Source organism: Oncorhynchus gorbuscha, linkage group LG08, assembly GCF_021184085.1.
Source record: "Oncorhynchus gorbuscha isolate QuinsamMale2020 ecotype Even-year linkage group LG08, OgorEven_v1.0, whole genome shotgun sequence".
In the NCBI taxonomy this organism is placed as follows: Eukaryota; Metazoa; Chordata; class Actinopteri; order Salmoniformes; family Salmonidae; genus Oncorhynchus; species Oncorhynchus gorbuscha.
Window position 1 is genome coordinate 34,393,301 of NC_060180.1, and position 68,464 is coordinate 34,461,764.

General features: G+C 42.5%; 1 protein-coding gene across 6 annotated transcripts; it reads left to right on the forward strand.

Moving 5' to 3' along the window:
• Positions 1 to 5,659: 5,659 nt before the first annotated feature.
• LOC124041523 (transcription factor E2-alpha-like) lies at positions 5,660 to 54,299 on the forward strand. 6 transcript variants are annotated; one of them, XM_046359211.1, is made up of 21 exons: positions 5,660 to 6,203; positions 10,047 to 10,139; positions 11,253 to 11,325; positions 18,841 to 18,914; positions 31,214 to 31,289; positions 31,867 to 31,907; positions 32,177 to 32,306; positions 34,295 to 34,344; positions 38,266 to 38,368; positions 38,829 to 38,968; positions 39,106 to 39,244; positions 39,432 to 39,484; positions 43,124 to 43,202; positions 43,757 to 43,833; positions 44,014 to 44,193; positions 44,369 to 44,453; positions 44,578 to 44,710; positions 45,039 to 45,092; positions 48,342 to 48,592; positions 49,382 to 49,528; positions 49,632 to 54,299. In XM_046359211.1, the coding sequence occupies exons 2-20, from the start codon at positions 10,086 to 10,088 to the stop codon at positions 49,519 to 49,521; spliced, it is 1,932 nt and encodes a 643-aa protein (XP_046215167.1). In that variant the 5' UTR covers positions 5,660 to 6,203; positions 10,047 to 10,085; the 3' UTR covers positions 49,522 to 49,528; positions 49,632 to 54,299. The 6 variants fall into 6 exon arrangements, with proteins under 6 accessions (XP_046215167.1, XP_046215168.1, XP_046215170.1 ...); XM_046359212.1 differs by having other exon boundaries at positions 48,348 to 48,592; XM_046359213.1 differs by lacking the exon at positions 48,342 to 48,592 and adding an exon at positions 45,777 to 46,018 and having other exon boundaries at positions 5,664 to 6,203.
• Positions 54,300 to 68,464: the final 14,165 nt, after the last annotated feature.

Here is a 68,464-nt window from a genome sequence, read left to right on the forward strand (position 1 = left end):
GAGGATTCCATTACACTATTGAGATGCAGCCCTAGTGTCTGTGTCCTGGCCAGGCTCCCTCCATCCCTTTGGCTGTAGGAGAGATGCGTGCCTGACCAGTGTTGGGAGATGAACACACCTTAACCAGAGTAATTTATATCTCCTAATCGTGTTTCCCATGTCCTGTCCTCAAGTACCCCCAACAGTACACATGTTTGTTGTAGCCCCGGACAAACTCACCTGATTCAACTCATTGAGGGTTGTGGGTACTCGATGACTGGAGTTGGGAAACACTGTCGTAATATACACTTGAGTGTACAAAACATTAAGAACACCTTTCTAATATTGAATTGCACCCTCTTTTTATCCTTCAGAACGGCCTCAATTCATTGTGGCATGGTCTCTACAAGGATGCTGGCCCATGTTTGGGTGGTGGACCATTCTTGATAAACAAACTGTTGAGTGTGAAAAACCCAGCAACGTTGCAGTTCTTAACACAAACCGGTGCATCTGGCACTTATTACCATACCCCGTTCAAAGGCTCTCAAACCTTTTGTCATTACCATTCACACTCTGAATGCCACACATACACTATCCATGTCTCAATTGTCTCAAGGTTTAAAAATCTTTCTGTAACCTGTCACCTCCCCTTCAAAACAATCCAATTGTATTTGTCACATGCGCTGAATAAATAAAGTTAATTAAATTTTTTAAATGATACAAAATAACAATAATGAGGCTATGTACAGGGGGTACCGGTACCGAGTCAATGTGTGGGGGTACAGCTTAGTCGAAGTAATTTGTACATGTAGGTAGGGGTAAAGTGACTATGCATAGATAATAAACAGTGAGTGGCAGCAGTTGTAAAAACAAAGGTGGGGGGTGTCAATGCAAATAATCTGGGTAGCCATTTGATTAATTGTTCAGCAGTCTTATGGCTTGGGAGTTGAAGCTGTTAAGGAGACTTTTGGACCTAGACTTGGTGCTCCGGTACCGCTTGCCATGTGGTAGCAGAGAGCACAGTCTATGACTTGGATGACTGGAGTCTTTGACAATTTTTTGGGCCTTCCTCTGACATCGATTAGTATATATAGGTCCTGGAGGCAGGAACCCAGTGATGTACTGGGCTGTATGTACTACCCTCTATAGCGCCTTACAGTCAGTCACTTTTTTAGGATCGCGGGACCTATGCCAAATCTCCTGAGGGGGAAAAGGCGTTGTCGTGCTCTCTTCATTACTTTCTTGGTGAGTTTGGACCATGATAGTTTATTGGTGATGTGAACACCAAGGTACTTGAAACGTCATCTACACGGATTGAAGTGGATTTAACAAGTGACATCAGTAAGGGATCATAGCTTTCACCTGGATTCACCTGGTCAGTCTGTCATGGAAAGAGCATGAGTTCTTCATGTTTTGTACACTTAGTATACAGCAGGGCATGGATCTGCCATAAAATAAGTGCGTTTCTGTGTCCTGGGGTGGTCGAGGGCCTTTCACTGATTTCTTTGCTTCTCTTTGTGTATTTCTTCTCAACAATGGTTTAAAACTATGGATGTTTTGTACCATGTCAAAAACATTAAAAATGTTTTCATGCCATAATTGTCAAAAAATTATATGTATTGTCACAACGGAACACAGTCTCCTTATTTTCTATAAAACTATTGAAAGCAAATTCTAAAGGGATTTTCTTTTATGGCATGACATGAACTACCGGTATCCTGGGGTGTATTCACTAGGAATGAAACGGGGAGGGACCTACCTGAATCTGTAAAATAAACTCTTGTTTCGGTAGCAATATTTTTGCAACTGTTTGCTACATTGTGGTAAAACACTCATGATACCACTAGGGGGAAGTATAGCAATTCAGAGGCGCTCAGGGTAGAAGTTGCCCTCAAGCACAGATCTAGGACCAGCTTACCAAGAGGGGAAACAGCAAACCTGACCTTAGATTAGTGTCTAAAAACAATTGTATCATATCCCTTCAAAGGCCACTTCAGTAGAGTGAACAAATTCCCCACAGCCGATCTTACATATGTGCTAAGGATGTTGACTGTGTAAGTTTTGTGTGTACACTCATGCTTGAGCGTGTGAGTGTATGAGTGTGTTGGGGATAAGTCTAAAGCTTTAAAGAGCTCAGATTCTAGCAGAGTGTGTGCAGGTTTTTGTATATAAGTCTGTGTGTGTGTGCACACGTTTGTGTGGTGGGGGTAATTCTAGAACTTAGAGAGGAGGGGGGGCTATGGGGGGGGTGGGTTGCTCTAAGCCACTGCGGCAGTAAAACAGCAAAGTCTGCAGTCATTAATATGCAAATATGCAAATTAGAGGGTAATTAAGATCCTGCGTTCGTCAGTAGCTCTTTGATTGCTAATGAATTCCAATCTGCAAGAAAGGGGGGAGGGGAAGATGAGGAAAAAGCAAGTGGAAAAGAGAGACAGAGAAGAGTAGAGAGAGGTATATTGCACCTCTAATCACGTTCTGTGAAAACAGGAAAGGGTAATGGGGGTCCACCATTAGAGGGTGAATAGGCCTATGCATGAATGCTTAGATGGATAAATGAAAAATAGATGAATGCTTTTGTCTATTGTCATGACAGAATGTTGTCTCTGTCAGAGAGTGAAGGGTGTGGTTGTTGTTAAACAGTGATTAACGTACATCATCACCAAACACACAGCATGGTACAAGCCAGACCCGCTACGGGGAGCAAGAGAGATGCATGCTGGTTAACGGTGATTCTTATGACCCCCGTTGAGCTTGAGAGGGAGAGAAAAAGAGAGCAGTATGGAGAGAAAAAGAGCAAGAGGTAGCCTGGCGGGGGGGATGCAATGGCAGCATATGTGTCATTGAGCACGAAGGATGTTATTTTATATTTTTGGCAAGCAGTAACTTCACCCACGGGCAGACACACTGCTGTTATTGTTGCTTCAGTGCTCCCTTGGCACCCCTAATCCCCCCCCTCACTCTCTCTCCTTACATAGCCTTCAACCCCCACCCATCTTCATCTCTTTCTATCTCTCTATCGTTCGCTTGCATATTATGGCAACAACACCTCTTTCCAAACATCGCCACAGAAGTAATTTTGTTGCTTTAGAATTAAGTTGCCCGTCTCCACTGATCTAAGATCAGTTTTATGTTTTTTTCTTGTGATAATTTATTTGGGCAGTAATTATGGCAAGCTGGTCCCAGATCTGCACTATTGGGTGTTTGTTGTATTTGTTACAGGAAACAGGAAACCATAGTCATAACAGGAAGCCCCAGGTTTTGCACACTGTACCTGATGCGTGGGTGGCTGCACGGGGCCTACCTGCTAAGAAAGGGGAGCTGTACAACTGTAGAGAGAGGGAGCCCAGGAAAGTGTGGGTGGAAGAGAGGGTGCTTTAGGGTTAGGAGGATGGGGTTCCACGCTTAAAATAGCTTTTCATACTTTGCGTAGGCCTATAGGTAAACCACACCACCGTACAATGCTACAGTGCAAAGATGGCAATACCTATATAAAACAGAATTTCACGCTTTTACAGAAGAAGTGGTAAGACCTTTCCACAGGTGCAAAAAAGCCTAGTAAATCTAGGACATAGTAACCTTTTATCATAAACTGCTCATAGCTGAGAGGGGAGGAAAAAACACAGCGTAGATACAAATGTATGACAGCAATGACATCAACTTCGAATCGACATAAAAAATCATTACAACAGCAGAATAGTAGAAACGAGGTGAGGGAGGAAAGAGCAGGTCAGGAAACGAAGTGAACATCTCACCCTTGTTTTTTGAAGCCACACATGTGGTGCGCTCTGTACACTTGTGAAGGCTGGGGCAGATGTAGCTCAACTCAATACCACTGAATTTTATTTTCTTTCTTTTGAAACACATAAACACACACACAAACACACAAAAACTAACATGAGCCACAGACACATGCTGTGCTTGTTTATTTTACCACTGAAAAACCTGTCTCACAAGAACCAGGTCCAGAGTCTGTATTTACTTGCCATTCCCTCAAAACCATAGCGGAAAACCAGGCGCTCTTTTGCCCTTTTCTCACACACACACACACACACACACACACACACACACACACACACACACACACACACACACACACACACACACACACACACACACACACACACACACACACACACACACACACACACACACACACACACACACACACACACACACACACACACACACACTCCTTTATACAATACACACTTCATGTCAGACCCAGCTGTTACTCAGTGCCCGACCCCCCCCTCAACTGATGAAGCCTTGGTGCATTCATACAATTCATAACAGACTACTTGCCCCTGTGGAGGGAACGCTACAATCATCCAAACTTCCATTTCATTATACTACTGATGGACACAAATAATGTTGACAGGGATTTTGGATTTAAGCCAACGGCTAACACCATTAGTGGGTTTACCATAGTGGGCTTACCATAGTGGGCTTATAGTGACACATGTCTCAACCATACAAACGGGGTCCAAAAACCTAAGAAATAGGAAATGAGACGCACTTCAAATAAAATAATCTCAATCTTGTCAGTCAAACAAATGTATCATCCTCCTCCCAAATGGAGAAAAGGTGTCTGTCTATACTAACCAATCACAGTGTAATAGAACAGTAATAACACATGTTCCTGTTATATGCACTCCTTTCCCTTTCTCTATAACACATGGCATATGTTGCTGCCCATACAGTTTCCCTGCCCCCACGCTACACATTCTTGTTGTGGTCTTGTCCACTAATTCCTCACCTCCCAATGTATATTGAGTCATAAGCTAGGGCCACCAGGGATGGTTAGTCCTCTGTTTCAGGTCCAGATCGGTTGCAGAAGAAAACACTGTGCACTATTCTCTCCCGGTGAACCTTATCAGATTTTTTTGTTACATACTTAGATGAACACTTCTTAGCTCACAAGCTGTTCTCACAAAGGATCAATATAAAAGGCAAATGCTGCTGTATCCTGTACTTTTAAACCCCCTCTTTAACCACACTTTCACACCACTGAGGTGGAGCCATTTGTCCAATGCTGCCTTTGGAGTGACACACACACAAACACGTACACACACACACAAACACACACACACATGCAGAAATCCTGACCCCTGATCTGCCCCCTCGAATTATTTTGTGTAAAATAAATGTTAATACTGGTAGGCTAGATTATTATTAACAGATACTATCTATGTGCTTAAATCTGCAATACTCTTTTGTTGGAGGATAGGGTGGGCTGGTAGATCACATTAGGTCTAAATGGATTAGGATACTAGTAACCTTCATGCATTATCTTAGTAGCCTATATTCATGTTTTGTTGTTGCTGTTTTTACAGAATTTGTGACTGAATTGTATAGGCCCTGTGCAAATAGGATATATGTACGGCTTGTTGATGTACCTAATATGAGGATACATATTTTGCAATGGTTTTCAAGTTCAGCCTTTACCAATAACTGCATCATGCATTGTTATTGCAGTTAAACACATTATTAAAATGAAATGCTGTCCATAACACTGACCATAGCGGGTCCATGATGGGGTAACCTTGGAGGCAGGCCCAACGAACAATGTCGATATATATTTGGACTTTCTTACTGTCAATCAGATTCTCGTGGCATACCATTGGTTGTGCGTCTGCTGTATTATCGTTCCATCTCACACTGTTTCTGGTCTGCCACTATTCGGTTTTCCGCAGTCTCCCTCCGCAAATTGACGTAGTTCTCATGGTTTGCGATTTAAAAAAGATTTCATTTTAATGCATCGACAATAACACTGATGCCGTACAGCATTTTAGTTTATCTCCATATCGATGTGTTACTGGATGTTTATTGAAAACGGCAGTTTTTAGTTGTAGGGCGTTTGAAATCGGACACCACTGGTGTTTTTACGATCCTCGTAAGCCGCGGAGGGATACTCTTTTGGAACCGACAATTGTGGAGGCTGTTAACATGTCTACTCGGAGGATAAAATGGTTACAATTGTCGCAACTAAAATAATCGATTGAGATATCACAAGAGTGATGAAGCTATTTGGAAACGTTGTCTCATTTTCCTGACGTGGACTCTATAACGAACCAATAAGGGTTTGGGAGGACACGATATCGTCGTTCGCTCTTCATTTACAGTCCGGAGCACAGAGAGGGAATCTATCCCCAACTTTGTTTTTCTCTCTACAAGCGTTGTCCCCCCCCTGTTGGATGCTACATAATTAAATAGGTTACTGAAAGGTAAATACACCACATCACACACTGTATATTTGTGAACGATATGATATTGACCGGCATATGTTTGGCGGGGGCATTGTGTAACTTTAGCGAATAATAACAATAATACTAATAATAATGAGTTGTGTGAGTAGCACTCCCGGAGAAAACGGGGTCTTGAATTTTTGTCCGGCCTGGGCCATGGGAGCGAGCATGCAGCAGTTGGGCAGTAACGCCAGCTTACTTGCAGGCTTGTCGGAAAATAACGTTACTTCTTTGTTCACTTTGGACAACATTGTCAAGTTTTAAAAGTAAACTAACATGCCAGTTCGAACGGCTAAGTCATTGTAGTGATGCTACTGGCATTTCTGTATCAATATTTTTTTGGAATAACAAACGAAATGTTTTTTTTTTAGACGGTTCGAAATTTGGTTAAATATTTAGTGGAAAACTTTGTGGGGTAGAGGAAAGTTGCGCCCAGAAAGGCACACATGCATGCCTCTATTTTCTGGGTCAAATAGGCTGTTTTTATATTTTACATTTATTTTATAATACACGTACGATCTAATTTATCTCAATTCCAAGTTATGTGCTCCTCAACATTTTCCACTCTGTTTATTTCACATTTGGCAGTAAATTCCTTCCCCCCACCCTCTTCTGTCGCGTTGAACCCCGTGAACATGAACATAAGCAATGTACATTTTTTTACACGGTTCGACACATTTTATTATCGTTTTTCCATCATGCACATTTAATTTAATAGGCAAGGAAATGAATTTTTACCCCATTGTTCTAGCCATTATCACAAACTTTATCAGGGCCTGACTCTCTTTGTGTTCTAGACTAACAGACTACCGGAGAAGTCGTGTGTATTCGACAGCTAATTCACAACCGGTTTCTCACCAATCCCAAACGCACGGACTGAACAATAATTTATGGGCTGACAATGGTAAAACCTGCACTTGGGGGATTCCGTCGAAATCCACAAACAATTTAGATTCGCCGTCCGGGAAGGCCTAAGTATTGGGGAGGGGGGGGGTCGTCGTCAGTGGGGCCTATTATGGAACTTCGATTTTAGGGAGTTGGCAGATTTCCGCAGCAAATGGGACTTGCAGAGGACTGTCAGGCAACTGTTGAACGTCTGCTGCAGCATGATTTTCTGTACCAACAAGGTCATACTACTTTTCAGTAGTAATGCATGTGTTAGTGTACTCCTTATTACTAGTCATGTCCATCAAAAGCATCCTGACTATGTGATTCTAAGTAGGTTATAGTATACTTTTTTTTTACAAGGCTTACATAACTATCATGCAGCCTATTCATGATTACATTCCCCACAGTGACAAGTTTACCAAACTGAGTTTTGCATGAGGCCCCCTCTTATCTTTGCACTTTCTTGTGTGTTGGCTCTTGGCCATGGGGTGCTGCCTGCCTGGTAGTGTTTCAGATGCTACCCTCGAGGGAATACGCACTCACCATCACCAACAAAACTGATGCTCAGCACACAGGCTACTCTTGTTCTTGATGTGTCTGAAATCCTTTCACACAACCAGAACCCAGTGCTTGTCGATGCCCTGAGCTGTTCATTAGCCTACTTAGATGATTGTGTTTGATTTTGTAGCCTAAACTTTACTCTGGCTGAAGTTTGAGGAAAACACTTGAGACCTGAGTTATGTTCATCTGGTACAAAGGGGGAAATGTTGTGAAACAGAACAACTAGGTCCTTTATTTGATAAACTCATGGGGTTGCTGTGCTGGTAAAGTTCAGATATTTCATACCATATGTAATGGCCTTTGATGTCTAAGCTGGTATTGTTGTTGTTGACAACGACTCTTGAAGCAGGTTGGTTTCTTAGGTTGCAGAGGCAGTCAGGGCTGAGGAAGGAGGAGAGAGGCGAGTATTGGCTTAGTGGTAGACCAGAGGCCATACTCCAGATAGCTGACTGATGTGGGCTAGAATGGGGAAAGCCCAGAGTTTGTGACACTAGATCTTTGATAAAGGCACTGAAAACCTCTAATACCCAATGATTAAAGCATCACCAGTAGTTCATCCCAGAGTGTACGTTTGCTAGTAGTTTCCATACCTTAAGGGATTCCACACCACCTGTTTTGTAGATTGAGCTATGTAGCGCAAATCTGCAGGCCACAATTCCAAATGAATGGGAAAGAGTTGCGTCATCTAACTCAATAACAGAGCAGGAAACTTGTAGCAGTGAAATAACTAGAAGGCTATATTTGTGCCATCCCTCTCCCTTATTGGCCTTTTGAAGTGTGTGTAAAGGGTGCTTTGTGTGTTTTGCCAACCCTACTGTTGGTCATTCTGCTGACTCGATGCTCGTGACATTTTCACCATGATGGCCGACCAGGTATCAAACCTGATTTACTTTTACAGTCCCAAGACTGTTAGCCCACTGAACTAAAGCCTATGCGTGGAGAGCCCCATGTTTGCTCTGGGAACAAACTTCAGTCTTCAGGTCTCAGACAAGTTTGCTTATCACGTTGACCACCTACATGCTCTGCCAAATGTGAACTTATGTTCTACAAGGGGAATTGTAATGTGGAGTATCCATTACAAAGAGATGTCGAACCACACAGTAAAAAGTGGTTGCAACCAAGTTAATGTTTTTTTGTAGAGAAATCTTGGTGTCTGAATAAGCAATTTGTTGGTGGATTTGAATCCTGATGCTGAAGATGTACCCTTGACACAGGAATCAATTGATTAAGATTTGACTTCACACTTTTGTCACTCTGATTCTCTTGTCTTCTGTCTTTCAACTATTTGTACCTCTAGACCAGGATTCTCCAACCTTTTCTAGCATGAGAGCTACTTTGAGAGCCCTGGCCCACACACAAATTCAGTTTCACACCCCCCCCCAAAAAAAAATCAATTTATTTTTCTGATATTAGATTTTTTTTTGTTTTCCACTCAAAATGTCTATTGTTCTTAGAGAAACAATGGAAATGGATGTCCTGTGTCCATGCCAGTTCTTAAATTACATCAAAAGACCATTTATCTTTAGTTTGGGAAGATTTGAGTGTACACTAATTACATCTAGTGAGTGAGGAATGTGCCGTTCTAGCAATGGTGCTTTACTGCTGCTACTCATTTCATGGCAAAGTATGCAAATTAACAAATAATATATTCAGATTTATGTACTTACTGATGATATACTTCTGCCAGGTAAGCCTACTTTGCAGTTAACATTTAATTGAGAAGGTTTTGGGGAAGGTATTTCTGTCAACCCACAAGACGGTTATCGCATCAATGGTCTACACGCAGACAAATGCACACCCCACACAGACAGACGGGCAGATATTCTGTTAGGATTGCCTCCCCCCCCGGTGTGGAATAATGACGATGTCGTGCTGATTAGATATTAGCTGGAAGCTAATGGTGTCTGATACTTGCGAGGTTTTGTTTATGACAGTTTTTTTTACCCTGCAACACGTGAAAATTGCATGTACTTTCAGAATTGTTTGGCGAGCTACTCATAGGTGGGCTGCTGGTGGCTGGCGATCGACCTGCTGGAGACCCCTGCTCTAGACCACGTGTCACTCATTCCACTGAGGCGGAGTGTCTGTGGGTTTTCATATCAAATTTTATTTGTCACATACACATGGTTAGCAGATGCTTGGTTTTCACTCCCCCTTGCGTTAGCTTGATGAATTAAGGTCATTGATTAGTTAGGAACTCCCCTCACCCGGTTGTGTAGATCTTAATTGGCTACAAATTGAAAGGGAAAAACCAGCAGACACTTGGCCATACATGGAATGAGTTTGACAACCCAGCTCTAGACCTTGCCAGTTGGTCTGTTATCCCACTAAAGATCACTTCTCTCTCTCTCTCACGCTCTCTCTTCCCCTCAGTTGCTGAGACTACGAGGGCCAAAGGGACAGCAGCAGAGAATGGCTACAGTGGGAACAGACAAGGAGCTCAGCGACCTGCTGGATTTCAGCGCGGTAAGACATCTTTGCTGTCAACAGCCCTGTGATATTTTTGTTCCCAATACTAGAATATATTTGTCCAGAACAGCTCCTTCGGGTATATAATAGGTTGTTTGTAGTCGAATACACATAGTCTCTTATAACATAGTGGTCCTTCTGTAGCTCAGTTGGTAGAGCATGGCGCTTGTAACGCCAGGGTAGTGGGTTCGATCCCCGGGACCACCCATACGTAGAATGTATGCACACATGACTGTAAGTCGCTTTGGATAAAAGCATCTGCTAAATGGCATATATATATATAATGGGATGGGCACGGGGAAAAAACGTAGACTGGTAAAATGTTTTATTTTAGATAATAGTTTATGTACACAGAAACACTTCAACACACCTTTTGTTGTCAAGACAAGAGTGTATAAATCCAAACCCATCAAGATAGACATGCCAAAGACCATTTGCTAAAATGTCTCTTACCTATAATAAAAGTAAGTTGTTTTTGTTGTTGTATTGTTTGGTATAGAAGGTTGGTACATAAAGTGAATAGCACGGTATCAATTAGCCAGTGTTGTTATTGGGCTGTTTTTGTGAGTCACTCGCGTCAATGACTAACTCATTGGCATGTTTTTTTTAGATTGCTTCACACTGTTGACAGCTGCGGGAGTCTGTTGTAACTGAGAACGGCTAAATCCTTCTATCAGATAGATTAAATTAGCGCCTAGCACCAAACCATATAACATCAGAGGAGTAGTGTAACCGTTGTAATTGTACTTTGGTGTCTATTAAGAGCAGCTTTGGTGTCCTGTAGTCTAATGAAGATGACTAGTTTAGTGAAGTGGTTGCCACAGGCTTGCCATTTTTCTCAAGACATAGATGTCAAAAGGAGACTTCTGCTTGTTTTTTAAGTTTTTTTTTTTTTTTTTTTTTTTTTGAACTTTAGGGCCCATATCGACAGTGCTTCTCTAGCATCAGGTTGAACTTTGACATCATAATGAATAAGATTGTATGAACTGATCCGACATTAGCGTTCCAACTCTGAGATGCTTTGTGGACATGGCCCCAGGACTTTAAAAAAAAAATGTACACCCCATTTCTGGTTGAATGTTTTTGACTCAGTGTTTGTCTCTGTTTCAGATGTTTGCACCACCGGTGTCAAATGGGAAGAACAGGCCCACCACTCTCGCCAGCAGCCAGTTCGGAGGCTCCGGTAAGACCCGCCCTCGGTTTTTATACAAAAATAAATGCCCACTGAATGCTTACAGCTCCCAAATAGATTTTTAATAAAGCCTAATTATGGTGCAATCATTTAAGTATTTCAGTTAACATGGTCTTCTTCAGGTCACCTTGGTGGTAGTACAACAACATTTTGACCAACATGGTCTTCATATGTGACCATATGATCTAAAATGGTCAACATCCACCTTTTCCCTACATTTCATCTGAAGCTGTTTCATTAAGGGTGTTATTGCTTTGTAATGGTCCCCTATATATGTCTTTAAGGAACAGCATGACATCGATGGGCTGTTACGGCCCTTTCAACAACACTTTCTTATTTGTCTTCTGAGAACCCTCCCCACTCTCCCACCTCTGACCCCACCCCACTGTCCATCCTCTCACTGCCCCGAAGGGAGTGTTGTCAGTGAGGTCAAATCACAGTAGCTGTATCAATCCAATTAGGCTGAAATGGCATACTGTCCTCCATTACCACAGATGGGTCGAAGGATTGGATATGATTCTACCGGTCTTCTCCTTGCAGATGTTTGTTAATAAGGTTCATAATGAAAAGGAAGCAGCCTCAGCCCCCCCCCCCCCTCCAGGTGTCCCCGCCCTCACCTTCTCAGCTGCTGCCTCTCCATCACACTCTATGGAGGGTGTTAAAACTGGGGGGGGGGACTACTCTCTCACCCTGTGGGGAAGGGGGAACTATTTCTGTTATTCTTCACTCCTCCTCACCCCCAAACAACCAACCAACTACCATCCCTCAATAGATCCCATCTCCTTTTGTTGATAACCATCCAAGATCAACACAAGAACCATGGGGCGGCAGGGTTGGTTAGAGCGTTGGACTAGTAACCCAAAGGTTGCAACATCAAATCCCTGAGCTGACAAGGTACAAATCTGTCATTCTGCCCCTGAACAGGCAGTTAACCCACTGTTCCTAGTCCGTCATTGAAAATAAGAATTAGTTCTTAACTGACTTGCCTAGTTAAATAAAGGTAAAATAAAAAATGCTCCACGTCCAACTTGCATCCTCTCTCTCTCGGCCTCAAGCCACTTTTCTTCAACCCTCTCCTCTCCGCCAATCATTTTCCTTCACCGCCCTTCTCCAATCACCTTCTTTCACCCTCCTCGAATCCCTGAACCGTTGATGTAGGTATTTTCAGGTTGTAACTGAAAAGAAACAGGATATTGAAGTAGCATAAATCAGATGAAAGGGATGGAGTAGGTGAAGCGTGGAAACCGAACTATGATATTTCTCTAAGCTTGAGGGCCACTTACATTTTCTTTTGTAGCCACAAAAGGTGCACACTTACAGAAAAAGGCCGTTACTGTCCTCAATCCAACGGCTGCTCCAGGTATTGTGTGGCAGCCCTCCGCACAGGTCTCCACAATGCTCATCAGAGGCCAAAACAAAGGGCCTAGGCCGCAGAGAGAAGTGGATAGGCAGGCAGCATATGTGGCCTAGTGTATGATTTCACCCAGGAAGCCCCCACCCATCCTCTCACAATGGGGAGGAAGAGGCTCTATAAGGGAAGGCTCCTAGTCTCTCTGCACTACCATCTCCTTGGTAGCATTGGTTAGTATCTGCTCTTGCCTTTTTTTCTAGATTTGATTTAGATGAGCTGTGGTTTATTTGTATTTTTTTGGTGCTCGTCCCTGTAGAGTGGAAAAGGTTTGACGTGTGCTGTCATGGATTAGGATGAGTTTAACCTGGCCCAAGATATTGATTTATGGTCAATTTTTGGGGGAAGGGTAAGCTGATCACAGATCTGCGTCTTTGGGAGATCTTTACCCGTAGGAACAGTCATTGTCATGCGTCCCTAGTTCTCTCTGACTTTGGGTGTCTGTGCAAAACCCTTGAGGTGTAAACTAACTTCCAACCAAGTTTCATTTACTGGCAACCAGAAACTGAGATTCTGAACTGGTATTTTTAAACTCTGGCTTGGGTTGAAATGCAAAAGAGGAACGTATGCATTTTGCATGAACTTTTCGTTCTTTAGGAACTTTCCTTCGTGTGAATGGAAATTTGGATTTGGTAATTCAGTAACTGGATCAGATTTGCTCATGATTTGGATTCCTTATGCAGTATAGAAGCATATTCTGTCAGACTTGATCAAACAGAGCTTTAAACATAAGATACATTGTCCAGAATATGCTTGTAGCGTCGAACTTGAATGATTATAAAATAACTTCAATATGGAAAGTAACATGCCTAATCATGTTCAAAATTGTAATTTCAAGTTGGTTTTGAATATTGTCCTCCCAGCATCATGACACTGGCTCTTATTAACCTCTTAGAGCTAACCCCTACTTTTTTCAATTTCCGCCTGAAGACCAACCCAAATCTAACTGCCTGTAGCCCGGGCACAGAACCAAGGATATGCATATCCTTGGTACCATTTGAAAGGAAACACCCTGAAGTTTGTGTAAATGTGAATTGAATGTAGGAGAATATAACATACTAGATCTGGTTTAGATAATACAATGAAAAAAAAACATACAACAATAAAAAAAAGTATCTTTAAAATGAACAAGATAAAACAAACATTCAGTTAGGATGATGGGGACAATTTAAGTGAAAAACACAAGCGGGCAACAGTACTTGTGCAAAGTTTCAGAATGATTAACTTCCCAAATGAGTGTGCTACATGACATTCATCATTTTACATGTATCAAGTCACCCAGGTGTCCCACACAAGTAGCCTAAATGTACCCAAGTGGCCAAATTGGTGAAGTTATACATTTTGAATGGAATAACTATATACAAAATACCAAAATGGTATTCTAACACACCCCCCCCCCCAAATGGAGGGCAAACACAGGGGGAAATGTATACATTTACAAAATAACACTTTCAATATTTGGAAGACCCTCAGTCCTCTACACAATATTATGCTGCTGATGCCAGGTGCCATAGCACATCCATGCCTGCAGAAATACATTTGGGCAGATGAACACCACTCGTGGCAGGAGCTGGATGAGCCAGCTTCGGTGGGGGATGGACACCTTGGCACTGGGGGCTCCCATTCAGAGTCAGGGTCACTGTGAAAGAAAATGTTCAGTCAGAATAGTTTCACATATGGGCCCTGTATCAACAGGTATAATAAGCAGATATCTATAGAGTACAGGGAACATAAGGTTTATTATTATTATCATATTATCATAGACCCGCTAGATCTACTGCCTCATTTATATTATGACAGACCAGCTAGATCTACTGTCTTTATTATATTACAACAGACCAGCTGTATCTACTGTCTCTGTTTCACTTTGGCCATCGTTGTGACCTGCAGCCTCAACAGCCTCAAATAAGGTTATTTGATTTCACAAACAATATTTTATATTATTCATTTCAAACAACGGCATTAGCATGAGAAGAACTTGCCAGTCCAAAACGATGTCCTCTCCGTTCAAAAATATTCCTCCATTTGGGAATCGCTACATGAATCGTCCCCGATCAATTTCTTCTAAAATTGCGTGTACATCTGTATATCTAGACTTAGATTTAGCTTTTCCTGACTTAGTCGCCATACTGATTGATATATAAATAGCTGAATATGCGCTTTACCAAAACCAATGCTGTGCGCAACATGCGTTGCTCCTTCCGGTATGAATTTTCAATGGCGAATGAACCTCTTTACGCTGGAGTTTACTACATGGGTTGGTCTTCCAACACATAAACATTACCTATTTCTGGTTACCTCAGCTCATTGGCTATCTACCCAGCTAGATTTCAAGACGATCAGTGGTCATTGGGTTAAAATACAGTCAATCAACGAAACAGCGGGCAAATCATTGCACAATGACGTCATTACTTGTCTTCAAATCGGTTTCTTTCAGTCAATACATCCCGCGAAATGATCCATCAGTTGATTGCAATGAAACCAAACATGATTGGAAAAGTCACGTTTTGTGTGTATTTACCTCGAATGTCTTATCAAAAATGGAATGAGACGGAATTCACGACACAAGCGGTTCACAAAATGTTTCGTGTTAGGCTATAAAAATGGATTTTATCAAACAAAAGACCATTCATTGTGTAACAATCAGCATTGGGATTGCAAACAGAGGGAGATCGTCAAAGGTATATTTATTTTTATGGGGCTCTAATCCTCAGATAATCGCATTGTATTCTTTCGCAGTAAATCCTTTTTTAAATCTGACAACGCAGTTGGATTAGCAAGATGCTAGGCTTTCGAAACATGTGAGACACTTTTGTATTTTCATGAATGTTTAATATGACTTTATGTAGCGATCACCGTATGTTGTCGAATTTCATCCCGCTACAGAGGTCTGTGCGCAGAGAGGTTAATAATTTTAGACACATCCTATAACACACAAGATACTGTTGTGTATTCATTGTAGACATTCCCTAAATCATAATCACACTCCTTAATACTTATTAGGCATCATGTATTATGTCTGGTTGACTCACATTTCTGTCATACAGGGCTGGGATGAAAGGAAGGAAGGAAGTGTAGACACCAGACAGTACACCAATCAGTGCCCGGGGCATTATCCTATAAAAGCAAAGTGTTTGTGCCTGCATGTTCCCTGTGTATTGGTCCTGTAGCCTCATAGCTTGTGTGACTCAGGCTGACTGGCCATTTCCAGTATCTCTTCCTGATGTAATTATAGGCCAACCTCGCTTGAAGGGGTGGTGAGACCCGGGTTTAAAGGGGACTCGCTAGTGAATGTGTCTGGCCTGACTCAACCCTCTCGCTCTCTGAGTGAACATGCTGAGACGTTCTCTCACTCGCTCTTAACTCACTCAATCACAGAAGTATCCCGGGGGGGGGGGGTCAAACCCTATAAAAGAGGTTAAGGTGTGGAGTTCCTGCCTCATGTTTTTAGGTTTGTTGTCATCAGCAATGGCTTGGTAACGTAGTAGACCAACTATTTAAGATTCTTGGTTAAATTCATCTGTATAATTAGAATGTGGAGTTTAGTACTGGGTCCTCTCTTCTACCAGGGTTCTGTGGACAAGAGCTCTGTGGTTTTCTCTGATGTTCTATTTGTCATATATCAGGCTGTCATGGTAACGACTTGCAGGAGGAAGCCATTTGAAGTTTTGAGGAAAACAAACGAGTCTACTTAGACGAGTCTCACTTATTCTCTCCTTTATACTAATCAGCAGATCTGTTAATTAGTAGGAAAATGTGGTCCTAATGAATATGCATGAAAGTGAAGTAAAACATCATTAAAATTAGAGTTGCTCACTTGCCCTCTCCCTCACTCAATGCGAGTAATTTGTGTGGTGTGAAACTTCGTCTTTTTCTCTTTTTTTTTCTCCCCGGTTGAAACGCAGCTCCCTGTCCATACATTTCAATGCAGTCCAAATCCCTGGACCTGCCATTTTAAAATACCTTGCAATAAGAGTTGTGATGCTACTTACTACCTACCCCAGAAGGTCTAGGAGAGTGCTTCCTTCCATGCATTCCAGACACACTCTTCTCCATTCACTCCGTACTTCCTGTAGACCCTTCCTCTCCTCAGGAGAACACATGAATAGCCCGAGGTGTGAGGCCCTAGCTACCTGCAGAGCTCCCTATTATCCCCGTGCCTTTGTGGATCTCCATGGGTGTCAGTTCAGGTCTATATCCCCCTGCCTTCCATCTGTCAGTCTTCCTAAAGAGCAGTAAAAAATACCCACCATGTTCATTTCCTACCCCAGCGGCTATGCTAAGTCTTCCACATTCTTCAGATGACCATATTTTAGCCGCCTATTCATGGTGTTGACGTGAGGGGGAGCGAGTGGCTTATAAAGGTCCGGCCTGATTCCGTCGCAGGATGCCAGATTAAGATGTCCTGATAATGTTTGTTGGCAGCCCTCGACAGAGTTATGGAGATATTTAATGGTTCATTGCAGCCGATTTTATCGCTATCAAATCATTTCTGGTTAATAATTAAGTACCTTACTGTAATTGTTACTTTTTGACCATTTTAATTGAAAACAAACTGGGCTTCTTAGAAAGGGGCAATTTCTCAAGAAAGAATTTTGATAGACCACTCTCAGACAGTCCTGAGTGGGGAGGGGAAAACTGAGAATTAGCTGTTAATGGCAGAGAGGTTTGGAAATCTATTTATTTATTTTTTAAAGTTTTTATTGGTCTATTAACCAAGTCACTGCATGGTAAGGCCAAAACTACATCCCACCAAAAGACTGACATTTCAGCCATTCTTTTCAAACATCTCTTAAACTAAAAGGGCATTCTCATTTTCACAGTATCATTCCAACCTCTTATCGGTCCACAATATTCGGCACATTTCATCATTTGTGGGCGCTGTCTCATTAATCGTTGCCTTTGCGATCCACCTAAGAAATGTCTAGGGGAAACACTGGTGTCATTTCAGCAGGGGAAAGGACTGGTCCATATCCCTCTGTGTACATGTCCTCTCTGAGTCTGTTCTACTGCTGGACATGGAGAGTGACAGTCAGGTTGAGGCAACAAACCCCTCGTCTCCTTCATCTGCAATTCTGCTGCCATCTCTCCTATAGATCAGTTGTCACGGTGATATAGCAGCTCTTTCCTCTCTGGACCCATCATTCTCCTTGATGGCTGATCCAGTCGTGCTTCCAGCCTGCTCCCCTCCGCCCCTTTCCATTTTTTCTTTATTAGACAACAAAACAAAAATATGAATATTCATAGAGCGAAGCCTCATTAATATGCACGATTATGCAAATCAGCACACAATTAAGCCTCTGCTTCTCCCCAGAGATGCTGGGTAGCGGTAAGAGAGGAAACAGAGGGGGAGGGGGGCAGGAATTTTTGCTTCGGCAATCTTTAAAATCGCTCTCCCTACTTCCCCTTCAATGCAAATCCTTTGACCAGGGACAACATGCATGATGTGTGTCCCTTCTGTCATTTGTGTACTCCTTAGTCTGCTGTCATGCAAAGGGAGGTGTGAAGGGATGGGGATACGAATTAGTGCGTTGCCATGGACAGAAGTGGGGAGTGTGGGAGAATGACAAATGTTGAGGATGATTGTAGGAGGCTCATACTGGGTGTTAATTATTCAAACTTCCTACAGCTCATAGCTACACTAAGTGACAGTGTGGTGGCAGAGCTGTCACAGGGAGCTGAAGTAGCAGCGCTCAGCCAAAGGTTATTTAGAACACTTCTAGCCAGTGAGGAAGCAGCAGTGCTTCCTAACTGGGTCACCCTCCATTGCATATTGGCTTCTAGCCTATATCCCCTATCTCCCTAGGTACTGGTGTAGATCTTAAAGGACAAGATGGGTATTGGCATTATCTTCATGGATCCCCCTTGCCCTCTGATTGGCTAGGTAGAATTTTTTTTCCCATTTTGGTCACATCTCCAACTTCTCTAACCTACAAATGCTCTGGGAGGGTACTTGGAACTAGGGGTTTATTTGGAGTTGGGTGAAAGACTACCAGTCTACTACTAGTTTTGGTCCCTTTCCCTCTTATCTCCTTTCCCTTTCCAGTCCTACATGGTTCTGAGTGAGCAGGTCTAACCCTGTGCGTTCCATCTTCTAGGTATAGATGAGCGGAGCGGTCCTGGCCCCTGGGTATCAGGAGAACAGAACAGCTCTTCCTTCAACCAGGGACGGGTAAAGGAACACTGCACACTTCATACTGTACACTACAGTGACTACACGCTGATCAGCATGGACATGTTTTTCTTACATGGGGGATATTACTAATAGTATATGACTAGCAGGGCTCTAAATATATAAATCATTATCACTGGCGCTTTTAACAAAGTTAGGAGGAGCACAGAAAATAATGTACATGACAAAAAGTATGTGGACACCAGCTTGTCAAACATCTCATTCCAAAATCATGAACATTAATATGGAGTTTGTCCCCCCTTTGCTGCTATAACAGCCACTCTTCTGGGAAGGTTTTCCACTAGATGTAGGAACATTGCGGTGGGAGCTTTCTTCCATTCAGCCACAGGAGCATTAGTGAGGTCAGGCACTGATGTTGGTCGATCAGTTAGCGTTCCAATTCATCCCAAAGGTGGGGTTGAGGTCTGGGCTCTGTGTGCAGAACAGTCAAGCCCGTCCAAACCAATCTCGACAAACCATTTCTATATGGACCTCGCTTTGTGCACGGGGGTATTGTCATGCTGAAGCAGGAAAGGGCCATCCCAAAACTGTTGCCACAAAGTTGGAAGCACAATTGTCTAGGATATCATTGTATGCTGTAGTGTTAAGATTTCCCTTCACTGGAACTAAGGGACCTAGCCCAAAACATTGGAAAAACAGCCCCAGACCATTGTTCCTCCTCCACCAAACTTTACATTTGGCACTATCATTACTGCAGGTTGCGTTTTTCTGGCATCCTCCAAACCCTGATTTGTTCTTCGGACTGCCAGGTGGTGAACCGTGATATATCACTCCAGGGAACACGTTTCCGCTGCTCCAGAGTCCAATGGCGGCGAGCTTTACACTACTCCAGCCGAGGCTTGTCATTGCGCAGAGTGATCTTGTGTGGCTGCTCTGCCATGAAAATCTATTTCATGAAGCTTCCATCATACACTTCTTGTGCTGATGTTTCTTCCAGAGGCCGTTTGGAACTTCGTAGTGTGTTGCAATCGAGGACAGACAATTTTTATTTATTTTAGCAATCTGCGGTCCTGTTCCATGAGCTTGTGTGGCCTACCCCTTCCCGGCTGAGCCGTTGTTGCTCCTAGATGTTTCAACTTCAGAATAACAGTACTTTAAGTTGATCGGGGCAGCTCTAGCAGGCAAGATATTTAAGCTTAAATAGCCGAATCCACTAATTTGAAGGGGTGTCCAAATCCTTTATCTAGACAAAAGTATAAGTCGGAAGTTTACATGCACCGTTAGCCAAATGCATTTAAGCTCAGTTTTTCACAATTCCTGACATTTTAATCCTAGTAAAAAATCCCCTGTCTCGGGTCAGTTAGGATCACCACTTTATTTTAAGAATGTGAAATGGCAGAATACTAGTAGAGAATTATTTATTTCAGCTTTTATTTCTTTCATCACATTCACGGTTGGTCAGAAATTTACACACACTCTATTAGTATTTGGTAGCATTGCCTTTAAATTGGGTCAAACGTTTCGGGTAGCCTTCAACAAGCTTCCCACAATACATTAGGTGAATTTTGTCCCATTCCTCCTGACAGAGCTGGTGTAAAGAGTCAGGTTTGTAGGCCTCCTTGCTCACACACTATTTTTCAGTTCTGCCTACACATTTTCTATAGGATTGAGGTCAGGGCTTTGTGATGGCCACTCCAATACCTTGACTTTGTTGTCCTTAAGCCATTTTGCCACAATTTTGGAAGTATGCTTGGGGTCATTGTCCATTTGGAAGACCCATTTGCAACCAAGCATTAACTTCCTGACTGATGTCTTGATGTTGCTTCAATATATTCACCAAATATTCCTCCCTCGTGGTGCCATCTACTTTGTATAGTGCACCAGTCCCTCCTGCAGCAAAGCACCCTCATAACTTGATGCTGCCACCCTCGTGCTTCACGGTTGGGATGGTGTTCTTCGGCTTGCAAGCCTTCCCCTTTTTCCTCCAAACATAACGATGGTCATTATGGCCAAACAGTTCTATTTTTTGTTTCATCAGACCAGAGAATGTACGAACTTTGTCCCCATGTGCAGTTGCAAATCGTAGTTTGGCCTTTTTATGGTGGTTTTGGAGCAGTGGCTTCTTCCTTGCTGAGCGGCCTTTCAGGTTGTCAATATATGACTTGTTTTACTGTGGATATAGATACTTTTGTACCTGTTTTCTCCAGCATCTTCACAAGATCCTTTGCTGCTGTTCTGGGATTGATTTGCACTTTTCGCACCAAAGTACGTTCATCTCTAGGAGACTGAACACCTATCCTTCCTGAGCGGTATGATGGCTGCGTGGTACCGTGGTGTTTATACTTGCGTACTATGGTACCTTCAGGCGTTTGGAAATTTCTCCCAAGGATGAACCAGACTTGTGGAGGTCAGATTTTTTTTTCCTGAGGTCTTGGCTGATTTCTTTAGATTTTGCCATGATATCAAGCAAAGGGGCACGGAGTTTGAAGGTAGGTCTTGAAATACATCCACGGGTACACCTCCTATTCACTCTTATGTCAGTTGGCATTATAAGAAGCTTCTAAAGCCGTGACATCATTTTCTGGATTTTTCCAAGCTGTTTAAAGGCCCAGTCAACTTAGTGTATGTAAACTTCTGACCCAGTGGAATTGTGATACAGTGAAATAATTTGTCAACAGTTGTTGGAAAAATGACTTGTGTCCTGCACAAAGTAGATGTCCTAACTGACTTGCCAAAACTTTATTTTGTTAACAAGAAATATGTGGAGTGGTTGAAAAACGAATTTGAATGACCCCAACCTAAGTGTGTGTCAACTTCCGACTTAAACTGTGTATATAGCTTACATTGGGTTTATATGAATCCTACTTACTTTTGAAGAAGCGCTCCTAAGAAGATATCACTGTTCCTTTTTTTTCTGTGGCACCAAATGTTTGCCTATACTGGTAAAGTTACCACGTTGTTAGGAGGACTGCACGATAGGAGCAAAAAGTATTGTGATTTTTCTGCTCTATAGATCAAAACACGGGTGAAACATTGGAATCAAAGAGAGAATGATTATTCAACGGTTGGTGGTGGTTATGAAAACAAGTTAAAAAGACTGGTATGAGTTATGACCGGGTATTAACCAAAGTTTTGGTCAGTGTTTCCCAAGGGACCCATAATCACATTGGAATATGTTTTTTTAATGATATGTTTTAATGCTTGCATACAGTGCCTTGCAAAAGTATTTACCCCCTTGGTGTTTTTCCTATTTTGTTGCATTACAACCTGTAATTTAAATCCATTTTTATTTGGATATTATGTAATGGACATAAACAAAATAGTTGAAATTTGTGAAGTGAAATGAAAAAAATAACTTCTTTAAATAAATTCTTAAATAAAAAACAAAGCGGTGCGTGCATATGAATTCACCCCCTTTGGTATGAAGCCCCTAAATAAGATCAGGTGCAACCAATTACCTTCAGAAGTTACGTAATTAATCAAATAGATTGCACACGGGTGGACTTTAAGTGTCACATGAGCTGTCACATGATCAGTGTGTATGTGTGTATATGTATGTGTGTATGTGTGTACCTGTTCTGAAAGGCCCCAGAGTCTGCAACACCACTAAGAAAGGGGCACCAACAAGCAAGTGACACCATGAAGACCAAGGAACTCTCCAAACAGGCCAGGGACAAGGTTCTGGAGAAGAACACAAACTCATGGACCAGGCAAGGACGGCATTAATCAGAGGCAGCAAAGAGCCAAAAGATAATCCTGAAGGAGCTGCAAAGGTCCACATCGGAGATTGGACAGAGACTCCATAGGACCACATTAAGCCGTACACTCCACAGAGCTGGGCTTAACAGAAGAGTGGCCATAAAAAAGCCATTACTTAAAGATTTTTAAAAAGCCACGTGGTAGACTTCCCAAACATATGGAAGAATGTACTCTGGTCAGATAAGATTAAAATGTTGCCTTTTTGCCATCAAGGAAAACGCTATGTCTGGCGCTAACCCCAACACCTCATCACCCCAAGAATACCATCCCCACAGTGAAGCCTGGTGGTGGCAGCATCATGCTATGGGAATGTTTTTCATCGGACAGGGACTGAGAAACTGGTCAGAATTGAAGGAATGATGGATGACACTAAATACAGGGAAGTTGTTGAGGAAAACCTGTTTGTTTTCCAGAGATTTGATTCTGAGATGAGGTTCACCTTCCAGCAGGACAATGACCATAAGTATACTGCTAAGGCAACACTCGAGTGGTTTAAGGAGAAACATTTAAATGTCTTGGACTGGCCTAGACAAAGCCCAGATCTCAATCCAATTGCGAATCTGTGGTATGACTTAGATTGCTGTACACCAGCAGGAACCTATCCAACTTGAAGGAGCTGGAGCAGTTGTGCCTTGAAGAATGGACAAAAAAATCCCAGTGGCTAGATGTGCCAAGCTTATAGAGACATATCCCAAGATACTTGTAGTTGCAATTTCTGCAAAAGGTGGCTTTACAAAGTATTGCCTTTGGGGGGGGGGGTGAATAGTTATGCACATAAGTTTTCAGTTTTTTTTTTCTTGTTTGTTTCACAAAAATATTTTGCATCTTCAAAGTGGAAGGCATGTTGTGTAAATAAAATGATATTAACCCCCCAAAAATCTAATTTAATTCCAGGTTGTAAGGCAACAAAATAAGAAAAATGCCAATAGGGTGAATACTTTTGTAGGGCACTGTACATACAGTACCAGTCAAACTTTTGGATGCACCTACTTATTCAAGGGTTTTCTTTATTTTTATACTTTTTCCTACATTGTGGAATAATAGTGAAGACATCAAAACTATGAAATAAAACAAGTGCTAAACAAATCAAAATATATTTGAGATTCCTCAAAGTAGCCACCCTTTGCCTTGATGACAGCTTTGAACACTACGATTCTGTAGATTGTTCTAAAACCATTATTTTGTCAACAGTAATAGCCACTGCAGTATGTTGACTCCCGCTATGAAAGTATCTGCCTGTGTCACTGTCGGCTGCTGTGTGGGCGAGCCACTCTCCCTCCCCCCAATGTGTGCATGGACGAGGGAGAGATGCGCTCCGAGAAGCACAAGCATATGACCTTTGCGCAAAATGCAATTGCGGGAAAAATACAGTGTTCAGCGAGACTTAGAGGGGAAAATCGCAACTTTCTGTCATAAGGTGAATGCACCAATTTGTAAGTCGCTCTGGATAAGAGTGTCTGCTAAATGACTTAAATGTAAATGTAAATGTATCTATTTCTATGGTTTTGATGCGCCGCGTAGCCGAGCGCCCTATTTGCCATGAATAGGCCTACATCAAGTAGCCGATGCTAAGAGCTGGACATTTTTGTTTCGCGTACCATCCGGTGTCTTTATAGGCCAATATGCACAAAGATGTCGGCAAATTCTCTGAAGAGCCAAAAATAAATCTGATCATTCTGGATCCTATTTTGACAGGTTGCACATCCAAATATGAATCATGCGTTCTCTGGATATGTAATCTGAAATGGCTTGCTTTTTGAATCATGGGCTACCGTTTCAGTTGTCTTACATGGCCGTGGGTAAAAATTTCCTAGATCACTGCCGCTAATGTAAACAAATAGCATTTTTTTACAATTTGATATATTTCTAATCCAGCAAAATAGACAAGTCATATCGTGATAAATCTGACTATCGCCCAGCTCTACTAAATCAGAGAGCCATATACAAAAACTAATAGTATAATTAGAGCACATGTTTATTCCTATTTAGAAAGAATGTGGAAAGCAGCAATGTTCATGTTTCGGAAAAATCTGTTCGAGCAGTGTTGTGGCAAAATAATGTTACTCGTGTATTTTTTTAAATTATTGGATTTTAGTCACGCAGGTGCTCTAAATAAAACTTGGTCGCACAGCCAAATATTTAGTCGTGTATGGGACCAACTTGGTTGCGCTTTAGAGCTCTGACTTATCTGGACTAGGGTTGGGCGATATTGCGATTCTATCGTCGATGATTGATTAACAGCAATCGTCAATGATGACGACCTCGTGATGTGACAGGCAATGGTTTAGCCTATTTGAACTTGTCTGGCACCGCTCAGGAAAAAAGTCTCACAGCGCAGCACACAAGTGACATTCTGGGTAATTTGTCTATTCCTATTTGTCATAGCCTATTTCAATTAATGTTCTCGCCTACAGAACACGAGAGGAATGTAGGTCAGAGAGTGGAGAATTTCATCAAAGCAGCGCAGTCTCCAATCAGACCATATTGTTTCTGTCGGATGCATTGGCGTTAGGCTATATATAGCCTAAACCATTTTTGTATTTACATTTTTTTATAACCGATACTTAATTTTTTCCCCTCTTCCTTTCGCTCCATTCCATTTCCGTTAGCTGTCTTATCGGCAGCTCTCAGAATAGACAATCGGACAATTTATTTATTTTTATTATTATTATTATGTTTATTCTTGGGCCTCTATAACTATATCTATTGTTTTTATTTTATTTTTGTTGTTGTGTGATTTGGACTAATTCCCTCTACCACACGGAACCCCACTAATCTACTGACGGAACGCAAGAGGTGGCTAACAACAGACCCCCTTCCTATGCTAGCTTGCTACCGATGTCCTGGCTAGCTGTCTAAATCGCCTTGACCCCGAAACCAACCACTCCACTCTCTGGACTCTTTTGATCACTCGACTAAGGATGCCTCTCCTTAATGTCAATATGTCTTGTCCATTGCTGTTCTGGTTAGTGTTTATTGGCTTATTTCACTGTAGAGCCTCTAGTCCTGCTCACTATACATTATCCAATTGATTAGTTCCACCACCCACACATGCAATGACATCTCCTGGTTTCAATGATGTTTCTAGAGACAATATCTCTCTCTTCATCACTCAATACCTAGGTTTACCTCCACTGTATTCACATCCTACCATACCTTTGTCTGTATATTATACCTTGATGCTATTTTATCGCCCCCAGAAACCTCCTTTTACTCTCTGTTCCAGACGTTATAGACGACCAATTCTTATTGCTTTTAGCCGTACCCTTATTCTTCTCCTCCTATGTTCCTCTGGCGATGTAGAGGTGAATCCAGGCCCTGCAATGCCTAGCTCCACTCCTATTCCCCAGGCGCTCTCTTTTGATGACTTCTGTAACCGTAATACCCTTGGTTTCATGCATGTTAACATTAGAAGCCTCCTCCCTAAGTTTGTTCTATTCACTGCTTTAGCACACTCTGCCAACCCGGATGTTCTAGCTGTGTCTGAATCCTGGCTTAGGAAGACCACCAAAAATTCTGAAATTTTAATTCCAAATTACATTTTCAGACAAGATAGAACTGCCAAAGGGGGCGGTGTTGCAATCTACTGCAAAGATAGCCTGCAGAGTTCTGTCCTACTATCCAGGTCTGTACCCAAACAATTTGAACTTCTACTTCTAAAAATCCACCTCTCTAAAAACAAGTCTCTCACCGTTGCCGCCTGCTATAGACCACCCTCTGCCCCCAGCTGTGCTCTGGACACCATATGTGAACTGATTGCCCCCCATCTATCTTCAGAGCTCGTGCTGCTAGGCGACCTAAACTGGAACATGCTTAACACCCCAGCCATCCTACAATCTAAACTTGATGCCCTCAATCTCACTCAAATTATCAATGAACCTACCAGGTACCCCCCCCAAAGCCTTAAACACGGGCACCCTCATAGATATCATCCTAACCAACTTCCCCTCTAAATACACCTCTGCTGTCTTCAACCAAGATCTCAGCGATCACTGCCTCATTGCCTGCATCCGTAATGGGTCAGCGGTCAAACGACCTCCACTCATCACTGTAAAACGCTCCCTGAAACACTTCAGCGAGCAGGCCTTTCAAATCGACCTGTCCGGGGTATCCTGGAAGGATATTGATCTCATCCCGTCAGTAGAGGATGCATGGATATTTTTTTTAAATGCCTTCCTAACCATCTTAAATAAATATGCCCCATTCAAGAAATTTAGAACCAGGAACGGATATAGCCCTTGGTTCTCCCCAGACCTGACTGCCCCTAACCAACACAAAAACATCCTATGGCGTTCTGCATTAGCATCGAACAGCCCCCGTGATATGCAGCTGTTCAGGGAAGCTAGAAACCGTTATACACAGGCAGTTAGAAAAGCCAAGGCTAGCTTTTTCAAGCAGAAACTTGCTTCCTGCAACACTAACTCAAAAAAGTTCTGGGACACTGTAAAGTCCATGGAGAATAAGAACACCTCCTCCCAGCTGCCCACTGCACTGAAGATAGGAAACACTGTTAAATAAATCCACCATAATTGAGAATTTCAATAAGCATTTTTCTACGGCTGGCCATGCTTTCCACCTGGCTACTCCTACCCCGGTCAACAGCACTGCACCCCCAACAGCAACTCGCCCAAACTTTCTCCTTCTCCCAAATCCATTCTGCTGATGTTCTGAAAGAGCTGAAAAATCTGGACCCCTACAAATCAGCCGGGCTAGACAATCTGGACCCTTTCTTTCTAAAATTATCTGCCGAAATTGTTGCCACCCCTATTACTAGCCTGTTCAACCTCTCTTTCGTGTCGTCTGAGATTCCCAAAGATTGGAAAGCAGCTGCGGTCATCCCCCTCTTCAAAGGGGGGGACACTCGACCCAAACTGCTACAGACCTATATCTATCCTACCATGCCTTTCTAAGGTCTTCGAAAGCCAAGTCAACAAACAGATTACCGACCATTTCGAATCTAACCATACCTTCTCTGCTATGCAATCTGGTTTCAGAGCTGGTCATGGGTGCACCTCAGCCATGCTCAAGGTCCTAAACGATATCTTAACCGCCATCGATAAGAAACATTACTGTGCAGCCGTATTCATTGATCTGGCCAAGGCTTTCGATTCTGTCAACCACCACATCCTCATCGGCAGACTCGACAGCCTTTGTTTCTCAAATGATTGCCTCGCCTGGTTCACCAACTACTTCTCTGATAGAGTTCAGTGTGTCAAATCGGAGGGTCTGCTGTCCGGACCTCTGGCAGTCTCTATGGGGGTGCCACAGGGTTCAATTCTTGGACCGACTCTCTTCTCTGTATACATCAATGAGGTCGCTCTTGCTGCTGGTGAGTCCCTGATCCACCTCTACGCAGACGACACCATTCTGTACACTTCCGGCCCTTCTTTAGACACTGTGTTAACAACCCTCCAGGCAAGCTTCAATGCCATACAACTCTCCTTCCGTGGCCTCCAATTGCTCTTACATACAAGTAAAACTAAATCCATGCTCTTCAACCGATCGCTACCTGCACCTACCCGCCTGTCCAACATCACTACTCTGGACGGCTCTGACTTAGAATACGTGGACAACTACAAATACTTAGGTGTCTGGTTAGACTGTAAACTCTCCTTCCAGACCCATATCAAATATCTCCAATCCAAAGTTAAATCTAGAATTGGCTTCCTATTTCGCAACAAAGCATCCTTCACTCATGCTGCCAAACATACCGTCGTAAAACTGACCATCCTACCTGTCCTCGACTTCGGCGATGTCATTTACAAAATAGCCTCCAATACCCTACTCAACAAATTGGATGTAGTCTATCACAGTGCAATACGTTTTGTCACCAAAGCCCCATATACTACCCACCATTGCGACCTGTACGCTCTCGTTGGCTGGCCCTCGCTTCATACTCGTCGCCAAACCCACTGGCTCCATGTCATCTACAAGACCCTGCTAGGTAAAGTCCCCCCTTATCTCAGCTCGCTGGTCACCATAGCATCTCCCACCTGTAGCACACGCTCCAGCAGGTATCTGGTCACCCCCAAAACCAATTCTTTCTTTGGCTGCCTCTCCTTCCAGTTCTCTGCTGCCAGTGACTGGAACGAACTGCAAAAATCTCTGAAACTGGAAACACGTATCCCCCTCACTAGCTTTAAGCACCAACTGTCAGAGCATCTTACAGATTACTGCACCTGTACATAGCCCACCTATAATTTAGCCCAAACAACTACCTCTTTCCCAACTGTATTTAATTTATTTATTTATTTTGCTCCTTTGCACCCCATTATTTTTATGTCTACTTTGCACATTCTTCCATTGCAAAACTACCATTCCAGTGTTTTACTTGCTATATTGTATTTACTTTGCCACCATGGCCTTTTTTGCCTTTACCTCCCTTCTCACCTCATTTGCTCACATTGTATATAGACTTGTTTATACTGTATTATTGACTGTATGTTTGTTTTACTCCATGTGTAACTCTGTCGTTGTATCTGTCGAACTGCTTTGCTTTATCTTGGCCAGGTCGCAATTGTAAATGAGAACTTGTTCTCAACTTGCCTACCTGGTTAAATAAAGGTGAAATAAAATAAATAAATAAAATAGGCTATAAATATGACTGAAGGCGACTTTTTGTTTGTTTTATGCGTGACCTTCTCCCGATCAAACAATGAATGTAACGGAGTTCCATCTTAAAACCTCTTGGAACTACCCATCCCAGATCTGGGAGAATTGTCATCAACTACACTAATTAGCATAGCGCAAGGGGTCAAGAAATATTACTAGAAAATATTCATGAAATCACAAGTGAAATATAGTGAAACACAGTTTAGCCTTTTGTTAATCACCCTGTCATCTCAGATTTTGAAATTATGCTTTACAGCCAAAGCAAGACAAGCGTTTGTAAGTTTATCGATAGCCTAGCATAGCATTATGTTCAGCTAGCAGCAGGAAGCTTGGTCACGAATGTCAGAAAAGCAATCAAATTAACAGTTTACCTTTGATCTTCAGATGTTTTCACTGACGAGACTCCCAGTTAGACAGCAAATGTTCCTTTTGTTCCATAAAGATTATTTTTATACCCAAAATTATTTTGTTTGTTTGTCACGTTATGTTCAGAAATCCACCGGAAATAGCGGTCATGACGGGGGGGGGGGATTCTAATTATATCGACAAACATGGCAAACGTTTTTTTATAATCAATCCTCGTTGTTTTTCAAATATCTATTCGATAATCTATCAACCGGGACAATTGGCTTTTCAGTAGGAGCGAGAGGAAAAATGACTTCCTCTGTCTTTTACGCAAGAATCACTCGGAGCCCTCAGCTTGCCACTTACGCAATGTAGTCGTTTACGCTCATTCTTCAACATAAAGGTGTGAAACTACGTCATAATGCTGTAGACACCTTAGGGAGTATGTAGAAAAATGAATCGGGTTGATATCCCTTTCAATAGCCAATAGGGATGCATAGGAACACAACAGTTTCAAAACATGAGTCACTTCCTGATTGGATTTTTCTTAGGCTTTCGCCTGCAATATCAATTCTGTTATACCCAGACAATATTTTGACAGTTTTGAAAACTTTTTAAAGTGTTTTCTATCCTAAGCTGTCAATTATATGCATATTCTAGCATCTGGTCCTGAGAAATAGGTGGTTTACTTTGGGAATGTTATTTTTCCAGAAATAAAAATAGTGACTCCTAGTTTGAAGAGGTTAAAGTTATTTGAATAGCCTAAAAACACAAGCTTAAACTTGTCATTAAATTTATTCTATAGACTGTTGAGATTTTGTTCTCTCATTATTAGTCCTCTATCTTAAATAACCTAACCATGTGGACCAGGAAAATCCCTTAATGCGCTGTTGAAAAACCAAATAACCTATCTTCCTACTAGGCCTATCCTAAAAACTTTACGACAAGTTAGTTATGAACAGTAGCTTATTTCCCAAATATTCTATCATACGAAGGCGTCGTCCCAAAGTTGTTGTGGCTTTCAAAAATAAAAAAAAATGAAACCTATAGCATAGACTCTTCTCAATCACAGCGGACACCATTATTTATTTTGTGGCAAATAAAGCTATTATCCAGTTATAAGGACGGTAGTGCTTTTTAGCCGTCCCATGATGTAGGCCTATAACCTAGCTCACTACGATAAGACAGCCCGTTCCTCATCAGACACTTCCATCATATGTACGCCAGACAGACGCACACAAACCTGCTCTGCCCCTCCACCAGAAAGGAATATCAGAAAACATTTGCCATTGCCTCCACTTAGCATCTGGCCAGGCTTTCAACAATATTATCTTTCATTATGATTCGTTCAGTTGTATTGTGTTGTATTCTTGTCATTAAGAAAAATATATATGGGGCTGGCCAATAGGGGTGATTAGCATCGTATGTCACAATGTTTTACAGGTACATAATCACGATAGTACAAAGGTTGACATCGCCCAACCCTAAGCATAGATTAGCCCAAAGAGCCCACATGCGCAGTGCGTTTGGTTGAAGATTGGCATACAGAATCGTTTTTTTTTAAGACACAGCTATTGATTTTAAGTCTTGATATTATCTCTCATCTCTCTCCCTCCCTCCAGGGTTATGGCGAAGGAGCTCATTACAACGAGCATGAAGGCCTCGCTTCCACCCCCTTGTTCAGCACGGGGATCCTCGGTAAGGAAATCTGAACATATTTCCTCCAACCTGGTCTGTGGTTTAGACCTGGGAACAGGAGCGGGTTCTCTCCCCAACCCTCAACCCTTTAATTAAGCTCAGCTGATTTGATGGCCCCATCAAGACCAAGTAAACCCACTAACAGGTCCCTGTGGTCTTGTGTGGCTTTCAGAGCTGCAGTAAGCCACCCTGTATTTACAATAAATGACCAGGAAAAGTGACTGCATAATGATGCGTCTTTAGGGGAGCAAATTGAAATGCACAAGAGTGAATGGAGATGCAGTTGTATGTGTGTCTCAAAGGATATAGAGACTGTGTGCGAGAGAACCTCACTGTATATGAGAGACCTCCTTCAGGGGCATTCCATGTGTGTGTGGGGGTGACTAGGCGCATACACGGGGACAGGGTGTTTAGGCTGTGTGCTGGAAGAGGGTTAGGGGTTTAGGTGCACCCAAGCACAAACAACTGGAGAAAGGGGAACACCCCGGATTGAGTGTTAATGTGCTGGAGATGGGTAAAAGGTGGCTTTAAAGGTCTTTACAATGGCCTGCCCTGATTGTCCCTCTTGTTTTTATAGGGAAAGCTGAGCGTGGACCCTACTCTTCTTTTGGAGCGCAGGTAAAATCAGACTCCTCTCTCGACCTCGCTTCTCTTCCAACGTGTCAAATGTTTTTTCTGTGTCCCCTCTGAAGCTACCATCTCTTACTCTGACGGATGTTCTTGTGAATCTGCCCACCTTGTCCCATCTTCTCCTTCATCCCTGAGTTGTTTTCTCCCTTCTCCTCCCGTTGACCTTCTCATCCTCTTTCCTCTCTCCACATTGGGATAATATCCCATGCAGTATTTGTGTGTCTGACCTTGTTTTCTCTCATTCCTCTCCTGTGTAGCCGGGCTTTATGCCCAGTGAGATGCCCATGCCCAGTCCTGATGCCCTGTCACCCTCTGGCCTGAAGTCTGGCTCCCAGTTCTACCCCTCCCAATTCAACCCTCGCAGGAGACCCACCCAGGAGAGCATGGGTAAGGACAGAAACCACTGAAAATTACCCCATAATACACTCATGCTATCCCCATTTCCTAGCATGGATACATGCAAGGAAGATGGTGCACAGAATTAGAATGGGTAGAATAGACATACTAATGTAAAGCAGTGCCAATTTTCCTGGTGGCCACATTGGAGGGTCTTTAAAAAATGTTGTTGAATTTAAGCTTACTTCCATGGAATGGCATTTCTATTTAAATGTTTACTGCAATGCATTTGTTGTAAATCTCGGACGTTCTACATAGGGCTGGGCGATATATCAAATTAATTCTAATTTGTTTTTGTGATATTCCAAATGCCAGTATTGCAGAATTTCAAATCTCGTTTTTGTGAGCGTTTGTCTTCTTGTTCTCATGTTGTCTTTTTGGTCTTGTTCGCTCCGCTCCGTCTGTGCTGTGCACCTTCCCATTTACACCAGAGATCTGTATATAATTACGAGATGCTCATGTCTCCGCCTTAACAATGGGAGTCGTTGTCCCAAAGGCAGGGAAGACTGATGACAAGCTTCAGTTCAAAATAAGCGCATAGAAACCCACTAGGCTTATTTTGGACAGATTTTGGCCAGAGTGAAACCTCTTGCTTCATCTCGTTCTCCCAAGCCCTTCACCCTACCACTCACAACAACAAAGATGAGGGATCACTTCTTCCTCTCTGACAAATGGTTTAATTTAAGGTTTGGTCCAACAGAATTGGTCATATGGACACCACAACACATGGAGACAATATTTTACTGTAATAGAGGAGACATTAACCTTTCCAACCATCCAGTTTTGTTTCAACTCCTCAAATTTCGAGCAAAGCAGACACTACTAAAACGGTTGTACCAATGAACACATTCTGGAAAATGAATGCTCAGTTTTTGTACCACGTATCGTTAGCAGCATTTTAGTCAAATAAAGTAAATATATAATATTATAAATGTGTAATAATCATAAGACTATTATATAAGGAATTGGCAACTCATTCTTATTCTGAGAAATAAGGTAGGTCATTTGATTTCAACATCTGAACAAAGTGGAAAGGCTAGAATGCCGTTTTGTAAACAGTTGGGCATAAGGTTGTGTTCATAACAACTGTAGCTGAATTCAGAGCTTGTGAAATTATACCTAGATCCAAGTTGGCTAAACTTTTAAATTATGAATATTAGCTGGCTTATTGCTAGCATGTGGGCTTGGCTTGAGAGATTGAGACTGGTGGTAATTTTCTACATTATTAGTGGGGTTGCATTATGCATGGTTCTGGTTAAATGTGTTATAAAAAGGTAATTTTTTTTATAGACCGACCTGAAAGCCAGATCAGTGAGAATTGCAACAACAAAAAAAGCAGGTAGAACTATTTTGATAAAATAATTAAATTATGTGTTAGTCTTATGGTTGTGGAAGGCATATATTCGGCCTAGGTATAATTGACCAAGTTCTGAATTGATTTTATTTTTGCTGTTTTAAATGCAGTACATTTTACCTTGTACCACAAAGCTTATTTAGAGAGAACATTTTTATAAATCTAGTTGTATATCCGGGAAAAGTTAGAGATGCGTTTTAGGCCAAATCGCCCAGCCCTAGTTCTACATGTATACTGTTGAATAATTGTTACCTCTTTGTACAAAATCACATGGAATTCATGACCGTATCTGCTCCACTTTTAATATGTCAAAGGAGAGGAGTTGCTCTTTATTCTGGTTCATATTTCTGACTGTGATTACCTTCACTTCTCCTACTGAGGTTTAAAATAAGAACCTGAGAAAACGCACTTCTGCTAAACCTGCAGGGGATTCAATAGAAGGAGAGGTGGTGTGAGGCCACTGCATAAACATATTGGTTGTATAAGATTAGATTACATTTCATGAAGTTATGGGCCATAAAGGCAGATATTCCTACCAGCACAGTGCTTACCAAATGGACAATTATTTGGAATGCCCTTAACTGCTTTCATAACTTTGTTTCGTGTGTGTGTGTGCGTGTGTCAGATGCCCAGCCAAAAAAGATCAGGAAAGTTCCCCCTGGCCTGCCCTCTTCGGTAAGTACTGTTACATTCCCCAGCATGAAAACCAAAAGTCGCTCAAACAGAAGGGAGAACTAACAGAGTTACTGACAACGACCATTAAAACAAAACAGGTGGGGTTTTAGGAGGGGCTCTAAATGACAGTCACGGGGGTGTCCACTGAAAGTTGCATAGCAACAACAACTGGGACCTAAAAGACACACACCATGAGCACCCACTAAATTTAACCACTAATAGGCAAACAAAAGAAGGAGGAAAAAACAGAACTTGGGAAGCAAACCAAAAAATAGTGGAGCAAAACTAAATCAGGGAAATCGGACAAAGGAATGTTTTTCTGGAAATCAAATAGAGAGCCAGCTAAAGGTGTTAACCTTTCGCGTCTATCAAGACAACTGGAGCACTGGGCCAGCCGCTCTTAAATATCACCTCTGCCAGCACAGTTGAAACATCTTCTGACTAACAAGATGACAAGCCAGCGCAGGTGTAACATACTGACTAACCAGGTGACACCAATTGGTGCCCCCATTGTGCTAATGTCCAAACTTGAAATATAAATGGAACACCAAAGCTTGTAAAACTGTCCCCCTCTATATCCCCACCGTTACCCCCCTCTTACCAGACTGCCACACCCTAGTCTGCCTATTTGCCCCTTAAGAACACACACCCACACCCGAGAACACTCAGACCTTTTGCCCTCTCCAAACCCAAAATGTGCCCACCTACCCACCCATTATCAGGAATGCTCCCATTTTTTTACGCATCCCCCATACTTAAAATGCCTCCCAGCCCTCATCGTCACTGAGTGTGCACTCCAATAGCCAGACTAACCCCCCCAACACACACACACAGTCCCAGTGGCATGGCAGGCTTCTCCCTGGTGTTTAGAGCAGCAGCCTAACTGGCAGAGAGAGAGCCTCCAGACCCACAGCTGTGTGCCTTTACACTGCCGACGAGGTGAAAAAATAAACAGAGCCCTACTCATTCACCCATTCATTTATTTAGACATGTTTTTAGAGGGTCATATTTATAGACCTTTTTTTATAGATGTGCTTGCATTCCTTCCAGCCCAGCACCCTCATCCACAGATTACTTAAGGGGGAAAATGATGCTTGATGACATACAGACCTGTTACCTGACTGTGAAGTCATATACCGTTTCTGCTCTTCCCCCTGTTCTCCTTCCGATTCTCCCTCTGTCACTCTCCCTTCAACTCCCTATCTTTTTTCTCTCCCTCTCTTGTGCTCTACTTCCTCTCCTAGCCTCCTTTCTGTTTCTCTCTCGCCCCCCCCCCCTCCATCCCCCTTGTTCTCTCCCTCCCCCCATCCCTCTATCCCAGCTGCCCGTAGTGTTGGCTGCAGTCCAGGAATGGGCAGATGGCACAGTAATTAGTAGTGCATCTCTCCATTCCCTTTTGTACCTTTCCTCCTCTCTTCCTCTCCTCTTCTCTTCCTCTCTCTGTTCAATCAAATAACAGAAAAAACTTCACTGTGTAAGATCTGAGTTGTCGGGCGCATAGTTTGATTCTCTAACCCCTGCCAGAGTAGAGCTGATTCTGAGGGCTCTGCTAGTTCACAACCTCAGGACCTTCACCTCTTTAGTGACATGCCAGAGACTACTAGCAATCCTATGGATGATGCTCTGTAAGCCACAGAGGAGACTGGATCATGTGTGTTAACCAGACCTAACTTGATCATGTGTGTAACACACACACCACATATCGCAAACCTAGCCGTAAGGCCCTGCGATCACAGAGAAGAAGCAGTAAGTTGAGGGCAAAATCCCCCCCCTTTTCAACCATTAAAGAAACCATTTGTTGTCTTGGTAACAGAGCATTAAGATCATAAAGAGTTCAGACATTGTGCTGAGTTAATGGAAACCTCCATGTCATTAGTTCAAGGCAGCGCCTTCGGAAAGTATTCAGACCCCTTGACTTTTTCCATATTTTGTTACGTTGTTACGCATCCTGTTTCCATTGCCTTAAACTAAAATGGATTAAATGCATCCTTAACAATCTACACACACTACCCCATAATGACAAAGCGAAACAGGTTTTTAGACGTTTTTGCGCGTTTACTACAAATAAAAACGGATACCTTTATTTAAATAAATATTCAGGCCCTTTTGCTATGAGTCTCTGAATTGGGCTCAACACATCCTGTTTCCATTGATCATCCTTGATGTTTCTACAACTTAATTGGTCGACCTGTGTTAAATTCAATTGATTGGACATGATTTGGAAAGGCTATATAAGGTCCCACAGTGCATGTCAGAGCAAAAACCAAGCCATGAGATCGAAGGAATTGTCCGTAGAACTCCAAGACAGGATTGTGTCATGGCACAGATCTGGGGAAGGGTACCAAAAACTTTTGCAACATTGAAGGTCCCAAAGAACACAGTGGCCTCCATCATTCTTAAATGGAAGAAGTTTGGAACCACCAAGACTCTTCCTAGACCTGGCCGCCCGGCCAAACTGCGCAATCGTGGGAGAAGGGATTTGGTCAGGGAGGTGACCAAGAACCCGATGGTCACTGACAGAGCTCCAGAGTTCCTCTGTGGAGTTGGGAGAACCTTTCAGAAGGAAAACCATCTCTACAGCACTCCACCAATTAGGCCTTTATGGTAGAGTGGCCAGACGGAAGCCACTCCTCAGTAAAAGGTATGTGACGGGGCCACTTGGAGTTGCCAAAAGGCACCTAAAGATTCTCAGACCATGAGAATGTAGATTCAAGATTGAACTCGTTGGCCTGAATGCCAAGCGTCACGTCTGGAGGAAACCTGGCACTATCCCTACTGTGAAACGTGGTGGTGGTGGCAGCATCCCGCTGTGGGGATGTTTTTCAGGGACTGGGAGACTAGTCAGTCAGGATTGAGGGAAAGATGAACGGAGCAAAGTATAGAGAGATCCTTGTTGAAAACCTGCTCCAGAGTGCTCAGGACCTCAGACTGGGGCGAAGGTTCACCTTCCAATAGGACAACGATGCTAGGCACACAGCCAAGACAATGCAGGAGTAGCTTCGGGACACGTCTCAATGTCCTTGAGTGGCCCAGACAGAGCCCGGACTTGAACCCGACCGAACATCTCTGGAGACCTGAAAATAGCTGTGCAGCAATGCTCCCCATCCAACTTGACAGCGCTTGAGAGGATCTGCAGAGAAGAATGGGAGACACACCCCAAATACAGGCGTGCCAAGCTTGTAGCGTCAAACCCAAGAAGACTTGAAGCTGTAATCGCTTCCAAATGTGCTTCAAGAGTAGTGTCTGAATACTTATGTGAATGTGATATGTTAGTGTTTTTTTTTAATGTATTATAAATGTACTAACATTTCTAAACCTGTATTTATTTAATTTTTGTCATTATGGGGTATTGTGTGTGGATTGTGGAGAAATAACAACTTTAACATTTTTGAAAAAGGATGTAACCTAACAAAATGTGGGAAAAGTCGAGGGGTGTGAATACTTTCCAGCAGATTATACAGGTGTACAGAGTTTGGGCTGTACTGTGTATAGGCCAAATAATGACATAAAACAAAAGGAGACAATTTAGTTCAGAGGCAGCCAGAGTTTTCTTGTAGTAGCCTTTTTAATGTGGCCCAAAGGTTGCCGTATTAAGACTGGGAGTGTGTCTGTGGACTTGTTATTGTCCGTCTTAAAAACCTTCCACACTGCTAAGTTCTAGAGATATGACCCAGTGTCCTCAAATGTCAGAGGCTGTTGATTTGAATTAATAAATACAAATACATACTCCTCAATAGAAAACAACAACAATTGATAAACACTATATTGTACAAGGGTATGAAGGGAGGGATGGGTATCCTAATCAAGATATCGATAAATGTTTTTTTGACTACACCTTCTCTACTATCTCCAATCGATTGGGAATTATTATTAGAAAATAGTCCGTTTGACGTACTCATCTCCCTACTGTGTGTTCTCTAGGTGTATGCATCGGCCTCAGGGGAGGAATATAACAGAGACGGTGCAGGGTATCCTGCCTCCAAGCCTGGAAATGTTGGCTATCCTGGCTCCTTCTACATGCAAGGTCATTACTTTATACCAGATCGTGTCTGGGGGCCAAAACTACACAGTGTACTTATCAGAGTGGGTTAGCCCATAGTGATAACTCTGCTATATGGCGAAAGTGGAACAAAACATCATTTTAGGTGAGGTCAATCAATTGAATAATGCATTAGCTGACCAGTGACGTCTATGGCGATGACCCATTCCTGTCTTTTATTTTCTCAATTTCTGCCTGTGGAAACGCCTACTGATAGTGAGTCAAAGCCCCGAGCTAATGTGATACTCCGCCTGCCCTGTGTGTATCTGTACACTAGGATGAAGTCATCAGGCGTATGTGACATTCTTCATATGTTGTGGCCCCTTATTGTCTTATCTCTGGATGCTGCTCGTCCCTCTGGTGCTCACCCTCTCTCTTTTGTCCGCACCCCTACCCTCCACACACAAACACCCATCCCTACCCTCCCCTGGTTTCCCCCTGACAGAAGGCCTGCACCCCTCCCCTGACCCGTGGAGTTCTGGCGGGTCGATGGGGCAGCCGGGTTACTCTACAGCCATGCTGGGTAACTCCCCCCACCTAGGCCAGCCTACACCCTTCACAGCCATCAACCCCCAGGACAGACTGGTGAGACTTCTGTCACAAACGCATACACCAAAAGGTTCTCTGTTTAAATAGAGGTTACATAAGATGGTAGTATACACCACTGTCATCTCGCTCTCTCCCCAAACACAGAGAATGACTTTAAGCCTGTTTTTGTGCAGAAACGCCAGCCGCTGCCTCTCTCGCCCCAAAACTACCCCCTGCACGGCAGCGAGGTGAACGGGAGCTTCCACTCAGGATCCACTGGCTACGGAGTCTCCAACCACACGTCCCCCATCAACGGAACAGACACCATCATGGGTATGACTGTCTACCACTGACACTATGTAGACTGTCTTTTTCTATATAGCTTCCTGTTTCTGTCTATTTTTCTCTTACTTTCTGGCCCTTCCTGTGTTTGTTTGTTTCTCCCTTTACTTCTATATGTTCTTCAAAATGGAAATATCAGTTCTAATAGTTTTCTGTCTACTTTCTTGTTTCATCACAGCCAACCGGGGGACAGGAAGCTCAGGAGATGAGATCGGCAAAGCCCTAGCATCTGTGAGTAGACCAAGAAAAAAAACTAGGGCTGAACTCAATTAGTCGACTGGTCGATTTATTTATTTTGTATTTAATTTTTTTGTTAGGCTGTTGGTCGACCTAAATTTGTTTTAGTCGAGCAGTAACGTGTGTGTGTGTGTGTGTGTGGTGTGTGTGTGTGTGTGTTATATAGATGCGCCCGTCTCCGTGAACTAATCCATTGCTGAGGCCTAGACTAAAAGCCAATTTATGCTTGATACGAAAATGTGGTCGGAGGCTCCATATGGACACAAGTGTGACACAATTGCAGAGGCCAAATCCAGCTCTGTACCGCATCGCCTCCCAAATTTTGTAACAATGCAGAGGGCTCTGTATAGCTCCTCATTGACATGACTGATTGACAGTAGGTGGGGGTGGTACATCCTGTATAAACACAAACTTACTTCCTTGAAATCTGCTCTGCTCCATGAAGCGCTAGAAGTATGAATGCCCTAACTTCTTCTGAGGCCGTATCACCTTAAATGCTGCATGGCCAATGCAGATGTCAGATTGACCATGCGCCCAAATGCACAATGCAGTTCTCTCTCCAGAATATGTCTCTCCCACCAATTTGTGCACATTCATTGTTTCATAACTTCATTGTGTGAATTGTTTGCATTTTGATTGTTAGTGTACATAAATTCCCCATTACATACAGTACCAGTCAAAAGTTTGGATGCACCTACTCATTCTATTGTAGAATAAACGTGAAGACATTAGAACTATGAAATAACACAAATGAAATAATGTAGTAATCAAAGAAGTGTTAAACAAATCAGGACATATTTGAGGTGTCGGGTACTCTGGTACAGTGAGCTCCTTCCCAAGTCGAGCACTGCTTTTTATCCCTTGCGCAAATGGCCTACACCTGTGTCTGTCCGGAGCTCACTGGTGCAGGAAACTCTTGAGGGCCCAGAATATTTTATACAATGTTGCACGTTCCCTAACGCATGCTTCGGGCAGAACCCAAGTTAGTAGTTGATAGAATGTTTCAAGTTTGGCAACACATGGTCTGTCTGCAACAATGTGATTCATCGGATATTTATTTTTACCAGGATATTTATTACCTGCAGGCTGCAATGTTTTTATTTGGCTTTGTGTAGGCTATTTTTACATAGATGGCAATAGAAGTTACTTTTTAGGTTTGTATCCTTTTTATTTAGAGTTGGATAGAATTTTGATTAATCCCATGACAATGATTTTGAGATATGAAGATGTAATTATACATTTTATATTAAACTGTTTCAAGAAAATGTGCTAATGAAAATCGTAATGGGCACGCAGATCAGAAGATATAGTTTGATAAATTAGCAATCCACATGAAAAAGGTTCCCTACTCCTCGTGTAGCCTTTTACTGGCACCTTCAGGAGAGTAATGGAAGAATCTGCGAAAACCAGCCGGAGCGGGAGGAGAATAGTTGGGTCAGATTAAGGTTTTTTTCTTCTGGTTATCTAGATCTCTGGTGCCCTCTTGAGGCACTTGTCTTCATCAAACTGTAAACTTAAAGCATCAGACAAGATCAATGCATATAGTTCATTTTATTAAAACACATTGGGTGTGTCTATATATGGGAAAAATACATTTACATTTACATTTAAGTCATTTAGCAGACGCTCTTATCCAGAGCGATTTACAAATTGGTGCATTCACCTTATGACATCCAGTGGGACAGTCACTTAACAATAGTGCATCTAAAACTTAGGGGGGGTGAGAGGGATTACTTATCCTATCCTAGGTATTCCTTAAAGAGGTGGGGTTTCAGGTGTCTCCGGAAGGTGGTGATTGACTCCGCTGTCCTGGCGTCGTGAGGGAGTTTGTTCCACCATTGGGGGCCAGGGCAGCGAACAGTTTTGACTGGGCTGAGCGGGAGCTGTACTTCCTCAGTGGTAGGGAGGCGAGCAGGCCAGAGGTGGATGAACACAGTGCCCTTGTTTGGGTGTAGGGCCTGATCAGAGCCTGGAGGTACTGAGGTGCCGTTCCCCTCACAGCTCCGTAGGCAAGCACCATGGTCTTGTAGCGGATGCGAGCTTCAACTGGAAGCCAGTGGAGAGAACGGAGGAGCGGGGTGACGTGAGAGAACTTGGGAAGGTTGAACACCAGACGGGCTGCGGCGTTCTGGATGAGTTGAAGGGGTTTAATGGCACAGGCAGGGAGCCCAGCCAACAGCGAGTTGCAGTAATCCAGACGGGAGATGACAAGTGCCTGGATTAGGACCTGCGCCGCTTCCTGTGTGAGGCAGGGTCGTACTCTGCGGATGTTGTAGAGCATGAACCTACAGGAACGGGCCACCGCCTTGATGTTGGTTGAGAACGACAGGGTGTTGTCCAGGATCACGCCAAGGTTCTTGGCGCTCTGGGAGGAGGACACAATGGAGTTGTCAACCGTGATGGCGAGATCATGGAACGGGCAGTCCTTCCCCGGGAGGAAGAGCAGCTCCGTCTTGCCGAGGTTCAGCTTGAGGTGGTGATCCGTCATCCACACTGATATGTCTGCCAGACATGCAGAGATGCGATTCGCCACCTGGTCATCAGAAGGGGGAAAGGAGAAGATTAATTGTGTGTCGTCTGCATAGCAATGATAAGAGAGACCATGTGAGGTTATGACAGAGCCAAGTGACTTGGTGTATAGCGAGAATAGGAGAGGGCCAAGAACAGAGCCCTATACACATTTAAAAATGTCGACCAATCTATTTGGTCAGAAGAACAGCCGACTTTTGGTTGACCATGATTATTTCTTTTCTCGCCCTAGAAAAAAAAACTATCTGCAAATAAGAGAATGCTGAGTCTTATGTAGTTCTCTGTGTCACAGATCTTACTATTGAATAGTGTTTCTCAAATTGCATACTACTGTGCTCTTAGCATGCAAATTGGAGCATGAGTCCAAATCAAAGTATTCGAAACTGAGTACGGAGGGCACTTCTTGAATGCGTACTTTGACGGATTCAATGGTTAGTATGCAAAGAAATATGAATCGACCACGTAAAAAATTACGCACATTTTCTTGAAATCAATTATTTGAGCTGACGTGAGTAAATACACTCCGACTTTATCTTGATACGTTAATAAATACATGCTGTATACATTTTGCCATGGTTACTTGCCTACAATACCCACTGTTGTTTGTAAGCCCATAGTAACTCTGTAGTGCGAACTGGCTAGCTACTACTGTTAGTTGGCCAGATATCCACGAATAATTTACATCTACCTTGGATGACATTGATCTTAGGTCATTTTTGCTTGTAGTGCTAACTGGCAAGCCACAAAGAACTGTTAGGTAACTACCCACAGAGTTAAAATCTACTGTACCTTGCATAATTCATTTTAGGTCATTTTTGCATGTTTACCTAGCTGGCTAGATAACAACAATTTACATATCTAGCTGATAACTATCAAATAAAATGTTTGCTTTGTGTACAGGTTCAGTGATTGGGAGGTGCAGCGTGAGGTAATACAGTAGGGGGAGTGCGAGTGCTTCTCAATGTAATGTTTTTTGCATTCTCCACACTCTCATCCTCACAAGAATGTCCTCTAAGAAGGCACCTGGAACATGAGTGTGGAGCACGGTAGTATGCATATTGAAAAACACCCACCATTTCATGTTGTCTTTTTGTTTCTGTGTAGATTTATCCCTCAGACCACAACAGCAACACCTTCCCATCATCTCCGTCTACTCCAGTGGGCTCTCCCCAAGCCATAGCAGGTGAGTGGGCAGGGAGAATACACCTGTAGCTAGGAGGAACGCACCTGGGTTAGTTAGCCCTTAGTCTAATCTGGCATAGCGTTTCCCAAATGGGGGGTTTGAGCCTACTGCTAGTTCCTAGCCCAGTCTTCATTCACAAATGATTAAGGTGTTATTTCGCTAAGTCTTTGGGTGAGTGAAAGGGCAAAAACATTAGTGAATCACTGACCTATGAGATCACACCTGTTTTAGGCCTTAGGGGGCACTATCCTGGGGTGTAAGGTTACAGCCACATGGAAAATGACAAGAAAATATATTTTGCAGAGGAAACTTAAATGACACAATTACAATGATAATATGGCTCCATCTATTGGTTTAGAGTGGAACTGAGTATTAGGATTAGGTTCTTGCTTGACAACAGTGCTTTGAGTGTGATGTCTGAAATGGGGTTTAGGGTTGACTGCTTTTTTGCCGTCAAGAATGGACCGTTTACCTGGTAGCTGGACAGACTCACTCTTGCCGTTAGCGCAGACTATTTTCACAGACCCAGATGCTCAATGTCTCTACCTCTGTAGGTTCTGCCTCTCAGTGGCCCCGGGGCTCGGGACAGGCCACACCCTCTCCAAACTTTGAGGGTGGACTGCAGGCTCTGGTGAGTAACTTATCATGTTCAACTCCATGTATGTGTGCAGTGGCACTGGTTACAATGATCAAAAACAGCGGATCCAAAATTCCACCTTGATCCTAAGCAAGTTGGATGAATTGAAGTCGATAAATTAAGTGTTTACTCATTGGTTTTACTTAACCCCGCCCTTTCCCCCTCCCCCTAAAGCAAAACAAGATGGAGGACCGTTTGGAGGAGGCCATCCACGTGCTCCAGCGTCACGCCGGGGGACAAGGGGGTCCAGGGGGGCTGGCTGACATGCACAGCCTCCTCAGTGCCGGGATAGGAGGGCTCGCCCAGGCCTTCAACAACGCTGGCCTGGGACTGGCCAACAGACTGCCCAGCCTGGTAAGAACAGGAGGTGTAAATACGTAGTGGCCATATCTAGCCTCATGGGTGGTAATATCCATTGACTAGAGTCACACTATGTACATCCTCCTCCTTCATGTGATACCAATGTAACACCTACTTGTCCGTAGTACTGTCTACTTGCCTAATACAATGTTTCTCATCTGCTCTATAGATGTCGAACCACCACGAGGACTCGACTAGTGGGGGTGTGCATGGTCATCATGGCCCTCCCTCTGCAGCCACCGAAGGCTTCACCAGTGAGTTTTTTTTATCACTCTTTCTTTTCTTCATCATTTCAGAAAAGGACACGCAATGTTTGTCGATCTCTCTTTCTCAAATGATCTGCTGTGCTTTTCATTGACTTATGTCCCCCTCCCTCAGGCCTCTCTCACTCCACACACTCATCCAGTGGCTCTGACATCAAAAGGGAGGACAAGGAGGATGACGAGAATTCCTCTGTGGCTGACAAGTCAGAGGATGAGAAGAAAGACTCGAAGGCCCGCACTCGAACAAGGTGACTAACCCTTCTGATAGATAGCGATAAAACATATCAGAAACACACGCGTCCATTTGAAGTCTGTCTCTCTCGGCCAAATCCTAACTTGAGACGCGCGTATGTGGGGCCTGTGCCATTGTCATAAAGGGGGTGAACTCTCACTCACTGAACATTATCATGATTTATTTAATGATTTAAATTCTGATGCTTGAAAATTATTAAATGTATTCAGGGAGTGCAGGTTTGCCATCATTATTTCAACTTAACACGACCCCAGCACCCAAAAAGAGGTGATTCTCCGTAGCACTGTTGTCATTTTTGCCCTCGTGTCTACCGTTGTTTTCAGAGAGATGTTCTCCTTCCAGACCTTCTCCTCCTCCCTATCAGACACGGGAGCAGAGTAAGTCTGCATCCAATCACGTGAGCCTCACACTTAAGGGGGTGTGGCCATAAATATAGATAGCTATTTAATTATTTTGAGAATACATTTTAAAAAACGGATTATATCAGAACCATTTTAGACTGTGGGCAGAATTTCAGCATAAAAAAAAGCCGTGCTGTTAGTGCCTTGAGAATGGTTCATACAATCTTGAAATTATAACACATTCTTATAGCATACAATCTCTGAAGCAGATAACCTGAGTTAAATAACTGCTGGCGTAAGTATTATGAATGTGAATGTTCAATTTGATGCCTTGCATTTCAGTTAAATAAGATGGTATCATGTCAGAGCTATTTCATGAATATAAACCTGGCTTTAAGAAAATGTTATACATTTATAAAGAAAAGCTGTTTATGTTCTGTCAGTTTGCAGAAATATGTAACTGATTTATATAAAGCCCTGTTTTGTTAATTTCTAGCAACAAGTTTGCCCCAAAGTACTTTTTGTAATCATAGTCCACAAACTAGTACAGCACTCTCCCGAATTATAAAATTGAGTAATTATCTAGCGTGAACAAAATAATACTTGTTTGGACAGTCTTGTCCATGTTAGTAAATATGTCAGTCATACCCATGTAATGTCTTCTATCCCCCCCCTTCCAACCAATCCTTCCCCCCTTGGTCCACATTGACTTTTCATCAGTCGTGATGAGGAGGACGAGGACGAAGAGGATCTGCCGCCGGAGGTGAAGGTGGAGCGGGAGAAAGAGCGGCGGGTGGCGAATAATGCCCGCGAGCGGCTGCGCGTACGGGACATCAACGAGGGCTTTAAGGAGCTGGGCCGCATGTGTCAGCTCCACCTGACTAATGAGAAACCCCAGACCAAACTTCTCATTCTGCACCAGGCCGTTAATGTTATACTCAACCTGGAGCAGCAAGTCCGAGGTCAGTGTGCTGTCACTGGGGGATCCAGGTTTAGACAGGAGAAAAGACCAGGGTAGGGCCGCGTCCCAATTCTGAGTTTCTAGTCTCCTATTCTTCAGGTTGAAGGCCCTGGGATGTTTCTCGATTGTCTTGAATGGTTTGGTCTCTGTGGCTCTCTTCCTGCATTGATGTGATGTAATTGGAAAGGTGTCAGTCCATATTGCTTTCACCTGTTCTGTGTTTTTAGATCATTGCAGATGAAGGAGGTGAGGCCACTTTCAAGTATTGAGATGCTGCCTTTAGGCTAGTTTCCAACCATCAAGTTGTGTGTTTGTTGATCAGTGATGGTGGGAGGAAAGGGGATGAGGAAGCAGGCTATTTAGACTGTTTTGGGACTAGCCCTTCTCCAGTCCTCTAAGGCTTTGCTGCTGTGGACACATACAGGCCAGCACTGGACTCATGTCTGGTGAAGTATGTGTTGCCTGATCTAAATGGCATGGGGCTGTCTGTCTGGGCTGTCTCCACTGTAAAATATGCTTCATGTGACTCTGCCTCACCCTCCACTATATTAACATTACTGATTTCCTTGATTTGCTTCTATTGCTGTCTGTGTCCAATCACTGTGCTTCTTGTCTGAGGCCTTAGCAACACACATTTTTCTTTTTAACAACATTGTTATCTTACACTTTACGTTAAAAATTATTTAAGGACCAGATGATGGCTTCTGTATTTGTTTCATCAGCTTTGGAAAATGGCCCAATTTTGAAGTGTGAACATGTGATCTATTGCTTATGAGTGTTTTACATTTGGAAAAAATGTAAAACCTCCTCGGATAAAAAAAAAATACAAGTCCCAAGTTACTTTCTAGTCTTGTTTTATTTCTCTTGGGTTAACTTATATGGGCTTGTCTCCTCTATTATCCACAAAAAAAAAGAAAGGAAAGAAATTCAGGCAGCTATCGTTTGACATTTACCCCTCATGTTGTTTTAAAAACAAGACTTTACCACTTCTGTTTCTACAAATGTGTTACTGTTATCTATGCATAGACCCCCCCCACCACACTCTGTATTCTGCTTGCTGATTGGCTATACAAATGCAGACACAGGTTGTGATTGGCGGGGCTCACTGTTCTGCTCCTATCCCAATCCTCAATGTATTAACTTAACCCTTCACTTCCTTATTGCAATGTCTTTGTTGCATGCCCTTATTTGTCAAATGTTAACCTTTTTTAATGTACTGATTTCGTTGGTCATCTCCATGCCTCTCTTCAACCCCCTCTTTCTCTTTTCGTCGTTTACTTTTGCAGATGGCAGCAGTGACTTCAGCTTCCTTTCATTCAGATAAATACATGTATGGCAGCTGATGTATTTAACATGAGGCACCAGTGGCATCTCTCCCCCCTGGCTTCCTCTCTGGCCTTGTGTATGATCTCGACCTGCCAGAGGGTGTGTCGCTCTCTTTCTCCCTCTCTTCCTTGGACTTCTTACCTCCTAACTGACAGCCCCCACCCCACCCCCAAAAGGCCTCATATTATCCTCTGACTCCCACCCTGGATCCTGATCAGCAGAAGACAGACTTGTCTTGGCTTTGTTAGATTCCATTTGGAACATTTGGTCTGATAGTTGTCAGCCCATAATAACTCAACGTTCAAAACGCTCAATTTGACAAAAGAACCCTAAAATGATCTATTTTGGCCAAGTGAAAGTCTGCCGAGAAGTAATAAAGTTGCTTTGCGAAATACGGTTTTGTTACATGCCAATTTTCTTTCTTCGTGAGTCATTTGCAAGGTCCTGTGCGATGCCTTCGTTGACAGTAACAGTAGTGCTCTGGAATTGCATATTAAACATATTAAAGAAAAGGATTCTAGTACCATGTCCTTGGCGGTCCATCCCTCCGCTCGATCTCTCGCTCTCCTGCACCTTGGCGCCACTCCACTGGGATCATCCATCCGTGACCCCCATCCTCCTCACTGGAATACATTGTCCATCCGGACCTCCACAGCTTTCTGCTGCTGGCCTCCTGGCCAAATATGGCACTTAAATAATGACTGCTGTCACCTTCAGCCAACCAGGCCGTCTGCTCTAGGAGGTGAATTGAGTAGTGTGCAGGGAATGCTGTAGCCATTCTGAGGTCACACTCCAGGGAGAGTCTGCCCCTAAATGCTCGTCTAGGATCGGATCTAACGACGACTGACCCTGGAACAGCAATTTGCTATCCAAGGAAACCTTCCCCAGAAATTGTCCTTAGGGCTGTAGTTAGGGGCAACTTAAACCTGTAAGGGCAACTTGGAGGGTAAAAGCAGCAGGTGTTGGGGTGTACCATAACGACCCTCCTCCCTCCTCAGCAGCAGCAGCTGCAGCACGGCCTCGCTGAACGATGAGAACCTGACGGCCGAGGAGAAGGAGAAGCGCGATCGGGAGCGGCGCTCGGCCAACAACATCCGGGAGAGGGTGCGCGTGCGTGACATTAACGAGGCGTTCAGGGAGCTGGGCAAGATGGTGCAGGTCCACCTGCGCAGCGACAAGGCCCAAACCAAACTCATCATCCTACAGCAGGCCGCGCAGGTCATAATGGGTCTGGAGAAGCAGGTCCGAGGTAGGCCTCTCTTTACGAATAGATCCAGTATCGCCAACCACCTTCACTCAGCCAATTAGTTCTTAATACTGGACATGGAGAATCAGGTACAAAGTAGGGGTTCCTGTACCAACCAACCCAGTAATGTCTGCTTCCAACCAGTCAACTGAGGCTTGACTAGTATACTGTGCCTGGAGATGCAGGTGCGAATAGGGCTTCCTTTTTCCTTTTACCAGTATGATTCACCTATAGGCCCTCTACCTCCACTCAACCACCCAACCAGCAGTCTCAACTCTATATGCACTCACCTGCCTCTGACTGTCCTTCTATCCTCTTGGAGAAAGGAAAAGGTGCGAGCAAAAAGAGATGCCGTTGGAGGCGGGGAAAATGGGGGCTGCACCTCTGTCAGATACTTAATGATCTCACCACTGCTGCCGTTTGGTCGTTCCTCTGTCCTGTCCAGCTGTGTCTTCCGTTCACCATTTTGGTCTACTGTCCTCCATGCTTGACGATTATATACTTTTTAATATTTCTTTCATAACTAGAATCTCTCAGCATTTACACCTTAATCATACCTTTTTTGCCTGTCTAATCCTAACCCTTTTTGTTTTTAACAACTCTCGTTCTTCTATACGCCTAACCTTCTCCGTTTACTACAATATGCTGTGAAACCTGATGGGTTTTGCCTCTTGCCTCCATCTCTTTGACAATCTTCTTGATTGTGCCCACCATCGGTTTACCTGAATTTTCAGCCAAAACCTGTAGATCCACTCCACCCCTCTGATTCTAACGTGTGGCCTCTTCCTAAAGAGCGTAACCTGAACCCCAAGGCAGCGTGTCTGAAGCGGAGGGAGGAAGAGAAGGTTTCGGGGGTGGACCCCCAGATGCAGATGGGAGGTGGGCACCCCGGGTTAGGGGGCGATGGGCACAACTCTGTCAGCCATATGTAACACCCGGGTAAGTTGTCATTCTCTGCTGTCATACTGTGACTGTCCATATCGCATGTATTGTGGCACGTGTGTGTTACCATAATATAACAATCCCTGTTTCTCTCTTCCAGCTCCTGATCCTGTTGATTTGTACAGCTCTTAGAAGACGTGGCCTTATTCTCTTATCATGCATCTCAGTGGGCGTCAATCCACAAAGGTGCTCTCTATATATGCTAGCACATATAGTGGAGAAGCACATTCTCACACAAACACACACACACACAACTGACAAACGCCAGTGGCCACATTCCTGACCCTGAACACACAATACATACACCAATACACAGAGTTTTGAAGAATACTTACAGTAAACATCCTGAACTCCAAGGAGAGACTGGATCACAGGCAGAGGAAATTTAAACGCAATGATTTTTTTTTTGCGTAATGGTCATGTTTTTGTAAGACATTTTGAAGAAGTTGCTTTACGTGTTGGGAGCAAAATTTGTTTGGATCAAATAGTATTTTTGGATCAATTGCTCATGTGAGCAACCTAGGATTGTGTGTCCTTTTGATAGTCATTTGCCATTCCCACCTGAAAAGTAGGTCTTACTTTCATCACAAGAAAAGGTGATATCAGAATCTAACCTGTATGAGTAACTATGTGCCTGATGTACATGCATAACGCCAAGGCTTGGACAAGTTACAATCGTCGTCGTCATCCCCACCATCATTTTGACTTTTTTCCCTCAATGTCAAACACAGAAGTAGAGTTTGAGGTATCCAGCCACAAGAATTGAAAAGACTGAACTGTCATAGTGACAAATGGACACTTATTGAATTGGCAGGCAGAGTGCTGTTATATAGCACAATGATAAAAAAGAAACCCTAGCCAACTTTGGCCATATTTCTTTGTTTATGCCTTCTCGTAAGGGCTGCCCAGACACAGGCCCGTCTGAAGATTTATTATGGTGTGTTTTTTTTGATCCAGGGATCCTACAATCCTTCCATTTTTGTCTTCATCTGTTTGTCGTCACTGCCATGAGTGGAGTTGAAGGACTACCAGTGAGGAAGGTGAGCTCATCAATACATACCGAGACCCAGGACAGGTCATGACTCTCTACTAGCTGAAAACCACTCCCCGTTCACCTACTATTCCACAGGATCACACTGGCATGGTCATCTCAAGACTTCCTCACTCTGTCTTGGGGAGATTGGACTGAAACATGCAGGAAGTGTGTGTGCTCTGAACCAGAGCAAGCCTCTCCCCCTCCACCTTACCAGTCTTTGCCCCTCTGGTTCTGTTTCCATTTCAGCCAGGCCATGTGGACACGTGGTCAGTATACTCTGCCCCAAACTCAGTCAACCACCTGCCTTCATTGCCTTCTCTTCACGTTTGTGGCGCAAGTGTCGTCAGTTGGCAAGGCAAACCTAGATGTCCAGGTCATGCGTATTTAAGACTGTAAGTTTTCAGTAGACTACAGTTAGTTTGAAGAGGAGAGGCTATAGGGACACACTTGGTGCCCAAATTGATGGCGTATGTCGCGCAGAGTCAAGTGGAGCAGAACAGATTCCGCTCAGTCAGTCGAGCTGAAGAGACCTTCCCAGCTAGCTAGTTTATGCTCGTGGCTAGAAAATTCAGCAAGAATTTAAAACTTGTCTGCCGAAGTTGGGACTTGGAAGAGTGTTCAGAATCGTTCAGTTTTAATCAGAGTAATTGTTCATCCAGATGGTTACTACCAGTAGTACAAGTTATTTCTCATGTAGGCTGCTATCCTACTCAAAATAAAATCAAGTGGGATGGAACGAATTGGCCCCTTTTAACTACCTCCGGGGACATGTTCTACTGCTGCCCAGTGGGAAGCAAGTCACGCCGACAAGCACCACGCCATTCGCACCGTTTTGTCGTTGCTCGCCCGTAGAAATAAACATTACCTTCTTTTACAAGTTTTTATTTTTTTTACTATCGCCATGCTGCTGTTTTAGCCAGCATAAACTAGCTAGCTGTGAAGGGCTCATCTGGACGACAGACTGCACCGAAGCCATTCATCTCCACTCGACCCTCGGCTGCATCATTCATTTTGGCACCATGCGTATCCGTATAGCCTCTCCCATACAGAAGGAATGGCTGTTGGACTTCAAGAGGGTTTATTTTGTGGTGTGCATTCTGAAATGTCTTGGATATCTTCCCTTGAATGCATTCAACTGCCATCGATGGACAATTTGTGTTCCTTAAATTACAGGAAGCATTGGGTGTTTTGAACAATTTACGAAGCCTGTTCGTAAGGATCCTTCTTTTTGTAGAAGTGATTTGTTTTTCGTTTGTTTTTTACTTTGTAAGATCGCTGTATGGGTTTTCTTTTGGATTGCTTACTTTCTTTTCATTTACATTGTTGAAATGTAAGGACGACTCATTTTAAAGATACCAGGAACAAACTAAGTGTCTCTCTTCCCTCCCAAATGAAGTGATTTCTTTTTTTCCCAAAAATTTTCTTTGGGAAAAGCATGACGTGCCAGTTGCTTTGGTGTAAAAGTAGTTCATGCCAACTCTTAATCTGGCTAGAACATCCCCAAACTTTTGAAAGTACCAGTAATTTGGAGAATGTCTTTTTTTAACTGCAAAAAGTCTGTATATGTAATTTAAACCAGTTATTACTACTTACTCACTATCAAAGGAACATGGAAATGTCTGAGTATAGAGTACCATAGTATGAGTCATAATACCCATAAAACCGAGCGGTCAAAGAGAGATGTTTCCAATTGTTTTTCCACCATTCATTTTTCCCATCAGGGATCTTAGACACACTTAAAATAAGGGCTGTGTTTCATGTAGGTTTACCCTGGCGTGATGTTTTGATAACGGAGTAAATCTTTTTAGGACAAGGTGATTTTTTTTTTAAACAATATATTCGCTTGAATTAAAAAATGTATTGGGGGGTGGGATCATAAACAAATACAAATGCCATGATGAACTGGACAAGACTGCCGAATCAAGGCAGTAATCTTTGGATTAACAATCTGTTAGCTAATTGTTGTAATTAATAAATTGGCTAAATCTCTTTCAATTTACAATTCCAGAAGCTGTCTTGTGCAAGTTGTAAATTGACACATTTTCTCAAGGTGTTCGCTTGAGATGGTGTGCAGGAGCTTGCAGGGATTTGTAGTTTTGCATGGTCTAATTTGATGGTAATTTGCATTTTTGAATCTGAATAACAGGAGCCGAATATATTGATAAAAGTCCCCTTGTCTAAGAGAGATTTACATGGTTGTCAAAACGTCAGGCCAGGGTAAACCTACATGAAACACAGCAGCCCTTTTAAGTGGTTCCACCATTAATTTTTCACACAGGGGATTTTTGGAAAAACAATTGGAACCATTTGCCTGTTTGATTGCTAGGTTTTATGCGTATTATGACTCCTACTGTGGGGCTCTATTGGCAAGCTTTGTCACGCAAACATTTAGTACAAATGATTGAAAAGGCAACAAAGTTGTATGTGTTTCATACAAGTTAGATTTTATATCAATACCTTTCGGCTTGCTAGGTCTACAGTTGCTGTATTGTCAATGTCTGTTGGTCCTAGTTAAACATTTCAAAACAAACAGAAAAAGATGTATGAGGAATTAATGAATAGGGCAACCTTAGTCATTCTCCTGACTTTGGGATCATTGTTAGTGGTTACTCACCAGTGCCTGTACACTGTTGAGTTGTGATTGTCTCTGCATGAATGGCTTTCCAAGAGAACCTTTTACAGATAAACATGGGAGGGACATGTTGACATGGGAGGGAAGAGTGGGGCAATCAATGATTCAGTAAATCTCTATGAATATTGTTCTTATTAGCGCCCAAAGTAAAATAAACAAAAGTTTTTTGTTTTTTTACATCTTTTCTCTGTCAGTTAGTGATGGCATCTCAGATTTTGGCAAACAACTGAGTCCGCTTTGATTTACTGAGCCCTATTGTAAGATCTGTAATAGAAGTGTCCGCAGACCCTTTATCTTCTGTACAAACCATTGGCGATTTGGAAACAATACTCATGTGGAATAGAGTATGTCCTTATTTTTTATTTGCAACAGTCGTCTGAACTTTGTTTTCTACTGAATTAGGGCAGGGATTCATTATTTGTTACCATATCAAACATCTGAAATTGACATGTCCTGAATGTACCTATACAGGACTTGACCAGTTTTTTTTGTTTGTTTTACTTAGTATTTTCCCGTGCAGAGTGATACTGAATTGTAACAGTATTTTACTTGATTTTTGTCAGTTTCTTTCATAATAACCATCCTCCAGATGAAACCCTAAGCATTAGTATCAGTAATGTATTGTTTCCACCTCAACTGCCATTGGTTTGTCTGTTTCACAGAGGACATTGTATTGTCTTTTGATCTATTACTCGAAAGAGTTGAAAACAACATCGCTGACGTGTGTTCCTTTTTCGTTATTATTAACTGAATGTTGAGTACAGTATCCTTAGAACTTCCCTTGTCAAAATGCACAACTAGTATTTTGCCAAGGGGCCTCATGGTCTGCCAATCTCTACCCTGTTCAACAGATGGACACACTGCTACAAAACTCACTGTCTCTCTTACATTGGGGACAGAATCCATTTGTCCTCAAAGTGCCTCCAGTTTCCTATTTTTTATATATAAAGTAGATATTGAGAACTGTCCTGTATATAACAGTAATGTAGCAATAAATGTGCCATTTTTAATAAGAGAAATATACATTTTTTCAATGTCTGTCTTTTTGAGCTTGTATACTTAAATGAGAAAAAAAACATTGTAATAAAGGGTTGAAAACATGCTTTTATGTTTGTAGGCTACTGTGTATTGAAAACATGATTATCTCTCTGCGAAGGTCTACTACAGTGCGATTCCACCCTTCTCCCTGATGCACATGCTCACGCCCTCTTCATGGATTTAGAAGGAATAGGTAGAATTAAGAAATATAGTTGAATTGTCGCCTGACCTAGCATCAATATAACCATTTGTTCCTTTTCAGTCCTCAGGCCTCATAATATTTGGGATCTGTTGGCAATTTTTTTGTGAAGGTGTGTGAAGGTAGCCTGAAAGAAGCGGCTGAGAATGCCTCAAGCGTTTTATGTTTTTGAATAATTACAAAGTGCTGGATGGGAATATGGCCATAAGCGTATACCTGTCTGTACTCCATTGCAACTAAAGACAGATCTGAAAGAAGGCTACTGGAAGTATACTCCCATTTATAGGCTAATTATGATATTCTCCAGTCCTTTGCATTTTTTTGAGTAATGACTCCATACAATGTCAGTTTGATTATTCAATTTCCAATGATTCTAGAGCTATGAGAGGAGAGACTCAATGGGAATGAAAAATGTGGCTAAATACTTGCAGTCAACAGCGGCAGTTTAGACACGAAACAGACACATGCTCGTTGCACACTACCTTCAGACTGTTTGCTAACATTTTAGCAAATGGTTGCGGCTAACACAAACCAAGCAAATGGAATATTAGCCAACATTCGCAAACTATTTCCCGTGTTAAACACACCTATTAGGTGTTATTAATAATTATAAACTGGGTGGTTCGAGCCCTGAATGCTGATTGGCTGACAGCCGTGGTATATCAGACCATATGCCATGGGTATGACATTTATTTTTACTGTTCTAATTACGTTGGTAACCAGTTTATAATAGCAATAATGCACCTCTGGGTTTTGAAATATATGGCCAATATACCACGGCTAAGGGCTGTGTATATAGCACTCCGGGTTGCATTGTGCCTAAAGAACAGCTCTTAGCAGTGGTATATTGGCCATATACCACACCCCCTTGGGCCTTATTGCTTAATTATTAAGTCATCAGGCATATTAAGAACAAATTATAGAAATAGGTGGGGTTTATGACTTCCTAACTTGACCAGATAGTGACACCATACTGTTAGGAATTAGAATAATATAATGGACATGAACCTTCTTATGATGGGATGAAGGTCAGGGAGTTGGTCGACCATGGTTTGCAAGTGCTATGATAAGATGTTATGTCAAATAATACATTTGAATTTATCTGCACTGTATGTTTGTTAGCTAGCCAGACAGTTTTTCAGGGGAATTGATTCCATAAATTGTTTAAATTAACTGCCAATATGCCATCATCCCATTCAAGCAATGCAGTCAATCCACAGCCAATGGCTTAGGGAGATTTCCCTTTCAGCCAATCTTTGTGAACTCCGTGAGGTTCGCTCAAAAGGAAATCAGACCATTCAAAAGAGGCCCTGAAGCGAACTGAGACCATCTGGCGAGGTGGTCGGAGTTCGGTTTGCTTGTTACTATTCACTCACTACACAAGACTACTGCAACACTGTTTCCCCTGACAGTAACATAAGTACTCACATTGGTGCCACAAAAGAGACGATGTGCAGGTTCGGGGGAAAAAAACGTGTGTACTGTTTTGGGATATTGATTTGCTATTGTGAAGGATGCACAGAAATCCAAAATGTGTGGTTCAGATTTGTTTGCAATATGTGATCTGTAGGCTAAAATAGCTTCATAGCGTTTCAATAACATTTATTGAAGCTGCGGTTATTCTGATGTTTTTTTGGTTACCAATATTTACATGTAAATAGTATTCTTATTACAATCATTGTCTAATTTAACTAAATGCAATCTATTAGCTTCCAAATTGTAAGTATGTGGACACCTGCTCGTCGAACATCTCATTCTCATCCTGACTGCATAATGCTGTCACCACCATGCTTCACCGTAGGCATTGGTGCCTGGTTTCCTCCAGACGTGACACTTTGCATTCAGGCCAACGTTCAATCTTGGTTTCATCAGACCTGAGAGTCTTTAGGTGCCTTTTGGCAAACTCCAAGCGGGCTGTCATGTAACTTTTATTGAGGAGTGGCTTCCGTCTGGTCACTCTGCCATAAATGCCTGATTGGTGGAGTGGTGCAGAGATGGTTGTCCTTCTAGAAGTTTTTTTTAAATCTCCACAGAGATGAAAAATCTCCACACATCTCCACAAACTCTAGAGCTCTGTCAGAGGGACCATCGGGTTCATGGTCACCACCCTGACCAAGGGCCTTCTCCCCCGATTGCTCAGTTTGGCTGGGCTGCCAGCTCTAGGAAGAGCCTTGGTGATTCCAAACCACTTACATTTCAGAATGATTGAGGCCACTGTGTTCTTGGGGACCTTCAATGTTGCAGATGATTTTTGGTACCCTTCCCCAGATCTATGCTTCGACAAAATCCTGTCTCAAGTTTCCCTGTAGAGCTCTAAATCAGATTTACCTCATTTCTATCAGCATGTTAAATGTGCAACCGGAGGGGGAAAAATTCTAGACCACCTTTACTTCACACCCAGAGAGGTGCGCAAAGCTCTCCCTTGCCTTCCATTTAGCAAATCTGACCATAACTCTATCCTCCTGATTCCTGCTTACAAGCGAAAATTAAAGCAGGAAGCACCAGTGACTCGGTCTATAAAAAAGTGATCAGATGAAGCAGATGCTAAACTACAGGACTGTTTTGATATCACAGACTAGAACATGTTTCGGGATTCTTCCGATGGCATTGAGGAGTACACCACATCAGTCACTGGCTTTATCAATAAGTGCATCGAGGACGTCGTCCCCACAGTGACTGTACATACAGTTGAAGTCGTAAGGGCGGCAGGGTAGCCTAGTGGTTAGAGCGTTGAACCAGTAACCAGAAGGTTGCAAGTTCAAACCCCCGAGCTGACAAGGTACAAATCTGTCGTTCTGCCCCTGAACAGGTAGTTAACCCACTGTTCCTAGGCCGTCATTGAAAATAAGAATTTGTTCTTAATTGACTTGCCTAGCTTTTGGACAGGCCAAACGAGTACTTCGGTACCATCCAAGTGTGAAGTATGGACTGCGATTCCTGGCCCGTTTATGGATATCTCACAAGGGTAAAGACTACACATTTGAATCTCCGGATGAGGCTATGGCTCACATTCAACGTCACATCAAGAAGTCTTGAATATGCTCACAGGGAGGGTAGGTGCTGAGGAGGTATTGTTACTCTTGCGAGCTCGATACAAAGTCTATGAACAAGGCGACAAGGCCAGTAAAACTCCTTGCACATCAGATCTGCAAATCTGAGGCCTCACATTTAATCCCACAACAGTTATACATAAAGAGATCAATGATCAATTTAAACAATTTTACTCTGCGCTATACTCCTCTGAATCCCCTCAAGACCCCTTGCTGATTGACTCCTTTAATGGCTTGAATATGCCTTCAATTGATACAGACTCTCATGACTATCTAGAAGACGAATTTACGCTTGAGGAGATTGCAACAGCAGTGTCCGCAATGAAAAGTGGTAAATCACCGGGTCCGGATGGTTTTCCAACCGAATTTTACAGGACGTTTTCTGACCTGCTTTTCCCATTCTTGTCTCTACTATTTGCAGTGTGCCTCAATACTTCAAAGCTACCGCCTATTGTTTATCAGGCTTCAATTCCATTACTACTGAAGAAAAACAAAGACCCCCTGGAATGTGGATCCTATCGCCCAATCTCTCTTTTAAACTGTGATTACAAAATCCTAGCTAAGCTTTTAGCCATCCATATGGAAGGCTTGCTGCACCAAGTAATACACTCTGACCAGACTGGCTTTGTGAGAAATAGGCATTTATTTTTCAATATTAGGCGCCTTATGAATATACTGTACTCCACAGCGTCGGAGGACCCGGAGGTGGTGGTCTCACTTGATGCCGAAAAAGCGTTTGACCGCATTGAGTGGGATTACCTAACAGCTGCCCTTTATAGATTTGACTTTGGCCCCAAATTCATTGCGTGGATAAAGATTATTTTATTTTTCCCCCATGGCTTCGGTACGGACTAATAACTTGTCCTCTGACTATTTTCCCTTGCACTGCGGATCCAGACAGGGTTGCCCACTCTCCCCCTTGTTGTTGCTTTGGCAATCGAGCCTCTCGCCATTGCACTACGCTCTAATGATGCCATTCAAGGTATAATCAGAGCGGGCTGGGAGCAGAAAGTCTCGCTATATGCTGACGACCTCCGTTTGTTTATCTCCAACCCCGATACCTCATTGCCACGTGCCCTATCTGTTCTTAAAAAATTTGGATCAATCTCAGGGTACAAGCTGAATCTAGGCAAGAGTGACCTTTTTCCGGTAAACAAGGCTGCTTTAAAGTGCTCTTTTACAAGTTCTCAGTTTAGGGTTGTCCGGGATCAATTCACTTACTTGGGAGTAAAAGTGACAAGGAAATATTCAAATTTGTTTCAAGGAAAACTTTGTTGCTCTAGCAGACAGATTGAAACAATCTTTTACTTTTTGGAATTCACTACCCCTTTCTCTTATCGGAAGGATTAATGTCATTAAAATGAATGTGTTGCCCAAATTTTTATATTTATTTCAATGTTTACCCATTTTTATTAAAATATTTTTTTATTTCACTGGATCAAACATTCATGCATTTTATTTGGGATGGCAAGGTACCAAGGATTGGTAGAAAACATTAACAGAAGCCTAGGTCATTGGGGGGTTTAGCTCTACCAAATTGTCAAACATACTCCTGGGCTGCAAATTTCAGAGCTGTACTGTACTGGCTGCAGACTGATCCTACTGGCCCTAGACCACTCTGGGTCCAGATTGAGTCTGAATCGTGTAAACCTGCAGCACTTTCCTCTGTGCTGTGCTCGTCTCTCCCAGTGTCCCTAGGCAAAAGGTGTGTCAACCCAATTGTAAAGCAGTCTCTTAAAATTTGGAATCAGTTCCGTTTAGCCTTTAACCTCCGAGGCTTTTCTCTATCAGGCCCAATCAATCAGAACATTTTATTTCCTCCATCTTTGAATGATGGGGCTTTTGGCATTTGGCACTCACTAGGCCTCTCCTCGCTAGCCCAATTATTATTTGATGATACATTTGCCTCTTTTTCTCAGCTGCAGGAAAAGTTCAATCTCCCCCAATCCCACTTTTTCCGCTATCTCCAGATTAGAAACTTTGTCAGGGCTAACACACCTGGATTTCCCAATAGGCCTGTGAATACAGCTATAGAGAGCATCTTGGAGCTGAACAAGCTTCCTAGGGGTGCAATTTCAGATGTATATGCAATCATTCATGACTTACAGAACCCTTCTTTGGTGCCTTTAAAGACTCGATGGGAAAAGGATTTGGGGGAGGAACTTGGGGAAGACGCCTGGGAATCTGTGCTGCACAGGGTGCACTCGTCCTCTTTTAGCACTAGACACAGCCTCATTCAATTCAAGGTGGTTCACCTTATCCACTGGTCGGGGGCCAAACTTGGAAGAATATTCTCTGATTTTGATCCTATCTGTGTCAGATGTAAAGTGGAACCAGCCACACTGTTGCATATGTTTTGGGGCTGTTATAAACTGTCAGGTTTCTGGGAATTAATATTTAAATGTTTCTCTGATATATATGACACTGTTATAGATCCGTCTCCCCTTACAGCCCTTTTTGGAGTACTACCCATGGGTACCCCCCTATCAAGAATCCAGTCGGACACTGTTGCTTATACAACTCTTTTAGCTAGACGGCTAAAACTACAGAACAAGAAGATGGCAGCTCCCCCATCTTATAAATATTGGGTGAGGGATGTGTTGTGCTCTCTGAAACTAGAAAATATCTAATTCAATTCACGTGGGAACACCAAACTGTTTAATGAGGCTTGGGCTCCATTCCGGTCTTACTTTAAACAGTCCATCCTCTGATGGCATTCCAATTAATACTAAAATAAGTCTGTGACTTAAGGGTTGGAGGAGCTTCTCTCTGTGTTTTTGCTGGGGGGGGGCATTAAGGTCCATGTGCTTATTGATTGTGATCCGCAGATGCCTTGTTCATCTTGCTCAGGCAGAGACTGAAGTGTGAGCTTGTTTTTCCCAGTTATTTTTACACTTTGTTCACGCCTACATGAATAATCATTTTATTTTTTTATTTTAAAGCATTGTAAAACAAAAAACCTGTCCAGTGGATGGTCAGTCTGTGGCCATAACTCTCTGTGAGTGGTTGCATTTCTCCACCCTTATCCCTTGACTGTTTACAGGAACAATGGTGAGGTGTTTGCTCTGTCCCTGTACTATAGATTGCCCTTTAACCTCTGTAGCCTTCTGCCTGGTGTGTTTAAATTGTCTAAAGTCTGGTATCTGTAAAGCTATTTTTTTATTTGTATTTTTATTTGTATTTTTTTTTCTAGTTGAGTATATTATTTATATTGCTTTGTGTGTGTGTGTGTGTGTGTGTGTGTGTGTGTGTGTGTGTGTGTGTGTGTGTGTGTGTGTGTGTGTGTGTGTGTGTGTGTGTGTGTGTGTGTGTGTGTGTGTGTGTGTGTGTGTGTGTGTGTGTGTGTGTGAAACTTAATAAACAGAGTTTAAAAAAAAAAAAATGGTACAAACACATCCTCCGGGAGCAACTTCTCCCAACCATCCTGGAACAGTTTGGTGACGAACAATGCCTTTTCCAGCATGATGGAGCACCTTGCCATAACTAAGTGGCTCTTGGAACAAAACATAGATATTTTGGGTCCATGGCCAGGAAACCTCCAAGACCTTAATCCCATTGAGGATTCGTGGTCAATCCTCAAGAGGCGGGTGGACAAACAAAACCCCACAAATTCTGACAAACTCCAAAGATTGATAATGCAAGAATGGGCTGCCATCTATCAGGATGGGGCCCAGAAGTTAATTGACAGCATGCCAGAGCGGATTGCAGAGGTCTTGAAAAAGAATGGTCAACACTGCAAATATTGACTCTTTGCATCAACTTCATGTAATTGTCAATAAATCCTTTGACACTTATGAAATGCTTGTAATTATACTTCAGTATTCTATAGTAACATCTGACAAAAATATCTAAAGACACTGAAGCAGCAAACTTTGGAAATTAATATTTGTGTCATTCTCAAAACTTTTGGCCATGACTGTATGTGCTGTTGAAGCTAACAACTCAAACACATGGAAACCATAAATATTGTTTACATCACTCGTTAGAGGACAACCTGGTATCCTAGGAATCAACTTTGAGGAGTTGGTGAGGTAACTTCGGTCAACTCTGAGTTCAGTTCGAGATAACCAGTCATGTGAATGTGGCTCACCTTTTTAAGTCAGTTATATTTTTATGGCAACAAATCCTTCAGAACTAACCTGCTCCGGGAAAGGCTAACTCCATTTATCCTTAATGACGTGTCTAATAGTGATGGGTCGTTCGCGAACAAGTCGGCTTGTAGGTGAACGTTGGAAGCCGGCTCGCATATCAGAAGAGCCAAATCTATTTACAATTTTAAAAAATTAAGATATGAATAATCAAAAGATTGAAATTAATAGAATGAACTAATTCAAAGAACGTAAAAAAAAGAAGTAAAATAATATAGGCCTAAATTCTCAATCACTCGTTCTGACTGTCTGCTCAGACTAACAGCCTCACCTGTTGTTCCTATCAATCAGACATGCAATGTCAACCAATGAACCAAAGATGCGTGAGGGAGGGCCGAGCCAACTCGTTCACAGTCACGCACTTAGCAGCCGAGGAGAGAGAGGAAGGACAGTTGTGAAAACAACAGCTGGAAAATGAGTCAGAAGCACAGTAGCATTTGGATGCATTTTAATAATGAAGACTGTTAGTGAACATTGTAGAATTTGCCAAAAAATCTCATAAAGCCGGTTCTACACACAACCTACACCGGCATATGTGAACTGTGAGTTCAGCGACAGACACACCTCCGAGAACTTGGCAGAGGAACTGTTGAGATTGGCAAGTAGATGGAAAAGTGGTATGTTGTGTTTGCAATAATGCAGCTAACATAACAAAAGCCCCCCCAAAATTCAAATGGACCCATCATCCATGTCTTGCCCACACAATCAACCTGACTGTAAGAGATGCTCTGAAGGTGATGAAGCCCACTGTGGACAAAGTGAACGCAGCTGTGGAATACTTCCACAGGAGCACAGTAGGTGCTGAAAAACGAAAGTCTACACAACGCCAGATGGGGATGCCTGAGCTGAGGCCTAAACAAGACTGCACTATAAGGTGGAATTAAACATTTTATATGTTGAAGCGGTTTCTTGAGTCAAAGGATGCCATCATCTCTACCCTGGCCATTGTCAATGCACATGCTGATGTTCTGACCCAAGAGGAATGGGAGGTGGTGGAGAAGCTGTGCAGAGTCCTGGAACCCTTTGAGCAGGTCACTGTAGAGATCAGTGGAGAGAGGTACAGTAAGCAGTTATTACAACATCATTATTTAATCCAGTATTAGATATGTAGATGAGAATGTAGTATCAGTAGACAAAACATGAACTAATAAGTTGCTGTTCTTTCTTTTCAGCTATGTGACAGCCTCAAAAATGCTACTCCTGTGTAAGGGTCTGCAGCGAATCACAGCCAGCAGCCAGAGAGAAGCAAATGTAACCACATGACAGAAAAGAGGGACCAGTTTAATGTTTTAAGTCAGATTCTGCAGTTTTGCAAATGGTTATTTATTTTTCTTTGATATGGTGCAATATTCTATTATGCTGTTCAGATTTTATTCGTTTTGAATGGTTATATTTATACGCACTTTGTTTTATATACAATAAAAGTTATACTTTAAATACACATGTTTAATAGCATTATTTTTCATAACAAACCAATGCATTTTTAAATACATTGTGGTTAAGGTGGAGTATGATTTCATTTAATAGTTTGTTTTGAATTGTTGTAACATCAATCATAGTCAAACTATCGCTCACTGTTTGACTTGAAAAATTACAAAACATATTTTTGCCGTTTGGGAGCCAAAAGAGACGGCTCTTTTTGGTGAGCTGAACCGAACTCCGCTCACTGAAAAGAGCCGGAATGCCCATCACGTATTAGTGTCTGAGCTGCCAGTTGAGGACCAATAAAATCAGATTCATTCCATTCATTTGAGGAAGACTGATACATGTTTTATTAATCAATGTTTTTTTGTGTAAAAAAAAGTACAATTTTGAAGTACCTATCACATTATCATGCCATGACAGAATGCAGTTCAAACTTCACGCACAGTAGAACGTTTGTATGAGAAATACAATTATTATTCTGATAATCATTTTATCGATAGGAGTGGGGGGAAAGGTGCGCATGCATTGATAAGCACACCAAAGACGGCATTAACGATAAGTAATACAATAAAGGTGGCACTTGTAAAAAGCATATTTCGCGCCGTTAAAAAAAATTCAAGTTTTGATTTCGGTAAAAAAAAATCATATGTGGCACAGGTTTGCAAATGGAATAATGTTTCAGCATTGTCACAATGCGGAGTTCGACTAGCCATGTGCGCAGGTCCGGCCCTCCCTTTCGGGAAGAATAGGTCTTCACCTATGGCGGCACTTGAATTTGAGGCTGCATTTTGACAATTGGCTGCCGCTCTCTAGCGCTCCTGATCCGCTACTACACCGCCCGCGGCACCCCAGCCATAGCTTTGCTACAGTTCCCGCCCCCACCCCATTCCCGCTTCTCCCGAAGTTCACTCCCACTGTCCTTGGTAGCTATGGTGATGTGTGTGTTTACATGCGTTTATCCAATTGTGAAACATTAATCAAAATGAATCTGCCAAATAAATTGTCTATTTTTTTTTTTCATTTTTACGTTTGTGAGTTACGACGATGATTAGTGATTAAGGCAGTAACGTAAAACAGCTACATTCAAACGAGGCTACAAAGAAAACTTTTATTTTATTTTTTATTAACAACAAATCAATACATAAAGCACATGAGGGAACACAAGCATACATAGATGACAAACGATAGACAATCGAGCTAGGGGGTACAATATCACATTACAATTACACAAGGACCTTAAGGGACATGCATATACTTACAATTCTAACAGCTTTTTTGTTAGTAGAGCATTTAAACCGTCTTAAAATACAGTTCAATTTCTTTTTGTAGGGTACGAAAATGTGGTTCTCTGTTTGTAAATTTACATTTGTTGTCTATGACATTTGGCCAAAAGAATAATCAAATTAATTACATAAAAATGTTTCCGCTTATTTCTATTGTATGTAAAGAATCCTAACAGTACATCTCTCCACAATAGTGTAAAATCTTCATAAATGTGTTCAATTATAAACCTACTGATGTCTTGCCACAGTTTTTTTTTTACATGCATACAATGCCAAAAAAGATGCAAACTGTTTCTGGATGGTCATTACAAAAGGAGCCATTTGAGTTGATGTTTTCCTTAAACTTCTTCATATAGTGATTGGCAGGATTTTGTTAACAAGTAGGTATGTGTGTGGCAAAATCCAAACTTTTTTCCAACAGATATTATCAATAAATCCATTCCAATAAGGCATGACATAAGGTATAGATACAACATCCTGCTGAAACAAGGATCGTATCGCTCTGTTGTTGAATGGACCAAAAGAGAAACAAATCTTCCCTACTGATGAGTCAACAGGGTCAATAGAGGGTAGGCTCTGAGGGTCAGGTCTTGACACGTTTTGATACGTTCCTGGATAGCAACACCTGAGGGAATGGCATCTAAAACAATTGCAAAATATTTAGGTGTTACAGGGACCTTGTAAAGTGATAATTCTTTATAATTGAGTAAAAGACCCTCTGCATTTACCAGTTGGCTCACCAATAGGATATTATTTCGGAACCAATATTCTAAAAACAGAGAGGTATTTTTATACAATATATCCCGATTATTCCATATATAATATCTGTGTGGAGAAAAATTGTGTTTATAAATTAAGGACCATGACAAGAAAACCTGCCGATGAAAAGCAGAAAGTTTCACTGTAAATTTGTCAATATTATAATTGCAAAACAACATGAAACTACAAAAGAAAACTAATGGGACTGTAGCGACTGTGTTGACGTCAGAATCAGGGGTGTGAACTAGGTTTCTATTCAAGCGTTACATCTTAACGTGTCATGTCGTAACATACAGCACGCATAAAGCAACTATTTATGTCTTACAACCTCTCTCCACCAGGTGTAGCACTTCTATCATCCTTTAAAAACAAGAAATGGACCGTGACAGGGTACCTAGTCATTTATTTGCGTCATCATTGTATGCGATCATCATTCTCAAAGCCGCTGTTTACTTCCAAGATCACTTTAGCACCGCCCTAAAAACAGATTCAAATTCGACACAAACCTTCAAATAGGTAAGTAATGACACATTATATAAACTCTTTATAGTGTTTTATTTACATTTTAGAGGTGATAAGTTGGACAGATCGAGTGAAAAAAAGCAGTTTTCCCACCTCGACATCTTTCCTTCTCACTATCACACATTAAAATCAAATCAAATCAAATGTATTTATATAGCCCTTCGTACATCAGCTGATATCTCAAAGTGCTGTACAGAAACCCAGCCTAAAACCCCAAACAGCAAGCAATGCAGGTGTAGAAGCACGGTGGCTAGGAAAAACTCCCTAGAAAGGCCAAAACCTAGGAAGAAACCTAGAGAGGAACCAGGCTATGTGGGGTGGCCAGTCCTCTTCTGGCTGTGCCGGGTAAGCAAAAAGTCATCATGTCAGGTAGTCCTGGGGCATGGTCCTAGGGCTCAGGTCCTCCGAGAGAGAGAAAGAAAGAGAGAATTAGAAAGAGCATATGTGGGGTGGCCAGTCCTCTTCTGGCTGTGCCGGGTGGAGATTATAACAGAACATGGCCAAGATGTTCAAATGTTCATAAATGACCAGCATGGTCGAATAATAATAAGGCAGAACAGTTCAAACTGGAGCAGCAGCACGGCCAGGTGGACTGGGAACAGCAAGGAGTCATCATGTCAGGTAGTCCTGGGGCATGGTCCTAGGGCTCAGGTCCTCCGAGAGAGAGAAAGAAAGAGAGAAGGAGAGAATTAGAGAACGCACACTTAGATTCACACAGGACACCGAATAGGACAGGAGAAGTACTCCAGATATAACAAACTGACCATAGCCCCCCGACACATAAACTACTGCAGCATAAATACTGGAGGCTGAGACAGGAGGGATCAGGAGACACTGTGGCCCCATCCGAGGACACCCCCGGACTACGTTTTTGGGGCACTAAAATAAGGGCAATTGTACGAACCAAGGCGATGTACGAGTTTACGTTAGCCTAACCTAGCCTGTTAATGTTAGTTAGCTACTACTAGTGGATATAATTTGAGCTAAAAGTCATCTATAGAGATTTGAAACAATTTGCTACCATGTCTAAGAGACTAAAACTATCAGGAAGTGAATATATATATATATATATATATATATATATATATATATATATATATATATATATATATATATATATATATATATATATATTTAACAATGAGAAAGGAGTCACAATCTTTAAACCAAAGAAATTCGGGGTGAAATGTATAAGTGTGCTGCAATGTCCATCAGCCAGTGTGGAGAATGACAAGCCTACGTGGACAGGCCATTCATTCGCCGAGAACGACGAGCTCCTGTTCGCTGATTCTAGCAGCGAAGAGGGCAAACCGGAGGAGTCAGAGCCATGCACTTCCACCGATGATGACAGCTCTCTGGCCTGACAAGAACAGGTGGTCGCACCAGGCCTAGCAACACCTCCAAACAATGCCAGCGAAGACCCTACTATCTTGAACCCAGACTCAGATTCGTCGTTCCCCGTCCCGGATGATAGTCGTGGTGCTGCTGCTAAATCCGACTCCCAGACAAAAAACATAAAAGATCCAGGTGAGTGGCCAAAATATAAGAATGGATCTTTACGGGATATGTTAGTGCAGGCTGGGCCACATCAGGATAAGGAGGGGAATTTCACAAGAGATGAGGGGCAACGAAGGTTTTTGGTGGCCCACTCCATAGGAGGATGGCGAACGGGGAGAGAGTGGAGAAACCAAGGCTTGTCTATTCCAAGCAAAAACGACGCAGCCTTCTGTTTCTGCTTTTTTCACAGTGTAAATCTACGCTGGTCAGGGATGGAACCAGGAACTGGAAGAATCAGTGTCACCTCCTCAGCTCGCATGAGAATTCACATGACCACCTAGATAGTTTCCAGAGGTGGAAGGAGCTGGAGATCTGTCTGGTGTTTTAGCAAACTCAGATGATTTGATTTCAGGACCATGGACAGCTACCAAGCTAAAGAAAATCGCTGACTGCAACGCAGCACCACAGCAGAGGAAAGAGGCCACACTCGGTGGAGACGAAATAAATAAATGCTGATGTTGGACAATCGAATTCGATATGTAAATAAACTAAATTCTTTAAGGCATAGGCATAAAGCTTATTTTACACTGCTCCAGCAAACGAGGGCCGCCATGCATTTATGAAAGCACTCCTTTCCAAAGCTCAAATGATCTTACTCTGTTTTACAGTTCTATAGGAATATTTAAATATGTTATATAAAAGTGTTATTTTTTTATTGTAATTGTAACAATTATGGGGTCGTGCCATGTGTGATAACAGGTGGGATATTATTGAATAAGAAACTCTGTAGTAGGTTGCATAGTGATAGCAACAATGTATCTCGCTGATGCAGGGGTTAAAGTAAAATTCCCTTCTGCCTGGTAAGGGACCTCCTATATGTGCATGCGTCCATCAAACATGTTTAAGGGCATAAACATAGAATTACATAGATAATTGGAGCTTATTTCTTCATCTTCCAAAAAATAAGTGGTAAGCCTTCCTGTTTGACAGAAACAATTATCCTATCCGTAGATGTTGGTATAGCCAAATTCTCCAATATTGTCCCATGCACTATTTAAATACCTCCATGTCTGAGAACGGCTTGGTGTGTTTGACTAAAACCAGGGCTTAAATTGAGTCACATACCCTTTGAGAAAAGGGCAAAAATTATATTGTCATGTTTTGTCATTGATTATCATGTCTTGTCTCTTTGCTTCCCTTCTATTCGTTTCCCTCTGCTGGTCTTATTAGGTTCTTTCCCTCTTTCTATCCCTCTCTCTCCCCCTCCCTCTCTCCCTCTCTCGCTCTCTCTCTCTATCGTTCCGTTCCTGCTCCCAGCTGTTCCTCATTCTCCTAACTACCTCA

Bases quoted from the DNA above. Each gene is read 5' to 3' on its own strand.
- LOC124041523 (XM_046359211.1), top strand. From the start codon at position 10,086: ATGGCTACAGTGGGAACAGACAAGGAGCTCAGCGACCTGCTGGATTTC. The intron at 18,915-31,213 runs GTAAAGGAACAC...CCCTCCCTCCAG, and splicing joins CTTCCTTCAACCAGGGACGG to GGTTATGGCGAAGGAGCTCA. The intron at 44,194-44,368 runs GTAAGAACAGGA...TCTGCTCTATAG, and splicing joins CCAACAGACTGCCCAGCCTG to ATGTCGAACCACCACGAGGA.